The sequence below is a fragment of the Cibotium barometz genome, chromosome 52 (genome assembly GCF_041138505.1).
Source record: "Cibotium barometz isolate CiBa-2024 chromosome 52, ASM4113850v1, whole genome shotgun sequence".
In the NCBI taxonomy this organism is placed as follows: domain Eukaryota; kingdom Viridiplantae; phylum Streptophyta; class Polypodiopsida; order Cyatheales; family Cibotiaceae; genus Cibotium; species Cibotium barometz.
The window spans coordinates 10,984,451-11,056,539 of record NC_141097.1 but is presented as its reverse complement, the minus strand read 5'-3'; the positions used below and the strand labels follow the sequence as shown (position 1 = coordinate 11,056,539).

The 72,089-nt window shown below is 38.9% G+C and overlaps 3 protein-coding genes and 1 long non-coding RNA gene across 4 annotated transcripts; all 4 read right to left on the bottom strand.

Annotated features, from left to right (window-relative positions):
- Window positions 1-35,746: 35,746 nt before the first annotated feature.
- On the bottom strand, window positions 35,747-36,645 carry LOC147608803 (uncharacterized). Its single transcript, XR_015264408.1, has 3 exons — window positions 36,189-36,645; window positions 35,966-36,097; window positions 35,747-35,858 (listed from the first exon to the last, which is right to left on the bottom strand). It is a non-coding gene; the product is annotated as an uncharacterized LOC147608803 (long non-coding RNA).
- A 2,959-nt stretch (window positions 36,646-39,604) lies between these two features.
- On the bottom strand, window positions 39,605-40,401 carry LOC147608802 (major strawberry allergen Fra a 1.06-like). The gene is made up of 2 exons (XM_086788213.1): window positions 40,128-40,401; window positions 39,605-40,031 (listed from the first exon to the last, which is right to left on the bottom strand). The coding sequence occupies exons 1-2, from the start codon at window positions 40,324-40,326 to the stop codon at window positions 39,718-39,720; spliced, it is 513 nt and encodes a 170-aa protein (XP_086644339.1). The 5' UTR covers window positions 40,327-40,401; the 3' UTR covers window positions 39,605-39,717.
- Window positions 40,402-49,313: 8,912 nt separating this feature from the next.
- LOC147608801 (major strawberry allergen Fra a 1.06-like) lies at window positions 49,314-50,110 on the bottom strand. The gene is made up of 2 exons (XM_086788207.1): window positions 49,837-50,110; window positions 49,314-49,740 (listed from the first exon to the last, which is right to left on the bottom strand). Exons 1-2 carry the CDS (start codon window positions 50,033-50,035, stop codon window positions 49,427-49,429), a joined length of 513 nt encoding a protein of 170 aa, XP_086644333.1. The 5' UTR covers window positions 50,036-50,110; the 3' UTR covers window positions 49,314-49,426.
- Window positions 50,111-58,991: 8,881 nt separating this feature from the next.
- LOC147608800 (major strawberry allergen Fra a 1.06-like) lies at window positions 58,992-59,788 on the bottom strand. The gene is made up of 2 exons (XM_086788209.1): window positions 59,515-59,788; window positions 58,992-59,418 (listed from the first exon to the last, which is right to left on the bottom strand). Exons 1-2 carry the CDS (start codon window positions 59,711-59,713, stop codon window positions 59,105-59,107), a joined length of 513 nt encoding a protein of 170 aa, XP_086644335.1. The 5' UTR covers window positions 59,714-59,788; the 3' UTR covers window positions 58,992-59,104.
- Window positions 59,789-72,089: the final 12,301 nt, after the last annotated feature.

Sequence of the window (72,089 nt, the reverse complement as noted above, 5' to 3'; positions counted from 1 at the left end):
AGTGTCATCAAGTTGGGAAATGAAAAGTGAGCTGATCTCACAAGCTCATAGCGAGAAGTCTGCACCAATTGACACCCCATTGAAAGAAGGCATTCTGCCACCACCTAGTCTTGCCTTCCCATGCAATGATGAAGTTATTGATGCTAACCACGAGGACATGGCAAATGAGATGTGGGCAGCAGTTCATGAGAAAGTTAATGAGAATATATCCTCTATTATTTCACCTCCATTCTCTGAAGTGGATATTACCAGGGGCACAGAGAACAACTTTAGACGCCCAAGCACCGAGGAGGAAGTTCAAACAATTGTTTCTCCTAGAAGTAAGCATACAATGAAAACCTTACCATCTTGTTTGGGAGAATATGAGAACTGTTCTCAAACCTTGAGGATACCCTCCATGCATAGAAGGTTGACAAAGGAGATGGATATGGGTATCGTGTAAGCTATTTTGTCAGCACCAGTGGCTTGTACCTTACCTTTGCTTGATTTGATAAAGCTTCGACCAGAGTTGTGGAATGATATTTCCACATGTTTGTTAGAGCAGGTATTGCTACAAAAGGGTCACCATCAATGTACTATACACCCTGAGACAAAGCATGTTATGCCAGTTCCTATCAAGAAAGTAGGAAAATTTTGTGAGGACGATCAGGGAAATGCTACCCTCCCATTAGAAGTGCGAAAAGTAGCTTCAACTACAATACTTGACAGTGGTGCAGGAGTGGGCACTGTGACAAGGTCCATTTGGGAAAAGTGGGGCAAATGAGCTATTAGGAGTACCAGGATGCGCTTGCAGCTAGTAGATGGAAGCTTAGAACATCCCATTGGGGGCTGCTAGAGAACATATTGGTCACCACATGTGGGATTGAATATGAGCACACATTTGCAGTAGTGGATTTTGGAAAGCATCCAAACTATGAATTGATATTGGGTAGACCATTCATGCGACAATTTCAAATGATTCAAGATTGGGGATACAATTAATTGTACCTCCGACATGATTCTGTCATCACAAGGGTCAACCTAAAGAATCACTCATATCGTGATGTAACAAGGTCTCCAATAGATGAGTTTGATTCTGCTTCATCTGAGGGCTCAAGAGTTACATTCTCAGATGGGCGAGAAGATCTGTGGATGTGTGGAGCCTCATGTAAGGATTTCAACACTGAGAGACTTAAGGGTAATCGAAGTGTATCAGATCAGGCATACATTCCACAACATTTCCCTGAGCACTTAATTGATCCCCTAGAATGGAGTCATGTCCTTGCAACATTATCGACATGTGCTTTACCTAAGCCAATTCAATTTTGTAACTAAGATGGATATGACATTATTCCTATACGAATGGTACAACCACGTGACCTTCTAGATGATTTGTACTATGGATGCATCCACAACAGCACTGCATGTAGAGGAAGTCTCAGTGGAGGACTTAACACTCGAATCTGCTAATGATGCTGATAAGGAAGATGGATGGGACTCTGATTTAGATGATGATGTGATAATCCCCAAGGAAGAGTTAGGAAAGGCACGCCACTCTTGAGAGGAAGGGAGGTACAAATAGAGATCCCTCGAAGCCGACCCAAACATAAATGCTATAAGAGTCATAAGAGAATCCGTAAACAAGATGAGAGGGAAAAAGAAAACGAGGAGTTTAAGAATGAACACTCTCGACCACCACCTCACTTCTCAGGAAAGAATGGATATCTATACTATGTCCAAGCATAAGATAGTATCAAAGACCAAGTAAAACGATCAGATGGATTCCAACCAGAAGAAAAGCTAAAAACTGTTAGCAAAAATCGTAAAAAAACAAAGAAACGCAAACAAAAACTCAAGTCTCAAACAGATTCAAAAGAGAGTGTCGGAAGTGCAAAGATAAAGGTTGAATTTGAAGGGACAAGATTTTATGCATGGTAGACGACAACCAAATTTACATTAGTGAGAAAGGGGTTGTGTAGCATTACCAATGGGAAGGAGAAGAAGCCTGCCACTAGGGAGAGAGAAGCATTGTGGGTTAATTTAAAGGATGAAAATGCTCAAGATCAAAACATAAATCACCACTAGCACCACTTTGCCTATATTCCAAGATAAGGCCTAGGATGCACACCTTCCATTCTCACGTGCTTATCAAACTTTTACAAGTTCTACTTTCTTGGTTTTGAGTTTCATAGGAGTTAACTCCTTGTTTGGCAATCCAAAACTTTTTAAGCTCTCTAGACTATTCATAGAATTGCCACTTTGTCTCTCTTTGAGTAGAACATCAAAATTGTCATTTTCCCATTGGCCACAATTTTCCTAGGAGATCCTATACTAATTGATAAAACTCTGGTCACTCTCCTTGTCTATGTTTGCTATCAAATATGTTGTGCCCTTCTTCTCCTTCTCTTGAGCACTACCTCCGCATTGTCCCATGCTTCAGGTAAGCTACCCATTCGCATATGAGTGGAGATATCTTCTCGAAGCTTATTCTCTTTGATTGTTGAGATGACCACTTTTCTAGTCTTCTTGCTTATTGTTCTAGAGAGAGAGTGCTAGAGAGAGCGAGTTATAGAGAGAGAGAGAGAAAGAGAGAGAGAGAGATTTCGAGAGAGACATGGGGTTATAGAGAGTGCTAGAGAAAGAGAGAGTAGGGATTAGAAAGAGAGTTAGAGAGAGGGGGGTTATAGAGAGTGCTAGAGAAAGAGAGAGTAGGGATTAGAAAGAGAGTTAGAGAGAGGGGGGTTAGAGAGAGTGTTCTAGAGAGAGAGAGAGAGAGAGAGAGAGAGAGTTAAAGAGGGTGTATTAAAGAGAGAAAGAGAGAGAGTTAGAGATAGATAGATAAAGGGAGATAGATAGGTAGAGAGAGAGTTTCAGATAGATAGAGAGGGAGAGTTAGAGAGAGTGTGTTAAAGAGAGAAAGAGAGATAGTTAAAGATAGAGAGAGAGTTAGAGAGAGAGAGAGAGGGTTAGAAAGAGAGAGAAAGAGTTAGAGAAAGTGAGGGGGTTAGAAAGAGTAAGAAAGAGAGTTAAAGAGAGAGACTGTTAGAGAGAGAAAGAGAGAGAGAGTTAGAGAAAGGTAAAGAGAGTTAGAAAGAGAGAGACAAAGTGAGAGGGTTAGAGAGAGAGTTAGAGGGTTAGAGAGTCAGAGAGAGGGAGGGAGTTAGAGAGAGAGAGAGAGAGAGAGAGAGAGAGAGAGATTCTGTGTGCTAGAGAAAGGTAAAGAGAGCTAGAGAGAGAAAGAGAGAGTTAGAGGGAGGGGGTTAGAAAGAAAGTTAGAGGGTTAGAGCTAGAGAGAGGGGTTATAAAGAAAGTTAGAGAGAGAGTGTTATAGAGGAGTTAGAGAGAAAGAGAGAGAGGGGGTTAGAGAGAGTACTAGAGAGGGAGAGTTAGAGAGAGAGGGGATTAGAAAGAGAATTAGAGAGAGGGGATTACAGAGAGAGGGGGTTAGATAGAGTGCTAAAGAGAGAGAGTGATAAAGAGAAAGAGAGAGAGAGTTAGAGAGCAAGGAGGGTTGGAAAGAGAGAGAAGCTAGAGAGAAAGAGAGAGAGTGTTAGAGAGAAAGAGAGAGAGATATAGAGAGGGGGTATTAGAAAGAGAGAGAAAGGGTTAGAGAGAGTGAGATAGAGAGAGTGAGAGAAAGGTAAAGAGAATTAGAGAGAGATTATGTTAGAGAGAGAAACAGAGAGTTTAAGGGAGAGTTAGCTAGAGAGAGTAAGAGAGGGTTAGAGAAATGTGAAAAGAGTGAGTTAGAAAGAGAGAGAGTTAGAGAGAGTAAGAGAGGGTTAGAGAGAGGTAAAAAGAGTGAGTTAGAGAGAGAGACAGAGAGAGAGTTGGGCCAATTCAAGAGGGTTAGAAAAAGAGAGAGTGCCAGAGAGAAAGAGAGAGAGAGTTAGAGAGAGGGGGCATTAGAAAGAGAGAGAAAGGGTTAGAGAGAGTGAGGTAAAGGTAAAGAGAATTAGAGAGAGATTGTGTTAGAGAGAGAAACAAAGAGTTTAAGGGGGAGTTAGCTAGAGAGAGTAAGAGAGGGTTAGAGAAATGTGAAAAGAGTGAGTTAGAAAGAGAGAGAGTTAGCTAGTTTGAGAGAGTTAGAGAGAGTAAAAGGGGATTAGAGAGAGGTAAAGAGAGTGAGTTAGAGAGAGAGAGAGAGAGAGAGAGAGAGAGAGAGAGAGAGAGAGTTGGGCCAATTTAATAGAAATAGAGAGAATTAGAGAGAGTAAGAGAGTTTGAGAGAGTTAAAGTAGAGAGGGAGAGGGAGAGAGAGAGTTAAATAGTTAGAGAGAGAATTAAAGAGAGAGAGAGTGACAGGTAGATAATTAAATAGTTCGAGAGAGAATTAAAGAGAGAGAGAGTGAGAGGTAGAGAGAGGGTTAGTAAGAGTTATTGATATATATATATATATATATATATATATATATATATATAGAGAGAGAGAGAGAGAGAGAGAGAGAGAGAGAGAGAGAGAGAGAGAGAGAGAGAGAGAGAGAGAGAGAGTTAGATATTATACTATACTACTACTTTGGAGAAAGAAGGAGAGAGAGATTGATTTAGGGAGAGAGAGAAAGTTAGAGGGTTAGAGAAAGAGGGGGTTAGAAAGAGAGACACAGAGAGGGGTTAGAAAGAGAAAGAAATAGAGTTAGAGAGTGTTAGAGAGAGAGAGAGAGTTAAAGAAAGAAAAAGAGATTTAGAGAGAGATTGTGTGTTATAGAGAGAGAGAGAGAGAGTTAGAGAGAGTTGGCCAGTTCAACATTATCATTAGGTTTACTTTTAAGCTTATAAACCCATTTTGAGCTAATGGCCTTCTTCTAAGCATGAGTCAAATCAGACAACTCCCAAGTATCATTTTTGAGTAAAGCATCATATTCAAATTACATATCACTCATCCATTGTTCTAATTCCTTTGCTTCATCAAAGGAGACATGTTCCTCTTCATTACATAAACTGGAAGTAAGAGCATGACATGCATCAACATGAGATGCGTGATGAGAACGTGCACATGTTTTGCTAGACAAAGGAGTGGCTAAGATGCTACTACGTAGTGTTTGCATCAACCATTTGGCATACTTTTTGATTCCTCATTTTCCCTTCGTTCCTCATCGACCATATCATCTACATTTGCATCATCAATAGGCTGATTTGTGGGCTAAAAAACATGTTGATTTTTAATTTGTGTGGACTATTTTTTAATAGTTCTTTAAGTAACCAAAGGCTCTACATCAATGTCTAAGAATATGGTGCAATGTTGGAAAGAGATACAACAAGAGAGTCTACTAAATAATGCAATAGAGATAATGGAGAGAATTATCAAATTATGATTATACCAAACAAGTGATAGGTACAATATGATGGTCCTATCCACTTCATTTTCCCTTCTTTCCTCATTGATCGTATCATCTACATTTACATCATCAGTATGCTGATTTGTGGGCTGAAAAACATGTTGATTTTTAACTTGTGTGGGTTGACTTTTAGCAGTTCTTTAAGTACCCAAATGCTCTACAACAATGTCTAAGAATATGGTGCAACCTCGGAAAGAGATACAACAAGAAAAAGTATACTAAATAATGCAATAGAGAGAATGGAGAGAACTATAAAATTCTGATTATGATGGTGCTATCCAACCATGCACTCTAGTATAGAGCTTAGATGGTTATCTAGACAGACTCTAGATAGAGGGCGGCATACTTAGAGTATAGGGAATATATTCTCACAAGCATTTGATTACTTACCTTGTGCCAACTATGTCCATTTATAGTGCTGCAGGTAGTGCGGACGTGTTTAAGACATGGGCAACTACACTGCATTGATGCGGCTTACCCCGTGCGTATCCATGACGCGTCCCAACAACTGATCATCGCCCACTAATGATGAAATTAGTATTTAAGGGAATATTTTAAGGAATATTCCTTAGACCCCCGACTAACACTTCTACCCCTCATCATCTCCTAACCATCACTGGTCACAACTACAACCCCTTCCAGCATTTAAGTTGGGGTTCCCACTAAAGATATGTGTGCTAATGGCTTCTCGTCATAATGGGAGTCGTACAAACATGCACCATACATCAATGTGAGATACATGCTGAAGGCAAGCATTCAACATATACATACATTTTGATGTTTTTTTACACAAAATCAAGGGCTGAATTGCATGGTCCACAAATACAACATCTCTACTTACAAGAATCCGCCTGGTAGAAGGATGATAGGACAATAACCTTTACTTTCTCAGCTATACTCCATAAGAATACATTTAATAACCTTATCATTAAGCTTGCTACAAATTAGCTTAGGCACAATTACATAAGCAATACAACCAAAAATGTGTAAGTGAACCACGAAGAGCTTTATACCATTCCAAGATTCAAAAGGTATAATTGTATGAAAAGGACACCTGTTCAAAACATATATTGCACACCTGATTCCTTCTAGCCAAAAACCATGAGATAACTGGTGACTTTTGACCATACAACATGACATCTCCATGAGAGACCTGTATTTTTGTTCAACTACACCATTTTGTCGAGGTGTATAAGGTAAAATACATTGGTGTTTTATCCCATGATTAGCCATATATGCATGAAACGCCTTAGATATATACTTCCCCCCTTGATCAGTATCTTACATGGAGTAATATTTTCAACCATAGTAACAAAGTGCTTAAAGCACATAAAAACCTATAGTTTTTGTCTCAATGGATATATCCAAGTATGCTTGGAATAATCATCAATGAATGTGAAAAAATAGATAGCCCCCAATAGATGGAGTCTTCATAGGACCACATATATCATTGTGTATAAGCTCTAATTTTTGGATAGCTCTAATTGAACCATATTTGGGAAATGATGCCTGCTGCATTTTCCCAAGAATTTAGCCTTCACAAACATGTTTGATAGGTGGCTTCAAGATGTGGCTGCTCAGAAACCATGTCATTCTTATGCAAACGTGGAAACATTCCAAAGTTCAATTTACCAAAGCATGTATGCCACATCTTCGCATCACCCATTACCTTTGTGGTGGCAGAAACTATACATATAGCATGCTTTTGTCTTTCATATGTATCTAGCCTGTAAAGGCCATGAGAAAAATTAATATAAGTAATGATTGTATTGCCATCACTGTAATCGTAAACAATACATTTTCCATCAATAAACTTAACCACTAAATGAGCCTTAGTAATGGCAGAGATAGATAACAAGTCCTTATTGATCCCTGGTACATATAATACATCTGAGAGCATGATTGTTTCACCATTTGCAGTAATGAGAACAACTTTGCCAACTCCTTTTACATTATGTGAGGAGTTGTTTGGACATGTAACAATGTTTCCGTGTGGAGAAGATTCAAGTGATGAGAACAAATTGGATGAGAAGTGATGTGCTTACTAGAACCACTTCCAAAATACTAGACATGTACATCTATAATAGCCATGCATACATCCTTATGCAAAGGGTCAAAACTGCACTGCATATAATGAAAGCCTAATCATCATGTGCATAGTTTACACATTTGTTATTTTCTGCATTAGATGAGCACTAACGCATTAGTTACAACCATGCTCGAGTCTTTCTTTCTCTCCTTCTCTAGCTACTTCCTACAATCATTAATGTAGGGACTAGGTTTCCTATAATAGTTGCATTTGCCCTTGTTCATTGGCTTGTTGCCTTCCTTGTGTATGTAGGCTTGGCTGATGACTCTAATTTTAGCTTGTAATGACCACCTGGAGGAAAGGATTTACCTTTGCCTCTTTGTTGACTGCTGTGGTAGAAAATGCTTGATCTCCTATATGCATGATAGATTTGTTTTGCCTGGATTTCTCTTCTTGCAAGAGCACATAAACTAACTCCTCAAACTTCAAGGCATTTGGATTACCTTTCATCATGATTCTAATGGTAGAAACAAAACTTTGATATACGAGTCCAGCAACACATTTAAGACAGTCTAGGCACTAATGATGAACTATTAGGATATACTTGCCAAACTACTCCTTAAAATCCCTGATTTTTGTAAGGAAAATCTCCATGGAGTCTCTCTCATTCATATGCTCTGACTCTAATTGCTTGCGTTGATAGGATTTTTTTGTGGCCAAGAGGACATGCTCAATGAAGATACTCACTCCAACCCCAAGAGAAGAAAAAATAAATTGGATATGGTTATGGACCTTAGGAAATAGAGGATTCGTGCATGGATACCTACGCATTTGTAACTAGATGTAATAAGCTATTGTTAGGACTGCTGCATGGTGAATAGCCAATAGGATTGGGGAGAGTAGGTGATGGCATGCATAGAGACAGCACGTAGTTATGCAAGAAGAAAGGGTGTAATTGAGGGAGTTTTTGTGAGAGCATTGTGGGATCTTTTGTTTGTGTTAAAGAAGTAATTGCTAAGAGAGCTAGTTTTGCTTTGTGAGATTGTTGTGAAGCTGGTTATTTGTGGGTTTGTTTTGTGTGAAATGCAATGTTGGGGTTTGTGACAAAAGACTAAGATGTGTCAAGAGTAAGGGATTGTAGGAGTGGGAGAGGGTTTTGTGTAGGAGATTGTGTCCCGAAACCTCTCATAGTGCAATATTATTGGAACTTGGACCAGGTTTGAGGATTGCTCAAGCATCTTCCTCTTGTATATTAGATAGTATAAGCCTGCAAGCTATTGATACAAACAACATAGTTGTTGATGATCTTGTTGGAATAGAGAACATATATCTGGTTTCTTTTGTGGTTATCTGTGTGAGAGTTCTATTACTTTATTATTGTTTTCATTCATCTTCTCAATCCCAATTCCCAAGGTTTGTCACATGTTGCATAGTCATTTAAAATACACAGAGAATAAAGTTATGTGAATTAAAGAATTATTTCTTGGTTTAAAAGTTCAGTTTTTTACCTCTTTTTAAAAAGTGGTCTACATATGTGTACAATACTGCCAAAAAAACGACAATATTTTGGGCACTTTACACGTTTCTTACAAAAATTGACATAAAAAAAAAGACTTCATTTTGCTTACTTTTTGAGATTATAATTAAAAATCTAACAATAAGTTTTCAAAAAACATGCCAAAATAGAGACAATGTTTATTATTTCCATCTTCAATCCATTAAAAAAATTATACAACTATAAAAAGAAGCTATTTTCTAAACATATAGCTTATGGCATAGTTATGGTTTCTCATAATCATTACTACACTATCACTAGTTGATGTACCTTTTCCTGAGAAGGTAGATGAGGCATCCTCTTCTTCACTATCCAAAAATACATTTTTTTTCTTCTATGTGTACACTTGAAGCTTAGACTTCTTGGATCAGCTACCATGTTAGCATGATTGAGGATGTGCTATAGAGTGCAACTATAAAAAACTATTTATATGATTATATTATAAAAGCATTATCTTGATATAGTTATTATCTTAATTATAAAACCCTATTTTGGCTCTTAATGAGAGTAGTATTAAATTCCATTTTGAAGCTCTTGAGTATCATAATTATAATATATACTGTTTTAAAAAGAGTTTGTTACATAGAGATGAATTTTAAAATATCATTGAATAAGCTATTTAAAAGTTATCTAATTTTGAAAAATAATTACATACTCATTTTTAAAGAAGATGTGTTCTTGATATGACAAAAAGGGGTTAAAATGGTAATTTTAGTTATTAAATGAGTTTAGAAAGCATGAAAAAATTATCTCTTTAAAAAACAAAAGTTTATACTTTTCAAAATACTTTTTTGTAAAATATCAGGCAAGGACTTAGGTTTGAATCCTACTACACATGCTAAGGATATTTTAGCTACACCATTTGTGGCCAACTTAATGATGAGTAGTAAGAACTTCTCAGCTAAGAGTTGATGTTTTTGATCAGCTTGATACAAAACATCAACTTTTATGACAATTTGATATTTTGCATCAAGTTGATGTAAAACATCAACTTTTATGACAATTTGATATTTTGCATCAAGTTGATGTAAAACATCAACTTTATATGCAAAACATCAACTTTCTATGCAAAAGATCAACTTTCTATGCAAAAGATCAACTTTTTTACAATACTTGATGTTTTGTTATTAACGTTTTGCAAAACATCAACTTTCCATAAAACTTGATGTTTTACATCAACTTTGATGCAAAACATCAAGTTTTGTGGAAAAGTTGATGTTTTGCATCAACTTGATATAAAACATCAACTTTTTCTTAAAACTTGATGTTTTGTATCAAGTTTGATGCAAAACATCGAGTTGTGTAGAAAAGTTGATGTTTTGCATCGAGTTGATGCAAAACATCAACTTTTCAACACAACTCGATGTTTTGCATCAAAGTTGATGCAAACCATCAACTCTACCATAAAACTTGATGTCTTGCATCAAGTTTCAGATGCTCCAGAGAAGAAAGTTGGAGGATCGGAGGATGATTTTCACAAACATCCTATGTTAGCGATTTTGTCCGCGTTTCAGATGCTCCGGAGAAGAAAGTTGGAGGACCGGAGGTTGATTTTCACAAAGGGCATCAGCAAATCGCTTTGTGACATCTGCACATCGCATCTCGAAACATAGTTGTGTTGATACTCAAAATTTGTGGAATAGGTTGTCTGAGCATGCTCACGCGGACGGAAATGCCAAAACGTGTCGTTTGTGAAAATCAACCTTCGATCCTCCCACTTTCTTCTTCTTTCGGAGCATCTAAAACTTGATGCAAAACATTAAGTTTTGTGGTACAGTTGATGTTTTACATCAAATTTGATGCAAAACATCGAGTTGTGTGGAAACCTTGATGTTTTGCATTAACTTTGATGTAAAACATCAACTTTAAGGGGGCTATTTTTCTTAACTTTTAAATATTTTTACATTTTTATGAGAATTGTTTTTATTTTTTTCACTAATAAATCTATAAAAGCTCATTCCAAATAGTAGATAGTAGCCAATAAAATGTCAAAAAATTTTAAAAAAATCTTATAAATCATAGAATTAAAGAAAAAATATGCCTAAGATAAGGTGATATATGTAGAACATAGGTTTAGGGCTAAGGACCCGAAAAACACATATGGTCGCAACCTTTGACTACAAATTTGAGAGGAGGTCATTAAAAAAATTGCTTATCTATGTAACCATGTAACCTTTGTATCATAAATAATATCGCTACATAGTAGATGCCAAAAATTCATGATAACAAAAGAGCTACATGAGATAATCCATGATGACCTGTAATCCATTGGTTTTAATCCAGATGTGCAAGGCTCCATTGGTTTGAAAAACCACCTGTAAGATTCCTCCCCAGCTTCTCAAAATGTCCAGCATCTTCTCCTACTTCAGAAATATAAAAGACTTGTTTCTAACTGTTTTAACCTAGAGAGAGAAAATATTCTAGAGAGAGAATATTCAGATTTTTAATATTTTTGGATAGAAAATTATCTCATCTTATTAAAATAAGTTCCCCTGAAATAGAAATTCAAAAAGAACTTTCCAATGTGCAATTGGAATTAATTAGAAATGGGTATAAAGGACCTTAGCCTAAGGGTCTAGATTTTCAGAAATTTTTGGATCATGGTCCAATTAAGGTTCCTATGGGCCAATAGCATCAATCCATGTGTAAGGAGGAGATAAATCCAATTTGTAAAGAAGATACCCAAAAAAATGAGTAAATGCTCACATAAGATGAAGAGTTGAAAATGTACAAGGTTTATTAGTAAAAAACTCTGAGCAATATTAAAAATATGACATATGTAAGGAAGGGGAGTTCTTTAAAGGAGGTGCATATTTCACATAAGATGAAGAGTTGAAAATGTACAAGGTTTATTGGTAAAAAAACTCTGAGCAATATTAAAAATATGACATATGTAAGGAAGGGGAGTTCTTTAAAGGAGGTGCATATTTCACATAAGATGAAGAGTTGAAAATGTACAAGGTTTATTAGTAAAAAACTATGAGCAATATTAAAAATATGACATATGTAAGTAAGGGGAGTTCTTTAAAGGAGGTGCATATTTCATATAAGATGAAGAGTTGAAAATGTACAAGGTTTATTAGTAAAAAACTATGAGCAATATTAAAAATATGAGATATTTTGGGTATAATGATTCCATTTTGACACATATGTAAGGAAGGGGAGTTCTTTAACGGAGGTGCAAATTTCACATGCTTGAATGAGTTTTAAACTCATAAAAATTGAGATATTTCATCTCTCCTCTCTCCTAATTCAAGTCTAGTTCCAAAAAGTTAGCTTAACTGACCTAAAAATGGTAAAAAATTGACCAAACTGATTTGGAAAATTCTAGAATCAGTTTGTTTGGTTAGGAGCTCAATTTTTCCTATAAATAGAAGCCTCCCCCTTGTTGAAAAATATATAGTGTTTATGCATCGTTACTCTACTCCATCTAAGCCAAGAACTATGAATTCATTAATAATTCACTAGTTTTTGGAGCTTCCCTCTTTCTTCAATCCCCATTGGTGGCTCCATCAACATACTTAACCAATTGATTGGTTGGGGGCCTCTACTGTGAACAAAGAATCAAGTAATTTGTAAGGTAATTAGTGAATATTAATCTTTTCTATAATTTCTCAATGTTTCTCTCTTCTCAACCCCTCTCAAGCTTGAGAAGCTTAATTGGTATGGTTTTTTGAATGCTATTGAAGTGAATTGATGAATGTTAGTGAAGAGTTACATAATTTAATAAATGCTATTGAAGTTAATTTCCATTTATGTTTAAATTCTAATGGTTTTTATGTAATTTCTCTCTCTCACTCAAGAAATGGTCATACTCATGACCCATTCTCAATCCAAATCAAGCTTTTCATAAAGCTTTTCCTTAACCCAAGATTAAGCTATGCTTGAGGCCAAATTAATGGCTTTTTTCTATGCTTTTAGTTTATGTATATTGATGATTCAATCCATTATGGAATAATGATCCAATTAGAGATAATTTTAATTATTTTCTTAATGATAAGCTTTATCCCTTAGAAAAATTGAGATTTATCAGTCATAGCAGCGGAGCTATGGCAAAATTTTTATAAAAATTATGCATAAAATAATTTCATTCAAAGCATAAAAAGAGGACTTCCTACCATATTCTAGGAATTATCATCCTAGATTAATTGAAAGAATTTCCTTATAATCATGGAGAAATTAAATTTTAATATCATGCATAAAGGATAAGTTTTTATATCAAAAGTGTTATTTTTACCATTTTTATTTCATGCATAGAAGTATGCATAATGGATAATTTTTTATATCAAAAGTGTTATTTTTACCATTTTTATTTTCATGCATAGAAGTATGCATAATGGATAAATTTTTATATCAAAAGTGTTATTTTTTATCATTTTTATTTTCATGCATAGAAGTATGCATAAAGGATAAATTTTTATATCAAAAGTGTGACTTTTATCATAATTGAATTTCATGCATAGAGGTATGCATAAAAGTTGATTATTTTATTGTAAGAGTATTACTTTTATCATATTTGAATTTCATGCATAAAGGTATGCATAAAAGTTGATTATTTTATTATAAAAGTGTGTCTTTTATTATATTGAATTTCATGCATAGAGGTATGCATAAAGGTTGATTATTTTATTATAAAAGTGTGACTTTTATCATAATTGAACTTCATGCATAGAGGTATGCATAAAAGTTGATTATTTTATTGTAAGAGTGTTACTTTTATCATATTGGATTTCATGCATAGAGGTATGCATAAAAGATATTCTTTTTATACTAAAGGTGTGATTTTCCTCATAAATGGATTTTATGCATAACTTAGATGCATAAGAGAAATTCTTTTATTCTAAAAGTGTAATTCCTACCAAATTGAACTTATGCATAAGAAGATGCATAAAAGATTGATTTTAATTTCGAAAGTGTTAGTCTCCTTAAATGGAATTTATGCATAAATAAATGTGGAGAGAAATCTTATATTAAATATAAGAATTCTCTTAAAAAATATATGAAATGTGATAAGATGTGATAAGAGATGTATGAGATGTGATAGAATGTGTTAAGATGAGTTAGGATGTGTTAAGATGTATATGGGATGTGTTAGGACGAGAATGGATGTAATATGGTTGTATGAATGTGATGTGGATGTATACATGTAGATGTATATGTATGAATGTGAATGTTGATGTGGATGTGGATGTATGGATGTAGATACGGATGTGTATGTATGTATGTGCATGTGTATGTATGAATGAGGATGTGAAAATGGATGTATGTATGTAGATGTGGATGTATGGATGTATGTATGTAGATGTGGATGTATGGATGTGAATGTGAATGAAGAGGTGGATGTGGATGTATGGATGTAGATACGGATGTGGATGTATGTATGTGAATGTGGATGTATGAATGAGGATGTGAAAATGGATGTATGCATGTCAATGTGGATGTATGAATATGAATGTGGATGTGTGGATGTGGAAATGGAGGTATGGATGTATGAATGTGGATGTGGATGTATGCATGTAGATGCGTATGTATGAATGTGAAATTGGATGTATGATGTGGATGTACGAACATGGATATGTATGTAGAATAATGAATATGAAGGTGTATGTGAGATAATGTGTAGTCTATATGAGTGAATGGATGAGAACGAGTACACATTGAATGGAATGTGGAATAAGTAATGTGGTTCGAGAGTGGATAATATGGAAAGACAAGAGTTCGTTATAGAAACTGTATTTTGTGACTATTTGTAAATGACTGTTTTATGTCAAGAATGCTGGAGAAGCATTTTGACCGTCTTGAGGATTAAGATCATGAAGACCGAACTGATAAAGTTGCAACTGCTGTGACGGAGAGTCAATGGAGGACATCTCGCGTAGCAAGGTCGATCGAGGTCTTGACCAGCCTCGGTTCGATTTAAATGGTGAGCTTCTGGTACGGTGGATGAGGGACCAAGGAAGCGGCCTATGAGTGAAGCGCTAGGTCACCTGCGAAGGATCCTACAGGGTGCTGACCATACGGTGCTCGGGCTCTGGGTCGCCGAAGATACCCACACGTGCGTCGTGGAAGATATTGGAACAAGGAGTAAGAGTTGTTTTCTGAAACCGGGCATGGATCTAGTTGATTGACCTTGCTGGTCCTCAACGGATGAGTCCATGGCTCTTTTATATGGATCTGTGGGTTGATCTAGCTGATCTTCCACAGAGATTCCATTCTATTATATGAATATATTGCCGGTTACTATGAGCTAGGAACTATGGAAAAGGCCCCTGAGAGAACAGGTGGTGAGCGTTTTGGTTGCCAATGATGCCATAAGTACACCGATGAAAGAATGACTGGAAATAAGGATTCAACCAGAGACTTTGAGGATTGTCATCAGTGACATAATGGTTTTATTAAAGGATTGTTTTAAAGCTAGTTGATGCTAAGAAAAAGGCAATTTCATATTGGGTGTGTAAGTGGTGTGACTAGTTTTATGTTTGCATGAACTTCCGGCTAGGGGGCCTTGGAACTCTTTTCCTTGGTACCCGGGACAAAACCTAACCAAATCCTTAATTGGATCCCATCACTACAGTGGTTGGGCGGTTGGCTAACCCATGGAACTGGATGGGGTTAGGCTGGACTGATGGATCCGTAAATCGAGATTTAATTTCTATTATTACGATAGATGAAGTAAATCCCGGATAGAAATTGTTCTATGGATAGGAATCAACGGCTGTGCCTCTTGATGGGGAAAAAAGCGTTGATCCCAATGATCCAAGTGCAAGTTTCTTCCTTGATTTGACCAAGTACCGTTAAAGGTGCAGGTAGATCAGTTTGATCAGTAATGATCTTGACTACGTTAGAGTAAAGAGTTATCCTAGTGGAATCGCCCGTGCTTTTCGGATAAGGGAAGTTTTTCCGGGTTCGGTTTTGGAAAAACCGACGGATTAGTCTCTTATCCGGATATCCGTGGGTGAGGCCCCGAGTGTGGGACCCCTGTCCCGCCCGAGAAGTGCTACTTCCGCTGCTAGTACCCCGAATCCGTTGCTCGGTGGGAACAGGGATCTCACACCACCAGCCAATCTTGATTTTTGTTCTAGAATTCAATTTTAAAACTGAAGAACTATAAGCAAATACACGTGGTGGGACCGTCTATGTCAAGGAGGGGGGTGCATGTGAGCCTGGACTATGCCATTCCTATGTGCAGTAGTATGCTCTCCAACATAGGGGACCTTGAATCTAACGTCATTGTGAAAGCTCCAAGATCTTCTCTACCACCATTCTAGAAGCCCTAAGCTCCTCTCTTTTCTCCTTGTACAAAAAGACAATGTCGAGCAAAGATTGCATCTCTCAGCATCCTTCGTATGTCCTCCAAATAATTATAACCAGAGTTCATTCTACACTACTCTTAGACATACCATCTCTTCACATCCTTCACATGTACTCTAAATAAGCTCATTTCTACACTACTCTTAGATATACCATCACCTATATTCATGATAGTGACTATCTGGATCAAACATCAACATATGCATACTATGAATTTTCACCACCACCACATATGTACACGATATAGGCTACAAGTTCTTCCCGCCACCCTTATCCATATTGCATAACAAAAATTTCCTTCATAAAAACAAATGCCTATGTGGGTCGAAATTTGCACCATAGGCTATATGATGTCTGCCTCTAAGATTGTCATGCTGAAATAATATTTTAATTTTCTACTCTTTTAACATGCTTAGGTTTACTTCGAGCCTCCATAGTTACCATGTTCTACATATATATATAAATAGAAGTCTTATAAGTTGACCTCTTTAAAATCTTAGCATTGGTTGTATATCATGCCCATTATTTGCTTATAAATAATAGAGCAAATAATTATGTCATGCAAACTGTCAAGGTAAGTATATACTAAAGGCTTTGCTATTTGAGTCTAGAAATAGACTCAAGAATGTTTGCAAAATTTTTCATAAATTATGGATCTTATATTGTTACATATTCTAATATTTTTTGAGTGCTTGTCAAATAATGTGCATATATTATGCATCATGGTAGAATTTGTCCCAAGAAAGTCCATTAAAAAAAGTGTCTTACATTCATGAAATTTATAAAATAAATTTTTATTTGAAGAAGATTGATATTTCTTTAAGTTATGTAGACTCCTATATTATTTTGTAAGTCAAGTTTATTTTTGTGTCATAAACAAGACCAATTTATAAATCTACGAAGGTCACACTCACGTGTTCTCAATCTTGAAAAAAATAGCAAAATTCATATAATTCTTAAATTTATACATGGAATTCTAGATGTGTTTTCAAAAGACTATGTTTTGAAGCCATTTTTGAGATTTCACACATTTTGAAAGGGAATCTTTTTAGGTAACCCTCGTCAGTTACCTATTTTTCTTGCAACAGGGTTCAAGCTCCCCTAGTGAACCATCCCCCCTTCAGCCCAAGAAGCAAAAAATGGATCAAGAAACATTGATTCCTTTGTAGAATTATTGGAGACAAACTTGATGTTGAAAAAACCTACATGCCTCAGGTGGCAGGCCATAGAAAGTGGTACCTGAAGAGCACATTGAGTCAAGAATCTAGTTAGGAGGACCTTCTACTAGATAATTCCCCATGGCTGAAGAAGTACCATGTCTAGCATGCGTTTCATTTTCATGATAGTAGATTCTCAAGTTTGCATGAAGCCACGTGAAGAGAACATTATTGAGACACATAGGTGGATCCAGGAAGGTGATCTCACCTCCACCAAAAGATTCTCTAGGGCCATCTTCAACTCTGAGGGCCACCTTCCTAACTTCCCTTCTTGAATTGCCTGTAGCCTTTATTTCCATGATGATCCAAAACATTGTTGGCCACATGAAAAAAGTTATAGCAAGCTAGAAATAGCAAGTAGACATGTAATGAAGCATAAGCTAAGGTCCAAAACATTTAAATAATGGGTCATGCTCGGGGGGGTCACTCTATGTAGAATATCCCTATCGCGTGCGTTCAAGGCCTATATTTTAAATCCCTTATCTGTGAATTTTTTAATCCATATAATATCCCCTTTTCTTTATGAATCTGTAAATTTTTTTGAAAAAATTTTAAATCATACCCTTATGTAAATATATTTCTATAAGTTTCATAAATTAAAAATATGCTTCTGTTGAACGCACGTGATATTCACATTTTTTTGTGAGCGACCCCCCCGAGGGGTCATGTCAAGGCTACTATAAACAAGGCCTTGGGTTCATTGTAGGGATCTTTTGGTCATTCATATCTTGGAAACTTACATGCACTACTGGATCCTTTCATGGAGATGGCCTTTCACGGTCTATGGCTCATGGCAAGCGTGATAACCATCCTCATGGTGAGATGTTAAATCACTTAGGACTTATGCACATAAGGCTTATTTGCTACATGTTCATGTGGATTTCTTCTCTTTTCATTATAATCAAATGGATGCTAGATTTGGACTTTATGTGTTGATTTCTTGATCTTTGGTCTAGATCCATTTCAATTGGTATCAGAGCTTTGATTTTGATCCACTTTCTTGAAATATCTTAAAAATCTTTTGAGTTTTCTTGATTTTCTTGTTTTTGCTTATGAAGATATGGAAGATGGTGAGATTCCATGAATTTTCCTTTATCTAGAATTTTTCCTAAGGTTTTTAGGCAAGATATGGGTAGTGGAATAATCTCTTGGACCACATCTGAGCACATGATAAAATTTTAAAAGGCTATAGACCAAATTTGAACTAAGTGGGAGTGATTAGTGATAATTTTTTGGTAATCAAGTTTTTACTTTCTCTTACACTTTTCTTCAAGCTTTCCATGGCTAGGGTTCATCACACAATAGCCGTTTCCACACATAACCTTGGGGCTTTGGTCGGGGACATCTCTAGCAACACATAGAGCACCATTTTGAGGTATTTTTGAAGCTTGGAATTTTTGGCTTTTATCCTGCTTCCCATGAGTCAAGAAACCCTAGAATTGGTATTCTCAAGCTTGCATAGGGCTCAAGATCCATCATACTTATCATATTCTAGCATTAGATCCTTATCTTAGTAGGTATAGTTTGTGTGATTTGTATCTCCAAAGCTCCATAGAAGTTGGCAACGATTTTTGCTTGAGGAGGAGTTTCTTTTGCTTCAATCAAACACTTGGTGCAAGATATGAAGGCTTCCATCGCTTAGAAATGGTATTGGGATCTTAAACAAGGAATTATTGGATTCTTTCATCATGGTGATTTTGAAGTTCTTGGAGCTTTCTGGAAGAGGGCTAAAACAGAGAATGGGACTCACAAATCTACACAAGGAAGAGGCTTTTCTTCATCAACAAACAAGTTGGAGGCTTCTTGGTAATAATCATTGATAAATTGCTACACATTTGCAGTAGTTGGTGAATTTCTTGAGTTTCTTGAGTACATTATCAAGTTTTGATAATTTCTTTGAAGAAACCTTAATCTCATAGATTAAGGCTTAATTACATGCTAATCAACTTGCCAAGAAAATCATGGAAGCTACATTATGGTCATTGGATTGGCTTGATTGAATGCATTATGGAAAAAGGGATTGCATTGAGTAATGGATGCATTATGATGGATTTGGCTCATTCTTATGCTCAATGTGGATGCCTTTCTTTGTACTCTTGAGTCCATGGTGAGGGGATTTGGACCAAAATCATTCGGCAATAGCAAAAGGCTATTGGATCTATGAGTTAATGATTGGTATGTTCTATAAATGCCATTGGTATGTGTCTCGTGTTCTCATCTATTTCTATTCTTTCCATTAATTCTTGCACTATTAGAAAGCTAGTTATGTGGTGAGGGTACCTTGGCAATTGATGGAGAGGCTAAGGGGAAAATATCTTAAATTCAATGTGCCATGATTGCATTGGAAAAGTGGTACATCGTAGGATTAGGTAGATGGAATGAAGACATGGCCCCAACCCCTGCCATCGGAAATTAAACCTTGGTAAGGGGGTGGGAAGGCTTGGCCAGAATATCGGCAAGAAAAAGCTCTACACCAACTTTCCTCAATCTAATCAAGTGGCAATGGTTTTAAGGACACTTGGAAATGAACTTGGCAATCAATGGTTCTCAATGTGGTTATGCAAGGATGTGATCAACTATGCAAGGATGCATAGTTGATCTTTTTGGTTGCATTAGTTTAGGTTTTAGGCTAACCCAAATTGGACACCTACACTTCATTCCCCATCCCAAAACCTTCCAATAAAGCTAAACAGCATACCATTTGGAACTATTGGTGAGCGGTTACACCACTTTTCATGGGCAACCCTGTTTTGGCAGTTTGTATACCAAAATTGATCTTATGGACTAACCTTTATGGGTGTGTAGTACTCCTCAAAATTATCCTAATAAGCTAAAGATTTCCCATATCCAACTCTTGATTAGGGAGGTACAACCCATTTTGGTGAAAGAATGTTTCATAAAAACCCAAAACATAGAGTATTAAGGCCCGAACTTAAACTAATCACATAGGCTTATTCCTCATATAATTACCTTTACATAGAGCCTTAGCTTGTTCAAATCGGATGACCATAGCTCCACTTTTGGTAATTTTTCCAAAACAGTCCATTATGGCTAGTGGCAAGCTAAAAGGTTGGCCCCAGAAGCTATCATTGGTCACAGGAAGACATGGAAGGGGAGGAATTAATGGAGCATGGAAACATGGACACAATGGAAGAGTTAAAAGATCAATTGATTATGACAAGAACTCACAAAAGCAATTGATTAGTACTCACAAAAGCACTTCTCCATCAATGGGGTAAGCTTCAAAGGAAATTGAAGAGGAGGTAAGTATAGGAGGTACTCACATAAGCACACATCTCATGGTGCTTAAGCCATTTAAAATGATACCCTCTTGCAATTACTTGTGGAAAGACTTGATTTCAAGCCACTTATGGAGAGATTGGATGTCATCAAGCATACCTTGAATACAAGGTCTGAATTCAAGACTACCAAGATTGGGGCTATTGATGAAGACCAATTGGTTTAACACCATTAAGATGGCATTGATGGTAGAAATGGTGGTATGCATTAGAACAACCAACCTATGCACGAGGCTTCTCATGGTGTGCATAAGGAAGGTAAGCAAGCTATGCAAGAGGCTTGTCATGGTCTTCATAAGGAAGGCAATCAAGCTATGCAAGAGGCTTTTACAAGGGCTACCCATGAGAATACCACAAGTGGATTCATGGCAGAGGCTAGGAGACCTCTCAAGAAGAAAATGAGGCCTACATCATCTCAAGTAGGTCCCTCTTAACTACATGGGAAGCAACATATATCTTGGTCTACACATTTGGAATGAAACGTTGGAGAACCTAAAAGAGTATCTTCACATCCCAAGGGAAATAAATCTTCTATGTTTGAAGAGGAGTTGTATGTTGATGGTGATGTGGTTGAGCATGATTGGGATCATATTTAATTCACCAAAAGGAAAAGGAAAGCTCATGATACATGGATGGAAATGCCTAACTTTATCAAGAGGGAGTAGAAGGATTTTACACAATTCTTGGGATCATATGTGCAAATGTAAAGATACAAATCCTATAATCATCATCATCAGAATGCATCATCTACTAAGGTTGTTAAGGATAAGGTCTCAATCCTCAAATTCAAGGGTTAAGGATTAACCCTACATGAATTGGAGGAATGGATAAACAAAATGGAGACATAATTTTAGCTATATCCAAAGAATGAGTGGAATAAACTGCAGTTTGCATTCTTACACTTGGAAGATTATGTCCATCAATGGTGGAGGCATTTGGTCAAAGAAGGGACTACACCACATACTTGGGAGAGAAATTGAAGAGAGAGATGAATATGGCATTTGTTTCACCTTTGGTTCTTGACTGATACCATGAAGAATGGTATGAACTCTCAGAAAAAGGAACATTGGTTAGAGTGTACATTAAAAGGTTCATGAAACTCTCTATGTTTGTGGGTGAAATCAATGAGGATATAAAGATGAAGAAGTTTGTGCATGGTCTAGATACCTACATCAAGGTGGATGTATTGGCATACAAAGACCTAGCACCATCAAAGAGGCTATGAGGTTGGCGGACCTCTATGAGCTAAAGTACAGAAAATCTCAGCCCATTACACGCTCTCAAAAACCATCCACCAATACTTTTTCAAATGTTGAAAAAATCTTTCCTTCCACAACCTCTAGGTTTTCATCATCATTTGGAGGTGGATAGCCCAAAAGTGTTCAAAATGATGCAAGAAATGCAATGGTTTTGTTAAGACTTTTCAACCCTTTAAGAAGACACAAAGGATGAATGATCCAAATATTAAAGAGTTAAGGAGGAAGGTTTTATGCTTCAACTTCAAAGGTAAGTGGTCACCCAAGCATGTTTAAATGTCAAAGAAGGTGACGACCACTATCATTATTATGGATGAAGAGGATGATTCAAAGACAACTCATGAGTTGGAGGAATATGAAGATTGCATTAAAGAGACACATGCTGATACTTTGGAGGATCACTCTTTAATCCAAGAGGATAAATTTCCATTTGACCCCAGTGGAATTCATGCAAGTATTTTGGGAGATGAGTCATCCAAAAGTGTAGTAAACATAGCTTGCATATACTCTATTTCTCAAGAGCTTCATTAGGAAGTGAATGGGGTCTTCTTGGGCCCTTTAATTTGCCCAAGCCTAATCAAGGTGATTAAGGAATAGCCAAATGGGGGGTTGCCATGTGGACTGAAATGTTGGGTTTGTAAGAGAGGTGTAAGAGTGGTCAAAGGGTGCACTTTTCTCCCCAAAAAGGGGGGGAGGTAATTTTACAATTTTCAGACCTCCATAACTTCTACATACAAGCTCCGATTTGAGCGGAGATTATAGATCCGTGATCTACGCATCAAGAGTTTTCCATAGATATGTTACATGATATGGTTTTATCCGCTAGATTTTAAATTCCATTTTTCCCCCAAAATTCAAATTCGAATAAAGTAGCCGTTTTGAAGCTTCTAATTAGAAAACGTTTCTTCTTAAGAGAAAAGGTTTGACTCCTTAAACTGCCAAATAAAAGGGCCCAAGAAGCCTTCCATTGAGGTCCTAATGTTTCGCGGGATGCAAGAGTCCAAATAGTTTAAGATTAGTGGAAAGCATTAATGGAAGAGTTGCACACATTCTGTTGGATTCTAAGAGTACACATAGTTTCATTAACTCTAAATCCATTAACTCTCTCAAGCTATCTCCAACGGAGCTACCCATAACCCTCTAAGTGCAAGTGGCAAATGGGGAAAATGAGAAAGCTACATTGGTTTGCTTATCTACTCAAGTGACATTGTCTTCTTCATAAACTTGGAAAGGTGCTTTGGTGTTCTTGGATATGGGTCCCATTGATGTGATTATGGAGTGTTATTGGTTAGCTTCTCTTGGTGATTTCCACATGAACCTTCAACAAGGTGTTATCATCTTTTCACATGGTGGACAACAAGTGGTATTGGCAGGAATGCATCAAAAGGGATCTCTTTGATCACTCCAAAGCGGCTCAAGAAGGATATCAAGACTCTTGGCACTATCTATGTGTTACATGTTGTTCAAGAGGGGATGTATGGTAATGTACAACACATAGAGCAAATGGACAAAGATATGGTGACTCTTCTCAAAAAGTATGAGGACATTTTTCAAGTGCCAAAAAGTTTTCCACCTAAGAGGGAGATTGATCATGCTATTATACTTGAATCAAATGAAAAGGTTGTGAACAAAGCCTCCTTACCATTTGTCTAAGGTGGAAAGAGAGGAAGTGGCAAAGAAAGTACAAGAATTTCTTACCATGGGCCTTATCCAACCCTCACAATCTCCATTTGCATCACCCGTTCTATTGGTGAAGAAGAAGGATGGATCCTTTCATATGTGCATTGATAACCATGACTGAACAAAGTCACTATCAAGAATAGGTACCCAATTCCCCGCATTGATGATTTTCTTGATACGATCAAAGGTGCAATATTTTTCACTAAGATTGATTTGAGATTGAGTTTAACATCAAATAGAAATGAAGGAGGGTGATGAGGAGAAGATGACATTTAGGATCGGAAGGGGATTGTTCCACTTTATGGTTATGCCCTTTGGCCTTACAAATGCCCTATTCACTTTCCAAGCTTTGATGAATAGGATATTGGCTCCCTTCCTAATCAAGTTTGTGGTAGTGTTCTTTGACAATATCTCGATTTATACCAAGAGCAAGAAAGAGCACTTATCTCATGTGAAACAAGTGTTTGAGGTGATGAGGAAGCACAAACTTTATGCAAAGGAGAGAAAATGTGCATTCATAATTAATGAAGTGGAATATCTTGGACAATACTTGGTGGGAGAGAAGGGTATTAGGGATGATCTAAAGAAAGTAGCATGTGTCAAAGAATGGCCAACTCCTAGCAATACAACTCAATTGAGAGGATTTTTGGGATTAGTTTCTTTTTGTAGAATATTTATGAAGCACTATGCATCTATTGTAGAACTTTTTGCCAATCTACTCAAGAGGGACGCTTTCTTTTGGGATTCTATTTCTGACAAGAGTTTAAATGAAATCAAAACCTTGCTCACATCAGCTCCTAGTCTTGTTTGCTCCGATTTCTCAAAGTTATTTTATGTGAGAGCAGATGTACATGGAAGAGGGCTTGGGGCAGTTTTATATCAAGAGTATGGTGTCATTGTATTTGAAAGTAGAAAGCTTTCCAAGAGGGAGATGGGGTTGCATGTTTATGAGCAAGAAATTTTTTCCATACTTTATGCAGTCAAGAAATGACATCACTATCTTTATGTTGCACATTTCAAGGTGAGAAGTGATCATAGGGAGTTGAAATTTTGTCTATACTTTATGCACTCTCAAGAAATGACATCACTATCTTTATGTTGCACATTTCAAGTTGAGAGGAGCTGAAATTTTTCCTCCCAACCTAATCTTTCTCCCAAACAAAAGAGATGGTTTGCTACTCTTCAAGGATATGATTTTGAGATATCCTATACAGCTAGGAAGGAAAATGTAGTTGCGGATGCATTGTCAAGAGTGTGGTCTTGCACTATGACTTCAATTATGGAAGTATATACTAAATTCATCAAAGGGATTCAAGTGGAATATCTTATCAATGAAGATGCTGCCCATATTTAAAAGAACTTATAGCAAGGAGATAATGGATAATTCCCTCATTACAAGCTTTGTAATGGTCTCTTATGGCACAAGGATAAAGTTTACTTGGTTCCTTAAAACTTTTCACAAAGTGAGAAAGAGATTCTATTGGAAAGGCATGTGGAGAGATGTCAAGAAGTTTGTGTTGGAATGTGTGTCTTGCCAAAATAATAAGGATAGCCATCAACTTCCAAGTGAATTGCTTCATCCTTAAAGTTTGCCTATTCTGGATGGGAAATGGACTAACATTTCTACTATGGACTTCAGATAAAGCATGGATGGGATTAAATATTTGTGGTGGTGGATAGACTCACCAAATCAGCCCATTTCATTACTTCAAAGATCACTTATAGGGCCTCTCACATTGCCAAGCAGTTCATGGAACATGTATTCAAGATACATGGTATTTTGCTTAACATAGTTTGCGATAGGGACACCAATTTCATGGGTACTTTTTGGAGGACATTATATGAGAACATGGGAACCCAAATCACTCCATCGATAGCCTACAAACCTTAAACGTATGGGAAAATGGAGTGCACAAAAAATGGATTGAAGTGTATTTGAGACAATATTGTCATGATATGCAAACATCTTGGGATGAGTGGCGCTATCTTGCTAAATGTTTTCACAATTCAAGAAAACACTTGAGTATCGGAATGTCACCTTTCGAGGATCTTTATGTGTATCAAGTGCATGTGCCATCTATTTCCTTTCATCAGCATAAAATGTTTAATCCTTTGGCCAAGGAAGAGTTGGAAAGGATGAGACAACTTCTTCAACTTTGCGGCGAGGACAACATAAAGAAGGATCAAGATGTCATAAAGGTAAATGTGGATGAGCATAGCCGTAAGATGGAGTTTGAAGAAGGTGACTACGTGCTATTAAAGCTTCTTAAGAGCCGTCATAACTAGGGATTTAATATTCACGTGATCACAAGATTTTTTGTGATAATAACACATGTGAACAAGTTATTCACATGTTCTCATGTTACCGTTCACAAAATAACAGGTCACTTGCCATTTGGGAACCCCTTAAAAGCTTGGCTACACATGGGAATAAGCTATTCACATGTTCTCATGTTACCATCTTCACATAATAGCAGGTCAGGCCACCTAAGAAGATTTTTTATGCCCGACAAAGATATTTTTTTAGGCCCTTGTGAAAGCTTTGTGAATATAACATGTGATCACAAGATTTTTTGTGTTATTAACATATGTTATTAACATGTTCACATGTTCTCGTTTACGTGAGTGAAATCCCTGGTCATAACATCCTCAAAATATATTACAATCCAAAATTGGCTCATAGATATTATGGTCTATACATTGTAGTCAAGAAGGTGGGTGACTTGGCTTACAAGCTTGATTTGCCTTCTTCTACAAGAATTCATGATGTGTTCATGTGTTCAACCTAAAAAGGTTTATGATCATTATTACACAAGATATTGAAGAGCTACCACCCATGGACGAAAAAGGGGAGATCATATATGAGCCGGCGGAAAGGATTGTGGACAAGAGGACAAGGGAGTTGAGGAATAAGAACATTGAAGAATTTCTTCTTAACTGGAAGCAATGGATGAGGCTACTTGGCAATCTCTGGAGTATATACAACAACATGGCCTACTTGAAGAAGATGTTTCTTGACTAAGTGGCATGATTTGTATGGAGAAAATAGAAAATACTTGGGATTATATGCATGCTGTAACTTCTAGATAGTTTTGGTAAGATCCATGGTTGGGGTCAATGCTTTATCCAACAAGCTTCATCGGTCACCACAATGGAAGAATATGATGTTGGACATGATTAGATAAGTGTATGATTCGTTTTCAACCTATTCCATGGATTTTTCATGAAGAATATTCCACAGTATTTCATCTACAACAAGGACTGTCATAACAGTCCCATATATATGCATTGGAGATGAAGAATTATGGACTTCCTTACATTTGGAGATAATATTTCAAGCCTTCACTTCTTCTCATTGATTTCATTTCAGGCTATGTTGAATTGGAGATATCTCGTATGATTTGGAGGACAAAATCTTTGGGAAGGGATGGTTTGTAAATGAAGCAAAGGCTCCAAATAAACATCAGGATTTTTGACTTTATGTTTCCCTAGAATTAGAAGGGATAACATAACATGTCCTTTCTTAATCGCCATAGAGGGTGGAAGATTATAATTCACCAATATCACTGGCCATACACTGTAAGAGGTGCTTTTGAGACCAAATGGGTTCACACCATCCATACCCAATCCAAGTCTCAAGCTCCTAGGTTCTTCCTTGAAGCTTGGCCATGTGTCTTCAATATGCTTCCACGCAAGAGTGTTTGCGGGAGTTCTCCACTTGCCATCGGTTGATCGATGGGAGGAATGCCATGACATGAGCTCTACAAAGGATTTGCACTTGAACATATGTTGGATGCGAGGGATTATGGGAAAATGTCGCAGAACCTTATGAGGCACGTCCAAAGTTTTGAGATCTGCTCTATATCTTGCCTCTCCACAAGTAGGACTCTCTCTTGCATCCTTATGTAGTCCACGAAACAAAACGCAATCGTTGACGCATGCGTGGATGCGCTTGTAATCTAATCCTCCAAGAGAGGTCACATGTTGCCTTGCCATGTCTCTTGAGGTCGGTAATTTATTCTCCCTTGGAAGCATTTTACACAATAGCCTGCACGTGAAGACCATAAATGAGGAAAAGCATTCGAGTAATTGACCCACTAGCATAATTCACCATGTTTGAAAAATAGACTTTAAAGCTTACTTGAGTAATGCATTCAAACTTGCATTGCTCCATCCATAGATGGTTTGCAAGTTTAGTAACTTAAGGGAGGCACGTAGATAAGAGAATGTGCACCCCTCAAACAGTGGAGTTGATGCTACGGTAAAAAGATCGTCCTGCTTCATGCTATCATCCCTCCCTTCGGATTGATGGACATATAAATCCCGCACCATATCATCAAACACCTCCTCCTCTACGGCTTCATGAGGTAATGGTGGAGGGCTACTATCACCATCACTCCATGCATCCGTAACGGTTCCTCCTGAAGATCCCACCTCATATCGCCGACGCTTTGCCTCCTCATGATGAGCATAGGGTACCATATGCGGGTGTGGCACTGCATCCTGTATCAAATTAAAATGGGATCATAACTCAAACATATGAACACCCATAGGTGTCTCAATCAACCTTAACTCTTTAACACTTACCATGTTTACGATCGCATCCCATTCTCCATACTTTGAGATGTGATTGAGTATAATCCTGCGTGCACGATACATGTTTCCTCGACATCGATCACACATACATTTGATTTTTTGCTCCAACCACATTTTGCGATGGTGGATACGGAGGGATTCATCCTCACTGGAGCTACTTGTTGAAGATGAAGACATCCTACAAATAAACAACCCAAAAAAATTGCTCTTGTATCAAATATTTAATCTAAAAACTCTGTAGCGCGTCTAAAACTGCGTCTGTTCTGTGTGGTGCGCGTCTATAGGTGCGTCTAAACCATGTTGTAAACGCACATTTAGATGCGTATATACACGTGCACTACACATAACAGACGTGATTTTAGACGCGCTTTTATAGACGCGATTTTCAAACCTACTTTTAGCGCGCTTGCTTTTCTTCACATACTTTTAACGGGCTTGCTTTGCTATTAACAGATCCACAGCCTAGCATCCACACTTATCTTTAAGCACCCACACTTATCTCCAAGCTTACACAATCATTTCCAAGCACACAAGAGAAGAGGGTGAACAAGGAAGAGAAGAAAGAGAAGCAACTTTGAAGAAGGACAAGAAGCTTCCATACCTCTATCCAAGGTAAGTCTCTTTAGGGTTGATCTTCTTTGAAAGTTGCTCTCTTTGAAACGAATGTTTTTTGCTCTCTTTGAAACAAATGTTTTTGGTACAACTGTTGTGCTTTTGTGCCGGGCGCATGTCCTTTTCGAGTTTTTAGAATCATCCGTCTGTCTGTCCGAGCGCCTATAGATGCATTTGAGAGCGCGTCTATAGATGCGTCTACTCTGTGTTGGAAACAAATAGCTGCATCTATAGACGCGCTGTTATACGCGAAGATAGACGCTGTTTTCCTCCTCTCTTTTTCTGTCTTTTTTTCTCCTCTCTTTTCCTCTCCTTTCTTCTCTCTTTTATCCCCACTTTTTCTCCTCTCTTTTCCTCTCCTTTCATGGAAATAAGTGATTGCATGAATGAAGAAAGGGTTTGCATGAATGATGGAAAGGGAAAGCATGATTGAAAAAATGGATTGCACTCTATATTTTTCTCTCTTTTTTCATCTCTCTTTTTTCCTCTCTTTCCTTCTCTTTTCGTCTCTCTTTTTCTCTCTTATCTCCTCTCTTTTTCTCTCTTTTTTTCTCCTCTCTTTTCCTCTATTCTCCTCTCTTTTTTCTCTCTTTCATCCCCTCTTTTTCTCCTCTCTTTTCCTCTCCTTTCTTCTCTCTTTTATCCCCGCTATGCATGCCTTTTTTACTCTCTTTCCTTTTCTCTTTTTCTCTTCTCAGTTCATCTTCTCAGTTCATTAGTTATCTTCTTTTTTTCTTTTTTCCAGTTCATCATGTGGCCATGAAGCTCTTTAGGCTCACTTGATCTTCGGGAGACCATCTTTCGGGAGTTATATAACCTTTTGGGGCACCCTCCCAGTCCTCGGGAGTTATACGGTTACATGACGGGTACTCTAAACACCCCCAGGACTCGGCACTACAGACTCCAAACCACCCCAACCCCACACCTTTTGAGATTACCCCAGCGGAGTCAACACAACCCAGCTGGCTACATAGCCGAGCCCCTTCCCCCATGCCGTCCTATGCCCCTTCCCCCATGCCGTAAGGAGGCCCTTCTGCCTCGCAGAGCTGTCGGCGTACTCCCGTGCAATCGAGACTTGGTTCCCCCATGCCGTCAGGTGGCCAGCGTACTAGCTCGATACAACACAGTAGCAGGCGTAGTAGCAGGGAGAGCGGTGGGGGATGCATGGCACAATGCTTTGGGAGGGGTGGTGGTGGGGACGAGAATGATTCAGATGATTTAGACGTGTCTCTCGGTGATGGTACGATCTACTATGACATCACTCAGACAGGAGGCATCTTGATGGATGCACGGGGGAAGGACATCATGGCCTTCATGCACTCTGTAATTGCTAACAATTACAGAGATTGCTTTATTCACTGCAAAGATCAACCAAAGAGGTTGTCTGATGAGACCCTCGCTGCTGTTCGCTCTAGGTATCCTAACCCCCCCAAGGTTCAGTTCATAGATAAATGGGCCAAGTCAAAGATTGTTTCGATACTTAGCAATAAAAGATCTTGGCTTAAGAGGCATGCACTAGTGGAGCTTGCCAGGCTTTAGGGAGGTCAACCACCAAGGGGCCCGCCCCACACCGCTCACAAGCGTGAGTGGAAGAAAGCAATGAAGTCAGCGAAGGAGGAACCTAGTCTAAAGCACGTGGAGGCACGAAGGATCCAAATGGAGCAATATGGAAGCGTGCATTTTGGAGCAGGGGTGTTGAATCATGGGAGGCCCAGTTTGTAAGTATCGATCTCAAATTATATTGTTTATGTAGTTTATTAGGAGGTTGTTTCTTTGTACTAACCCCTCCGTAAATTGTGTCATCTTGCAGCTTGATATCGTGGGTAGGTACCCTACTCCTGTCGAGATAGCCTACCACCGCCACCATCGCAGAGGAGATACATGGAGGCACTTCTATAATGACGGGTTGATTACTCAGGAGCAGTATATCCGGGCCGAGGTATTTGAAAGTAATTAAATAATGTCAATATTATAAATAAAGATTTGATTTTTCATACATTGATATATGTTGTCCTTGTTTGCAGGACCCTACACAAGAAGATGAGGAAGAAGACGAGGAAGAAGGAGGCGGAGAAGGGAGCGCAGAAGGGAGCGAGGACGTGGAGAACTTAGATTAGTCCTAGAAGTAGTGCTAGCTACTCTTTTTTGTACTTAGCCACTGGCTTGGCCTCGTGCCTCTTGTATATACACTCCTCTTATTTTTGGTACTTAAAGCCACAGGATGTGGCTTAGCTTCATGCTATATGTACATACAAGCACTTTTTGAGCTATCAATTAATGCCTTGTAACTAAACATTTTGGAGTTGTAATGTTTTATTTGGAATTGTAATTAATGTCGGCTATAGACGTGCTTGCAAGAGTGCTAATTAAAATGCGGTTGACTGTAAGAATTGAATTACACAATGTGGAAATGGGATTCCTATAACTACATAGCATACACAACATACACAGCATTCTGTTCAAGCACACAAAATTTAAAAAATATTATGTAGTGCGTCTATAAACGCGTCTATATACGCGTCTGTCTGTTCAAGAAGCATCTATTTGCACGTCTACAATTGCGTTTATAATTACGTCTATAAACGCGTCTATGCATGCGTCTGTCTGTTTTTTTAAATTTCTCCCCGAGCGTCTATTTGCGCGTCTATATGCGCGTCTATAGGTACGTCTGTTTGCTATCTTTTAAATGCGTCTTTAGACGTGGGTTTGTAGACGCGCTAATAGACGTGCAAATAGACACGCCCGTAAGTTTTTTTTTTAGTTGAGTAAACGCGTCTGTGTGCGCATCTGTAGGTGCTTTGTCTTGTTGTGTAATTTTATGTTCCATTATCCTCTGTTTAGGTTATAGGGGATCTTCTCTAGATATCCCACTACATTAGTCACATTAATTGTAACATTATTGGTCTTATCGATCGTTTTTGCCTGTACCCCCCCCCTCTCTCTCTCTCTCTCTCTCTCTCACACACACACACACACACACACACACACACACACAGATACACACACACCCCCCCACACACACACACACGCACATGGGGTGGATGACCCTTTAGTCTATTTCTTTCTTTCCCTTCTTATTTTTATATATAACCTTAGGAAAAAGTTAATAAGAAATACTCTTTTGAGATTCGTGCATCATCCCTTGTTTAGGTAACTGTGTGAATAGTTGTCACTATGATGGTGTCAACATGTCATTACTTCTTCCTAATAGTTTTTATTCTTTTCTCCTTGAGGAGTTCGAGCTAGGTGGTTCTTAATTGTTTCAAAGCCTGTAGCACCATCATGGATCCTCTAAACTTTAGAGCATGTTCTTTCCTTTCCAATCTAGTTAACTGGACTAGTGCAATCCACCTTAAAAAAAACAATCATGAGGCCTTTAAATTCTAGATTTTCTGACTATTGCAGTCCACCGAAACCATTAGTGATTGGTTGATTGATATGGAAGTCAACCATTATGTATGGGGAGACAGCGGGGCATCATGCCGAAAGGAATAGAGATGATACATAAACCAGAAATCCTTTATTTAAGTATATAATATTCACAGCCATGCGTGTGCGCTATACACCACCTACTTGGCTATACGGCTTTTACCGGGTGCTTCACCACCACCTTGAATTTCATCTCCTCGTCGTAAGAAGCCATGAGTGTAAGTGTAATTGTGCTTGCTGAGCTTGAAGACGGCTGGGATACTTCTACGAAATTAATGAAGACCACCCGCACCCATGCTTAATTTATACAAGTCTCCACCTAATTCAACGTCCCTTTCACAAGAGGACACACACGTCCGCCATGCTCTCAATTATATATATTCTCCCACCACCACGATTACAAAAGATGGGCACGCCATGACGGAGATGAACTTTATAAGATGACTTCGGTGCTGCTCCACAAGGAAATTGGAAGTTCCGTGCTCAACATTTCTTTCTCGAGTTCTTTTGCATTATCAAATTATAGTAAGTAGGTAGTGTTACTTATAAGTTAGCTTTGCCACAAACCTCTAAAGTTCATCCACTTTTTCATGTCAGTAGACTGAAAAAGAAATTGGGAGATGATGATAATCTCATCAGTCAAGAGACCCTAGTAGAACTTATCGAACCCCATCCTTATCACATGAACCAGAAAAAGTCTTTGCAAGAGAAAAGAATTCGACACTTTGTACGACAAGAGTGTTTAGTCAAGTGGAAGGATAGACCAGAAGAAGGTTCTACTTGGAAAAAGGTAAGCACACTCAAAAAAAAGGTTCCCAAACCTTGTTTTTGAGGAGAAAAAATTCTCTTAAGGGGGGAGTAATGTCACGACAGCAATAGTTTTCGAAGCCTAGAGAGCTCAACCGTCTGGACAAGGCACGTGCAGGGCTCAGCATGGCCAAGCTAGAGTATACGTGGTGGAGCGCACTAAGGTAGTGTTCACACACAGTTAAGGGGCAGTTGGCTAAGTGTGGCCTGGTAGCCTGAAATAGCAAAAAGGTGTCTAAGGATAGCTTGAGTGGCCATGTACTTGGTGCCGTTGGGTGGAGTATACAGGAGCTCTCAGCCCTCTGGCAGTCAGGACTGGCCTAATATTTGCAATCCTATCAAGAGTTTATATGCTATGCATTTGATGTCATTTGGTGTTTTCGACAAAGGACATTATTCTTGACATAGTTTATGGTTTCTATCTAATTTTATGTTCCACTATGCTCTGTTTAGGTTATAGGGGATCTTCTCTGGATATCCAACTACATTAGTCACATTGATTGTAACAGCATTGGTCTCATTAGTCATTTTCTCCTGTGCCCCCCCCTCTCTCTCTTTCTCTCTCACTCACACACACACACATACACGCACATGGGGTGGATGACCCTTTAGTCTGTTTCTTTCTTTCCCTTCTTATTTTTATATATAACCTTAGGAAAAAGGGAATAAGAAACACTCTTATTTTGAGATTCGTGCGTCATCCCCCTGTTTAGGCAACTGTGTAAGTAGTTGTCGTCAACATGTCATTGCTTCCTAATAGTTTTCATTCTTCTTTTTCTCCTTGGGGAGCTCCAGCTATTAGGTGGTGCTGAATTGTTTCTTCAAAGCCTGTAGGATACACCTATGTTATAAATTTGAGTTCATAAAGTACTCCTTCTATTTAGAACTAAGAAAATAAAGCCCCTTATGTTGAAGCTTTTTGAAGTCCATAAGAAAATAAATACCCTTATGTTGAACTTATGTGTTTCCTTCCACATTTTCTACTAAGCCCCTTATTCATAGGTTTACACTAAGGTTACATTTTAGGAAATCTTAGTACATGTCATACTTTACAATTATTTCTATTGACATGTGTTACTTTCATGCATATTGTATAGAAAGGAACTAGCATTACTTCTTGATGACGAGTAGCGCTACAAATGGAAATGCAGACATGTTGAGATAATGGCTAGGATAATGCATCCATATTATCTTTCAAATAAAGAAGATTTTAAGATGATTCTCATAGTATACTCATCATTACTGAATGTAGACATGACTAGTATAATGCATCCAATTTATCCTAGATATGTTGATAGAACATGCCTACAAGAATGCATCCAATTTATATTTCAAATCCTCATGCATAAGAATACCTCTTTGAAAATATGCCTACAGCATAGCCTAATGCATGCATTAAAGCATGTATAATCCTTATACAAGTATAGTGCGTAAGTATATGAATAATCTTTCTAGAAGCCCAATGCATACCCTAATGGAAATGATTAAGGCTTATGCATACCAAAATGCAAATGCATAAATGTTTATACATAGTCTATACATGCCAAATAATAAAATAAATAGGCTTACCTCTTTAATTACACCTTTAAAAATAATGTTAAACCTACATACAACAAATGGTACAAAGGAAATGTTAAACAAGAAATTCTCTAAAATATTATTTATTGTGATTTCGTGAAATTCTATTACATGAGGAGAAAAAAAAATTCGATGCAAAATTATAATATAGGGAAATTATAACAAATTAGAAAGTCTAGATAATAAGAAAACACTAGCTAAGTAGCTAATATGAAACGCACATTGATAGACTTATTTGTAAAAATTGATGGTTCTCTTCCTCTTCTCTCTTACATGTTCATGCGTAGGAAGAAATGTTAAGAGAAGAGGACCATTTCTTATGGTAATCCATTATTGCTATGAATGATACATGAGTACAACTCACATGTTGAAGTGATCTACACAAAGTTTATGCTCAGGCTTGCCTTCACTAACTACAAGAGGTGGGGCCATTATCCATGCTTTTTTCGATGCTTTAGAACTAACCTGAAAATCCCCTAAACGTTGAAATACCCGTCGAAAAAAGCGTCCAAATAGAAACGTCGAAATAGACGCCGAAATAAGCGTCGAAACAAATAATTTTACCATGCATTACGTCCTTTTCAACGATTATTTTGACTAACATTCCGACTACTATTTCAACGGTTATTTTGACTGCTATTTTGACTATCATTTAGACTCTGTTTTCGATGGATGCGGGAAACTTTCGACGCTTATTTCGACGCGTGAAGGTATTAAATTTTTTTTGGCATAATGGTGCATCCAGCTACAGTCTTGTAACTGGATGCACCATTATGCCAAATTTATAGAGTACCAAAGGCAAAAAAATTTTGGCATAATGGTGCATCCAGCTGCAGTCTTGTATACTGGATGCACCATTATGCCAAATTTATAGAGTACCAAAGGCAACTATACTCTGATGTAAAGAATGGCGTGAATTTGTTGAAAAAGTTAGAGAGAGTGCCATAACGTTTTCAACATTACAAAGTAGGTACACAATTCACACAAGTGCAAACAATGGCCAAATTATATTGCAAGATGTGAAATTTACATATCAAGCGCTGACGAGATAAGCCAAAATTTGCATACAAGCTCAAACAAAGATGTGAGCTAACCAAAATGTGTATGTATAAGGGGAAAGACATGGTCAAGGCCACTCCATGCGGAGCTATCACTTAGGATCAGGCATTGGTCCCTGCTAAAACCATACAAGACGCTTTTTTTGGTATACCAAAACAATGATCTAACATGACAAGGCAAAGAAAGTATACAGATCATAAGGTTAAGGCTTGCCGCACTTACCATATCTACAATGCACCCCCAATTGAGGTTGGCGCCTTCTCACTCAAGCTTCTCCAAAAGAAAGGATGTGTTATGGCGGCGGCGAGCAATGTCCTCCTCTTCTCCCGTGGCCGGCCAACCAACCACTTGATTCTAAAAGTACCAACACAACAAGATAAGCATTGATACTTACAAAGTAGACATAACATCAAATGACACATACAAGATAAATGTTGAAACTTACAAAGTAGACATGGAATGCATCCCAACCGCCGCTTCCAAGGTGAGAGCTTCCTACGCTCTCCATTCGGGCTTTGGCCGCATCCTCTTATTACTTGTAGCGTTGGGGATTTCGAGCATGCTTTTGCTTCTCCTCATTCCAATCCTCGGTTCTCATGTACCAAGTCTTCTCACCCCCTGCCTTCACTCTCCTAGTCACATCTCCCCGCCAATGTTTCATGACATCCACCATGTGGTCCTTTATCCACCTTATGGGAACGACATCACTACTACCGGCGGCCAGCTTGTACTCATCCTTGATTTGATTTATGACTCTATCTTTCTTGTCTTTATCCAACTTTGGCCATAAAGTCATAAAGTCATTTGCAAAGACAATGTGGCAAAGCTCACGAATGCGGCTCTTCATCTCTTGCCCAACATTATCCAAAACCACGTTGCCATTGATAATTGCCGTTGGCTAAGTGTGGCCTCGTAGCCTAGAATAGCAAAAAAGTGTCTAAGGATAGCTTGAGTGGCCTTGTAGTTTGGGGCGGTTGGGTGGAGTATACAGGAGCTCTCAAGCCTCTAGCAGTCGGAGCCGACTTAATATTTGGAATCCTATTAAGAGTTTATATGCTATGCATTTAATGTCCTTTGGTGTATTCGACATGACATTATTCAAGACATACTTTATGGTTTCTATCTAATTTTATGTTCCATTATCCTCTGTTTAGGTTATAGGGGGTCTTCTCTAGATATCCCACTACATTAGTCACATTGATTGTAACATCATTGGTCTTATCGTTCGCCTGTACCCCCCCCCTCTCTCTCTCTCTCACACACACACACGCGCACGCACACACACACACACACACACACACATACACCCCCCCACACACACACGCACATGGGGTGGATGACCCTTTAGTCTATTTCTTTCTTTCCCTTCTTATTTTTATATATAACCTTAGGAAAAAGGGAATTAAGAAATAGTCCTCTTTTGAGATTCGTGCGTCATCCCTTGTTTAGGTAACTGTGTGAGTAGTTGTCACTATGATGGTGTCAACATGTCATTGCTTCTTGCTAATAGTTTTTATTCTTTTCTCCTTGAGGAGCTCCAGCTAGGTGGTGCTTAATTGTTTCAAAGCCTGTAGCACCATCATGGATCCTCTAAACTTTAGAGCATGTTCTTTCCTTTACAATCTAAATAACTGGACTAGTGCAATCCACCTATAAAACAACAATCATGAAGCCTTTAAATTCTAGATTTTATGACTATTGCAATCCACCGAAACCATTAGTGATTGGTTGATTGATATGGAAGTCAACCATTATGTATGGGGAGAGAGCGGGGCATCATGCCAAAAGGAATAGAGATGATACATAAACCAGAAATCCTTTATTTAAGTATATAATATTCACAGCCATGCGTGTGCGCTATAAGCATCATGCCATCCATGGTGTGAGGACTTCATGGTGGGTAGAACATTTTACTTGGTAGCGCAGCCGCGCTGCTGAAGTTGGGGTTGGCGGTAAGGTAGGCTTCCGTGGAGCGGGTGGTGGGGATGGCCGCCTCTTTTTAACTATGGTGAAAGTGGTGCTCTCCGATCCTCTGGAATTGGAGGGTGTGTTGCACCACAGCATGGTGGGGGTGTCAAGCGTCCGCCGCCACCTTTATGGTGTGAGTGAATGAGTGCCATAGCTTCCCAAGCGTTCCTCCTTCCACCAGCCTCAGCTTGGCCACAAGTCGGGCGCAGAAAATACAACTACATGTGGAGAAAATACAGCTGTACATCTGCACAGGGAGCTGTCTGGAAATTTTTATAAATTCCAGAGGGCGTCTATATATGCGTCTATAATGGATTCTATAAGCGCATCTATACCCGTGTCTATAAGCGCGTCTATAGACATGCTTATAGAGGCACTTATAGACGCACTTCGGTAGACACGATTTTAGATGCGATGATAAATGCGCCCATAACATTTTAAACCACGTTGTCAAAATGCATCTATAAACACGCCTACATTCGCTTTTCCTTGTAGTGTCACAATGCTTCAAAAAGTACCTAGTGTTACTTATAAGTTAGCTTTGCCAAAAAGCTCTAAAGTTCATCTAGTTTTTCACGTCCATAGACTGAAGAAAGAAATTGGGAGATGACGATAATCACGTCAGTCTAGCTCTAGACCCTAGTAGAACTTATGGAACCCCCATCCTTACCACACGAACTAGAAAAAGTCTTGGATTTCCAAGAGAAAAGAACTTGACACTCTGTGTACAACAGGAGTGTTTAGTCAAGTGGAAGGATAGACCAGAAGAAGGTTCTACTTTGGGAAAAGGTACGCACACTCAGAAAGGTTCCCAAATCTTGTTTTTGAGGAGAAAAACTCCTCTTAAGGGGGGAGTAATGTCATGACAGCATTAGTTTTGGGAGCCTAGAGAGCTCAACCGTCTGGACAAGGCATGTGCGGGGCTTAGTGGTGGTAGCCAGCATGGCCAAGCTAGAGGACACGTGGTGGAGCGCACTAAGGTAGTGTTCACAAACAGTTAAGGGGCAGTTGGCTAAGTGTGGCCCGGTAGCCTAGAATAGCAAAAAGGTGTCTAAGGATAGCTTGAGTGGCCATGTAGTTGGTGTGGTTGGGTGGAGTATACAAGAGCTCTCAACCCTCTTTCCGGTCAGGGCTTGCCTAATATTTGCAATCCTATCAAGAGTTTATATCTATGCATTTAATGTCCTTTGGTGTATTCGACATGACATTATTCTCGACATAGTTTATGCTTTCTATCTAATTTTATGTTCCATTATCCTCTGTTTATCCCACTACACTAGCCACTTGATTGTAACATCATTGGTCTCATCGGTCGTTTTAGCCTGCCCTCCCTCTCTCTCTCTTTCTCTCTCTCTCTCTCTCTCTCTCTCTCTCTCTCTCACACACACACACACACACACACACACACACACACATACATGCACATGGGGTGGATGACCCTTTAGTCTGTTTCTTTCTTTCCCTTCTTATTTTTATATATAACCTTAGGAAAAAGGGAATAAGAAACACTCTTATTTTGAGTTTCGTGCGTCATCCCTTGTTTAGGCAACTGTGTAAGTAGTTGTCGTCAACATGTCATTGCTTCCTAATAGTTTTTATTCTTCTTTTTCTCCTTGGGGAGCTCCAGCTATTAGGTGGTGCTGAATTGTTTCTTCAAAGCCTGTAGCACCATCATGGATCCTCTAAACTTTAGAGCATGTTCTTTCCTCTCCAATCTAATTAACTTGTGTGACTAGTGCAATCCACCTATAAAAAAACAATCATGAAGCCTTTAGATTCTAGATTTTATGACTATTGCAATCCACCGAAACCATTAGTGATTGATTGATTGATATGGAAGTCAACCATTATGTAGGGGGAGAGGGCGGGGCATCATGCCGAAAGGAATAGAGATGACACATAAACCAGAAATCCTTTATTTAAGTATATAATATTCACAGCCATGCGTGTGCGCTATAAGCTTCATGCCATCCATGGTGTGAGGACTTCATGGTGGGTAGAACATTTTAGTTGGTAGCGCAGCCGCCGAAGTTGGGGTTGGCGGTGAGGTAGGCTTCCGTGGAGCGGGTGGTGCGGATGGCCGCCTCTTTGTAACTATGGTGGAAGTGGTGCTCTCCGATCCTCTGGAATTGGAGGGTGTGTTGCACCACAGCGTGGTGGGGGTGACAGGCGTCCGCCACCACCTTGATGGTGTGGGTGAACGAGTGCCACAGCTTCCCAAGCGTTCCTCCTTCCACCAGCCTCAGCTTGGCCACAAGTCCGGCGCTGTCAATCTCCTCGTACTTCACCTTAGCCCACGTGAAGCCGTGTTGGACTAGAGCTGCGCCAGAACAATAATATCGTCCCAGTCATATGAACATTTTAACTTAATTAGACGCAAACCACACCCCACCGCCTGCTCTAAGCGTGTACTTACTTGATTTGTTGGCTACTTTCACCAGCCAAACGCTGCCTGCTTCACCCGCCGCCCCTTCCACCACCTCCGCGCATTCGAAATGCTCCGGCAGCGCAGCCACGACGGTCACGTGGGCCTCCTCCACCAGTGCCTTCCACACACGTGTTACCGGGTGCTTCACCACCACCTCGAATTTCAGCTCCTCGTCGTAAGAAGCCATGAGTGCAGTAAGTGTAATTGTGCTTGCTGAGCTTGAAGACGGCTGGGATACTTTCTGCGAAATTAATGAAGACCACCCGCACCCATGCTTAATTTATACAAGTCTCCACCTAGTTCAACGTCCCTTTCACAAGAGGACACACACGTCCGCCATGCTCTCAATTATATATATTCTCCCACCACCACGATTACAAAAGATGGGCAGGCCATGACGGAGATGAACTTTATAAGATGCCTTCGCTGCTGCTCCGGAAGTTCCGTGCTCAAGATTTCTTTCTCGAGTTCTTTTGCATTATCCTTAGGATACCTTAGTAAAAGTAGGCCTCTTTTTTTTTTTAGGAGATACCTTAGTCTATACATTTCCGTATCAAACTAAAAGTAGGCCTCTCTTTTTAGGAGATACCTTAGTCTATGCATTTCCGTATCAAATTAAAAGTAGGCCTCTCTTTTTAGGAGAGAGTTCCATAAGCTATGATGATGACACGCTTTTGTGTCTCTCACCTGTAGACACCACATCTCTTGAGCATGCGCATTTGCTATGATCATACACTTTTGTCTCTCTCAACTGTAGACACCACAGCTCTTGAGGGTGTCAATATGCAGTAAGAAGCCCATACAGCATGCGCATTACCTATGGATATTATCTTAGATATATCCCTTTTGTAATTTTTGAGATGCTAAAATACCCTTTCCGTATATGAGACATGTTTACTTTCTGAATTTACAAACCCCTTGTATGTATGGTTTTTCCCTAGCAATAGCTATACTAATTCTATGCTCTAGAAAATACCATAATGCTTGGGAAATTCTCATTTTCCCATGGGTGCTTGATATGTGTCCAATTTATCATTAGATTAAGAATCGACCTTTGTTTTGGTGTGCTAATGAGTAGAAGAGTGCTAAGGTGTCCCAAAAGGCTACACCAAAAGTCTGAATGTACCAAAAGGCAACGTTTGAGATACTACTAGAGTAAAGGAATGATGAAGAACTCCTTTTCTTTTAAAAAAAGAAACACAAATCTTTTGAAATTTGAACTTTCAGAACCATTTTAATTTACTAACATCTCTCTTATAAGGAATAGGATCCAATTCCATCTCCTATACAGAAGAATACTGAGAGCTGAGTGCTTTTCACATGTTTCTATTTTTCACCCTTGTCTTGATGTTGTTTGAAGTCTTTCCTATGCTTGTGTTCTATGGAATTATAGATCCCATAGCTCTCGAGAAGGTCAATACGTACAAAGCCCATATTGCACATGAATTCAACAAGGAAAAAAAATAGGGGCTATTTTAGAGGGGCCTTTGATATTGTCATGCTATTTCACTAGAAAATAGGGCCTTTAGAGGGGCCTTGATATTGTCATGTTTTTAAAGTTTTAGGTTCATATATAAATGATTCGCTAACCCATCTATACTTATACTATTTTCGTGGTATCTTATTTTTTACCCTGAACTTCAAGGGAAAAGTGAACAACTCCTTGTCTAAGGAATTCAAGGGAAAATTGAATAACTCCATACCTATGGATTGTTATAGGCTCCAGATACACCTATGTTACAAATTTGAGTTCATAAAGTACTCCTTCTATTTAGAACTAAGAAAATAAAGCCCCTTATGTTGAAGCTTTTTGAAGTCCATAAGAAAATAAATACCCTTATGTTGAACTTATGTGTTTCCTTCCACATTTTCTACTAAGCCCCTTATTCATAGGTTTACACTAAGGTTGCATTTTAGGAAATCCTAGCACATGTCATACTTTACAATTATTTCTATTGACATGTGTTACTTTCATGCATATTGTATAGAAAGGAACTAGCATTAATTCTTGATGAAGAGTAGCGCTACAAATGGAAATGCAGACATGTTGAGAAAATGGCTAGGATAATGCATCCATATTATCTTTCAAATAAAGAAGATTTTAAGATGATTCTCATAGTATACTCATCATTACTGAATGTAGACATGACTAGTATAATGCATCCAATTTATCCTGGGGATATGTTGATAGAACATGCCTACAAGAATGCATCCAATTTATATTTCAAATCCTCATGCATAAGAATACCTCTTTGAAAATATGCCTAAAGCATAGCCTAATGCATGCATTAAAGCACGTATAATCCTTATACAAGTATAATGCGTAAGTATATGAATAATCTTTCTAGAAGCCCAATGCATACCCTAATGCAAATGATTAAGGCTTATGCATACCAAAATGCAAATGCATAAATGTTTATACATAGTCTATACATGCATGCATAAGGCTTATATATAAGCCTAATGCATAGGGCTAATGAAAAATCCATACGGCTTATGCGAAATAACCTAAATCATAAGGCTAATACATGCATAAGGCTTATGCTTAAGAGCCTGAAGCATAAGTCTTTGCATATCCTAATTCATGTTGCATAACCTATGCATAAGTTATACATAGCTATATATAGGCACAATACAATACTGTGCCAAATAATAAAGTAGCAGGACATAATTTATTGCTTATTCATAAGCTATATATAATCCTAATGCATAAGCTATGCATAGGCACAATACAACCAAATAAGAAATTCCCAAATCATCCAGAGTGGAATAATGTTCCAATTAATAAAGTAGGAGATAATTTTTTATTTCTTGTCACTTGCTCTCATGAAGATGGGTTTATAACATGTAGAAAAATAAATCTATGTTAAACAAGTAGCTTTCCATTATGTATAAAACACTCTATGAATAGAGCCCTTAATTATGCATAATAAATATACACATATAGATATCTCGTCCATAATTAGCTCTATGTATAAATAAATCTCATGCATAGAAAACAAGAAAAAAAAATCCCAAGCGTATAAATAACATGCCAAAATTGTTGTTATCAAACAAGAAATACAAAGTCTTCCCAAGGGTACAAATAACATGCCAAAAAATAAATTAAATAGGCATACTTCAATAGCAAATGTCAAACCTACATACAACAAATGGTTAACAAGAAATTCTCATAGACGATGTTTTTTTGGTGGAGTTGTGAATTTTTATTACATATGGGAGTAAAAAATCCGTATAACTAAAGTGTACTAGCTTACCACCTAGATGTAGAACACACATTGGTAGATTTTCTAGATTACCCCACACCCACCTCATTGTTGTTGATGAGGGCATATCCCTCCTACCAACATTATTTTTTATTTCTTGTGCCTTTCTCTTGTCAAAATGATTTATAAAATTTAGATAAGGAAATCTATATTAAGAAAAGTGCTCTTCATTATGCATAAAGGTCTCTAATTGTAGAGCTCTTAATGATGTATAACAGGTTATACACATAAAGAGCTCTCATGTGCATAAAGAGTTCTATGCATAAAGATCTCTAGCTCTCTTCCAAAGATAACAAGAAATAAAAAATCTTCCCGAGGGTACGATAACATGCAAAATAATAGACGTACCTTTTTAAGTGCACATAAAGAAATTTAATGTTAATCCTACATACAACAAATGGTACAAAGGAAATGGATAGCAAGAAATTCTCTAAAATATTATTTATTGGTGCTTCTGTGAAATTCTATACATGAGAATGAGAAAAAATTAGATATTCCATGTGAAATTATATTACAAGGAAATAAGAACAAATTAGAAAGTCCATATAATAAAAATAAACTAGCTTAACAACTAATACGCAACATATTGATATAATTGTTTGTAGAAATTGATTGTTCTCTTCCTCTTCTGTCTTAAATGTTGATGCGCACCTCATTGGTTTATTGTCTAGGTTATCCCACATCCACCTCATTGTTGGTGATGAGGAGATATCCCTCCTACCTTTTAAAAAAAAAAATATTGTAGCTTTCTCCTATCAATATTATTTCATAACATGTAGATAAGGAAATCTGTGCTAAGAACATAGGTCTTAATTTTGCATCAAAGACTCTAATCAAGAGATCTTAATGATGCACAATAAGCTCTACACATAAAGAGCTCGCATGTGCATAAAGAGTTCTATGCATAAAGATCCCTAGGTCTCTTCCAAAGATTACAGGAAATAAAAAATCCTCCAAAAGGTATGAAAACATGCCAAATAATAAAATAAATAGGCTTACCTCTTTAATTACACCTTTAAAAATAATGTTAAACCTACATACAACAAATGGTACAAAGGAAATGTTAAACAAGAAATTCTCTAAAATATTATTTATTGTGATTTCGTGAAATTCTATTACATGAGGAGAAAAAGAAATTCGACGCAAAATTATAATATAGGGAAATTATAACAAATTAGAAAGTCTAGATAATAAAAAAACACTAGCTAAGTAGCTAATATGAAACGCACATTGATAGACTTATTTGTAAAAATTGATGGTTCTCTTCCTCTTCTCTCTTACATGTTCATGCGTAGGAAGAAATGTTAAGAGAAGAGGACCATTTCTTATGGTAATCCATTATTGCTATGAATGATACATGAGTACAACTCACATGTTGAAGTGATCTACACAAAGTTTATGCTCAGGCTTGCCTTCGCTAACTACAAGAGGTGGGGCCATTATCCACGCTTTTTTCGATGCTTTAGAACTAACCTGAAAATCCCCTAAACGTTGAAATACCCGTCGAGAAAAGCGTCCAAATAGAAACGTCGAAATAGACGCCGAAATAAGCGTCGAAACAAGAGTCGAAAAAAATAATTTTACCATGCATTACGTCCTTTTCAACGATTATTTTGACTAACATTTCGACTACTATTTCAACGGTTATTTTGACTGCTATTTTGACTATCATTTAGACTCTGTTTTCGATGGATGCGGGAAACTTTCGACGCTTATTTCGACGCGTGAAGGTATTAAATTTTTTTTGGCATAATGGTGCATCCAGCTACAGTCTTGTAACCGGATGCACCATTATGCCAAATTTATAGAGTACCAAAGGCAAAAAAATTTTGGCATAATGGTGCATCCAGCTGCAGTCTTGTATACTGGATGCACCATTATGCCAAATTTATAGAGTACCAAAGGCAACTATACTCTGATGTGAAGAATGGCGTGAATTTGTTGAAAAAGTTAGAGAGAGTGCCATAACGTTTTCAACATTACAAAGTAGGTACACAATTCACACAAGTGCAAACAATGGCCAAATTATATTGCAAGATGTGAAATTTACATATCAAGCTCTGACGAGATAAGCCAAAATTTGCATACAAGCTCAAACAAAGATGTGAGCTAACCAAAATGTGTATGTATAAGGGGAAAGACATGGTCAAGGCCACTCCATGCGGAGCTATCACTTAGGATCAGGCATTGGTCCCTGCTAAAACCATACAAGACGCTTTTTTTGGTATACCAAAACAATGATCTAACATGACAAGGCAAAGAAAGTATACAGATCATAAGGTTAAGGCTTGCCGCACTTACCATATCTACAATGCACCCCCAATTGAGGTTGGCGCCTTCTCACTCAAGCTTCTCCAAAAGAAAGGATGTGTTATGGCGGCGGCGAGCAATGTCCTCCTCTTCTCCCGTGGCCGGCCAACCAACCACTTGATTCTAAAAGTACCAACACAACAAGATAAGCATTGATACTTACAAAGTAGACATAACATCAAATGACACATACAAGATAAATGTTGAAACTTACAAAGTAGACATGGAATGCATCCCAACCGCCGCTTCCAAGGTGAGACCTTCCTACGCTCTCCATTCGGGCTTTGGCCGCATCCTCTTATTGCTTGTAGCGTTGGGGATTTCGAGCATGCTTTTGCTTCTCCTCATTCCAATCCTAGGTTCTCATGTACCAAGTCTTCTCACCCCCTGCCTTCACTCTCCTAGTCACATCTCCCCGCCAATGTTTCATGACATCCACCATGTGGTCCTTTATCCACCTTATGGGAACGACATCACTTCCTTGATTTGATTTATGACTCTATCTTTCTTGTCTTTATCCAACTTTGGCCATAAAGTCATAAAGTCATTTGCAAAGACAATGTGGCAAAGCTCACGAATGCGGCTCTTCATCTCTTGCCCAACATTATCCAAAACCACGTTGCCATTGATAATTGCCGTTGGCTAAGTGTGGCCTTGTAGCCTAGAATAGCAAAAAAGTGTCTAAGTATAGCTTGAGTGGCCTTGTAGTTTGGGGCGGTTGGGTGGACTATACACGAGCTCTCAAGCCTCTAGCAGTCGGGGCCGACTTAATATTTGGAATCCTATTAAGAGTTTATATGCTATGCATTTAATGTCCTTTGGTGTATTCGACATGACATTATTCAAGACATACTTTATGGTTTCTATCTAATTTTATGTTCCATTATCCTCTGTTTAGGTTATAGGGGATCTTCTCTAGATATCCCACTACATTAGTCACATTGATTGTAACATCATTGGTCTTATCGTTCGCCTGTACCCCCCCTCTCTCTCTCTCTCACACACACACACACGCGCACGCACACACACACACACACACACATACACCCCCCCACACACACACGCACATGGGGTGGATGACCCTTTAGTCTATTTCTTTCTTTCCCTTCTTATTTTTATATATAACCTTAGGAAAAAGGGAATTAAGAAATAGTCCTCTTTTGAGATTCGTGCGTCATCCCTTGTTTAGGTAACTGTGTGAGTAGTTGTCACTATGATGGTGTCAACATGTCATTGCTTCTTGCTAATAGTTTTTATTCTTTTCTCCTTGAGGAGCTCCAGCTAGGTGGTGCTTAATTGTTTCAAAGCCTGTAGCACCATCATGGATCCTCTAAACTTTAGAGCATGTTCTTTCCTTTACAATCTAAATAACTGGACTAGTGCAATCCACCTATAAAACAACAATCATGAAGCCTTTAAATTCTAGATTTTATGACTATTGCAATCCACCGAAACCATTAGTGATTGGTTGATTGATATGGAAGTCAACCATTATGTATGGGGAGAGAGCGGGGCATCATGCCAAAAGGAATAGAGATGATACATAAACCAGAAATCCTTTATTTAAGTATATAATATTCACAGCCATGCGTGTGCGCTATAAGCATCATGCCATCCATGGTGTGAGGACTTCATGGTGGGTAGAACATTTTACTTGGTAGCGCAGCCGCGCTGCTGAAGTTGGGGTTGGCGGTAAGGTAGGCTTCCGTGGAGCGGGTGGTGGGGATGGCCGCCTCTTTTTAACTATGGTGAAAGTGGTGCTCTCCGATCCTCTGGAATTGGAGGGTGTGTTGCACCACAGCATGGTGGGGGTGTCAAGCGTCCGCCGCCACCTTTATGGTGTGAGTGAATGAGTGCCATAGCTTCCCAAGCGTTCCTCCTTCCACCAGCCTCAGCTTGGCCACAAGTCGGGCGCAGAAAATACAACTACATGTGGAGAAAATACAGCTGTACATCTGCACAGGGAGCTGTCTAGAAATTTTTATAAATTCCAGAGGGCGTCTATATATGCGTCTATAATGGATTCTATAAGCGCATCTATACCCGTGTCTATAAGCGCGTCTATAGACATGCTTATAGAGGCACTTATAGACGCACTTCGGTAGACACGATTTTAGATGCGATGATAAATGCGCCCATAACATTTTAAACCACGTTGTCAAAATGCATCTATAACACGCCTACATTCGCTTTTCCTTGTAGTGTCACAATGCTTCAAAAAGTACCTAGTGTTACTTATAAGTTAGCTTTGCCAAAAAGCTCTAAAGTTCATCTAGTTTTTCACGTCCATAGACTGAAGAAAAAAATTGGGAGATGACGATAATCGCGTCAGTCTAGAGACCCTAGTAGAACTTATGGAACCCCCATCCTTACCACACGAACTAGAAAAAGTCTTGGATTTCCAAGAGAAAAGAACTTGACACTCTGTGTACAACAGGAGTGTTTAGTCAAGTGGAAGGATAGACCAGAAGAAGGTTCTACTTTGGGAAAAGGTACGCACACTCAGAAAGGTTCCCAAATCTTGTTTTTGAGGAGAAAAACTCCTCTTAAGGGGGGAGTAATGTCATGACAGCAGTAGTTTTGGGAGCCTAGAGAGCTCAACCGTCTGGACAAGGCATGTGCGGGGCTCAGTGGTGGTAGCCAGCATGACCAAGCTAGAGGACACGTGGTGGAGCGCACTAAGGTAGTGTTCACAAACAGTTAAGGGGCAGTTGGCTAAGTGTGGCCCGGTAGCCTAGAATAGCAAAAAGGTGTCTAAGGATAGCTTGAGTGGCCATGTAGTTGGTGTGGTTGGGTGGAGTATACAAGAGCTCTCAACCCTCTTTCCGGTCAGGGCTGGCCTAATATTTGCAATCCTATCAAGAGTTTATATCTATGCATTTAATGTCCTTTGGTTAATTCGACATGACATTATTCTCGACATAGTTTATGCTTTCTATCTAATTTTATGTTCCATTATCCTCTGTTTATCCCACTACACTAGCCACTTGATTGTAACATCATTGGTCTCATCGGTCGTTTTAGCCTGCCCTCCCTCTCTCTCTCTTTCTCTCTCTCTCTCTCTCTCTCTCTCTCTCTCTCACACACACACACACACACACACACACACACACACACACATACACGCACATGGGGTGGATGACCCTTTAGTCTGTTTCTTTCTTTCCCTTCTTATTTTTATATATAACCTTAGGAAAAAGGGAATAAGAAACACTCTTATTTTGAGTTTCGTGCGTCATCCCTTGTTTAGGCAACTGTGTAAGTAGTTGTCGTCAACATGTCATTGCTTCCTAATAGTTTTTATTCTTCTTTTTCTCCTTGGGGAGCTCCAGTTATTAGGTGGTGCTGAATTGTTTCTTCAAAGCCTGTAGCACCATCATGGATCCTCTAAACTTTAGAGCATGTTCTTTCCTCTCCAATCTAATTAACTTGTGTGACTAGTGCAATCCACCTATAAAAAAACAATCATGAAGCCTTTAGATTCTAGATTTTATGACTATTGCAATCCACCGAAACCATTAGTGATTGATTGATTGATATGGAAGTCAACCATTAGGTAGGGGGAGAGGGCGGGGCATCATGCCGAAAGGAATAGAGATGACACATAAACCAGAAATCCTTTATTTAAGTATATAATATTCACAGCCATGCGTGTGCGCTATAAGCTTCATGCCATCCATGGTGTGAGGACTTCATGGTGGGTAGAACATTTTAGTTGGTAGCGCAGCCGCCGAAGTTGGGGTTGGCGGTGAGGTAGGCTTCCGTGGAGCGGGTGGTGCGGATGGCCGCCTCTTTGTAACTATGGTGGAAGTGGTGCTCTCCGATCCTCTGGAATTGGAGGGTGTGTTGCACCACAGCGTGGTGGGGGTGACAGGCGTCCGCCACCACCTTGATGGTGTGGGTGAACGAGTGCCACAGCTTCCCAAGCGTTCCTCCTTCCACCAGCCTCAGCTTGGCCACAAGTCCGGCGCTGTCAATCTCCTCGTACTTCACCTTAGCCCACGTGAAGCCGTGTTGGACTAGAGCTGCGCCAGAACAATAATATCGTCCCAGTCATATGAACATTTTAACTTAATTAGACGCAAACCACACCCCACCGCCTGCTCTAAGCGTGTACTTACTTGATTTGTTGGCTACTTTCACCAGCCAAACGCTGCCTGCTTCACCCGCCGCCCCTTCCACCACCTCCGCGCATTCGAAATGCTCCGGCAGCGCAGCCACGACGGTCACGTGGGCCTCCTCCACCAGTGCCTTCCACACACGTGTTACCGGGTGCTTCACCACCACCTCGAATTTCAGCTCCTCGTCGTAAGAAGCCATGAGTGCAGTAAGTGTAATTGTGCTTGCTGAGCTTGAAGACGGCTGGGATACTTTCTGCGAAATTAATGAAGACCACCCGCACCCATGCTTAATTTATACAAGTCTCCACCTAGTTCAACGTCCCTTTCACAAGAGGACACACACGTCCGCCATGCTCTCAATTATATATATTCTCCCACCACCACGATTACAAAAGATGGGCAGGCCATGACGGAGATGAACTTTATAAGATGCCTTCGCTGCTGCTCCGGAAGTTCCGTGCTCAAGATTTCTTTCTCGAGTTCTTTTGCATTATCCTTAGGATACCTTAGTAAAAGTAGGCCTCTTTTTTTTTTTAGGAGATACCTTAGTCTATACATTTCCGTATCAAACTAAAAGTAGGCCTCTCTTTTTAGGAGATACCTTAGTCTATGCATTTCCGTATCAAATTAAAAGTAGGCCTCTCTTTTTAGGAGAGAGTTCCATAAGCTATGATGATGACACGCTTTTGTGTCTCTCACCTGTAGACACCACATCTCTTGAGCATGCGCATTTGCTATGATCATACACTTTTGTCTCTCTCAACTGTAGACACCACAGCTCTTGAGGGTGTCAATATGCAGTAAGAAGCCCATACAGCATGCGCATTACCTATGGATATTATCTTAGATATATCCCTTTTGTAATTTTTGAGATGCTAAAATACCCTTTCCGTATATGAGACATGTTTACTTTCTGAATTTACAAACCCCTTTGTATGTATGGTTTTTCCCTAGCAATAGCTATACTAATTCTATGCTCTAGAAAATACCATAATGCTTGGGAAATTCTCATTTTCCCATGGGTGCTTGACATGTGTCCAATTTATCATTAGATTAAGAATCGACCTTTGTTTTGGTGTGCTAATGAGTAGAAGAGTGCTAAGGTGTCCCAAAAGGCTACACCAAAAGTCTGAATGTACCAAAAGGCAACGTTTGAGATACTACTAGAGTAAAGGAATGATGAAGAACTCCTTTTCTTTTAAAAAAAGAAACACAAATCTTTTGAAATTTGAACTTTCAGAACCATTTTAATTTACTAACATCTCTCTTATAAGGAATAGGGATCCAATTCCATCTCCTATACAGAAGAATACTGAGAGCTGAGTGCTTTTCACATGTTTCTATTTTTCACCCTTGTCTTGATGTTGTTTGAAGTCTTTCCTATGCTTGTGTTCTATGGAATTATAGATCCCATAGCTCTCGAGAAGGTCAATACGTACAAAGCCCATATTGCACATGAATTCAACAAGGAAAAAAAATAGGGGCTATTTTAGAGGGGCCTTTGATATTGTCATGCTATTTCACTAGAAAATAGGGCCTTTAGAGGGGCCTTGATATTGTCATGTTTTTAAAGTTTTAGGTTCATATATAAATGATTCGCTAACCCATCTATACTTATACTATTTTCGTGGTATCTTATTTTTTACCCTGAACTTCAAGGGAAAAGTGAACAACTCCTTGTCTAAGGAATTCAAGGGAAAATTGAATAACTCCATACCTATGGATTGTTATAGGCTCCAGATACACCTATGTTACAAATTTGAGTTCATAAAGTACTCCTTCTATTTAGAACTAAGAAAATAAAGCCCCTTATGTTGAAGCTTTTTGAAGTCCATAAGAAAATAAATACCCTTATGTTGAACTTATGTGTTTCCTTCCACATTTTCTACTAAGCCCCTTATTCATAGGTTTACACTAAGGTTGCATTTTAGGAAATCCTAGCACATGTCATACTTTACAATTATTTCTATTGACATGTGTTACTTTCATGCATATTGTATAGAAAGGAACTAGCATTAATTCTTGATGAAGAGTAGCGCTACAAATGGAAATGCAGACATGTTGAGAAAATGGCTAGGATAATGCATCCATATTATCTTTCAAATAAAGAAGATTTTAAGATGATTCTCATAGTATACTCATCATTACTGAATGTAGACATGACTAGTATAATGCATCCAATTTATCCTGGGGATATGTTGATAGAACATGCCTACAAGAATGCATCCAATTTATATTTCAAATCCTCATGCATAAGAATACCTCTTTGAAAATATGCCTAAAGCATAGCCTAATGCATGCATTAAAGCACGTATAATCCTTATACAAGTATAATGCGTAAGTATATGAATAATCTTTCTAGAAGCCCAATGCATACCCTAATGCAAATGATTAAGGCTTATGCATACCAAAATGCAAATGCATAAATGTTTATACATAGTCTATACATGCATGCATAAGGCTTATATATAAGCCTAATGCATAGGGCTAATGAAAAATCCATACGGCTTATGCGAAATAACCTAAATCATAAGGCTAATACATGCATAAGGCTTATGCTTAAGAGCCTGAAGCATAAGTCTTTGCATATCCTAATTCATGTTGCATAACCTATGCATAAGTTATACATAGCTATATATAGGCACAATACAATACTGTGCCAAATAATAAAGTAGCAGGACATAATTTATTGCTTATTCATAAGCTATATATAATCCTAATGCATAAGCTATGCATAGGCACAATACAACCAAATAAGAAATTCCCAAATCATCCAGAGTGGAATAATGTTCCAATTAATAAAGTAGGAGATAATTTTTTATTTCTTGTCACTTGCTCTCATGAAGATGGGTTTATAACATGTAGAAAAATAAATCTATGTTAAACAAGTAGCTTTCCATTATGTATAAAACACTCTATGAATAGAGCCCTTAATTATGCATAATAAATATACACATATAGATATCTCGTCCATAATTAGCTCTATGTATAAATAAATCTCATGCATAGAAAACAAGAAAAAAAAATCCCAAGCGTATAAATAACATGCCAAAATTGTTGTTATCAAACAAGAAATACAAAGTCTTCCCAAGGGTACAAATAACATGCCAAAAAATAAATTAAATAGGCATACTTCAATAGCAAATGTCAAACCTACATACAACAAATGGTTAACAAGAAATTCTCATAGACGATGTTTTTTTGGTGGAGTTGTGAATTTTTATTACATATGGGAGTAAAAAATCCGTATAACTAAAGTGTACTAGCTTACCACCTAGATGTAGAACACACATTGGTAGATTTTCTAGATTACCCCACACCCACCTCATTGTTGTTGATGAGGGCATATCCCTCCTACCAACATTATTTTTTATTTCTTGTGCCTTTCTCTTGTCAAAATGATTTATAAAATTTAGATAAGGAAATCTATATTAAGAAAAGTGCTCTTCATTATGCATAAAGGTCTCTAATTGTAGAGCTCTTAATGATGTATAACAGGTTATACACATAAAGAGCTCTCATGTGCATAAAGAGTTCTATGCATAAAGATCTCTAGCTCTCTTCCAAAGATAACAAGAAATAAAAAATCTTCCCGAGGGTACGATAACATGCAAAATAATAGACGTACCTTTTTAAGTGCACATAAAGAAATTTAATGTTAATCCTACATACAACAAATGGTACAAAGGAAATGGATAGCAAGAAATTCTCTAAAATATTATTTATTGGTGCTTCTGTGAAATTCTATACATGAGAATGAGAAAAAATTAGATATTCCATGTGAAATTATATTACAAGGAAATAAGAACAAATTAGAAAGTCCATATAATAAAAATAAACTAGCTTAACAACTAATACGCAACATATTGATATAATTGTTTGTAATGTTGATGCGCACCTCATTGGTTTATTGTCTAGGTTATCCCACATCCACCTCATTGTTGGTGATGAGGAGATATCCCTCCTACCTTTAAAAAAAAAAAATATTGTAGCTTTCTCCTATCAATATTATTTCATAACATGTAGATAAGGAAATCTGTGCTAAGAACATAGGTCTTAATTTTGCATCAAAGACTCTAATCAAGAGATCTTAATGATGCACAATAAGCTCTACACATAAAGAGCTCGCATGTGCATAAAGAGTTCTATGCATAAAGATCCCTAGGTCTCTTCCAAAGATTACAGGAAATAAAAAATCCTCCAAAAGGTATGAAAACATGCCAAATAATAAAATAAATAGGCTTACCTCTTTAATTACACCTTTAAAAATAATGTTAAACCTACATACAACAAATGGTACAAAGGAAATGTTAAACAAGAAATTCTCTAAAATATTATTTATTGTGATTTCGTGAAATTCTATTACATGAGGAGAAAAAGAAATTCGACGCAAAATTATAATATAGGGAAATTATAACAAATTAGAAAGTCTAGATAATAAAAAAACACTAGCTAAGTAGCTAATATGAAACGCACATTGATAGACTTATTTGTAAAAATTGATGGTTCTCTTCCTCTTCTCTCTTACATGTTCATGCGTAGGAAGAAATGTTAAGAGAAGAGGACCATTTCTTATGGTAATCCATTATTGCTATGAATGATACATGAGTACAACTCACATGTTGAAGTGATCTACACAAAGTTTATGCTCAGGCTTGCCTTCGCTAACTACAAGAGGTGGGGCCATTATCCACGCTTTTTTCGATGCTTTAGAACTAACCTGAAAATCCCCTAAACGTTGAAATACCCGTCGAAAAAAGCGTCCAAATAGAAACGTCGAAATAGACGCCGAAATAAGCGTCGAAACAAGAGTCGAAAAAAATAATTTTACCATGCATTACGTCCTTTTCAACGATTATTTTGACTAACATTCCGACTACTATTTCAACGGTTATTTTGACTGCTATTTTGACTATCATTTAGACTCTGTTTTCGATGGATGCGGGAAACTTTCGACGCTTATTTCGACGCGTGAAGGTATTAAATTTTTTTTGGCATAATGGTGCATCCAGCTACAGTCTTGTAACCGGATGCACCATTATGCCAAATTTATAGAGTACCAAAGGCAAAAATTTTTTGGCATAATGGTGCATCCAGCTGCAGTCTTGTATACTGGATGCACCATTATGCCAAATTTATAGAGTACCAAAGGCAACTATACTCTGATGTGAAGAATGGCGTGAATTTGTTGAAAAAGTTAGAGAGAGTGCCATAACGTTTTCAACATTACAAAGTAGGTACACAATTCACACAAGTGCAAACAATGGCCAAATTATATTGCAAGATGTGAAATTTACATATCAAGCTCTGACGAGATAAGCCAAAATTTGCATACAAGCTCAAACAAAGATGTGAGCTAACCAAAATGTGTATGTATAAGGGGAAAGACATGGTCAAGGCCACTCCATGCGGAGCTATCACTTAGGATCAGGCATTGGTCCCTGCTAAAACCATACAAGACGCTTTTTTTGGTATACCAAAACAATGATCTAACATGACAAGGCAAAGAAAGTATACAGATCATAAGGTTAAGGCTTGCCGCACTTACCATATCTACAATGCACCCCCAATTGAGGTTGGCGCCTTCTCACTCAAGCTTCTCCAAAAGAAAGGATGTGTTATGGCGGCGGCGAGCAATGTCCTCCTCTTCTCCCGTGGCCGGCCAACCAACCACTTGATTCTAAAAGTACCAACACAACAAGATAAGCATTGATACTTACAAAGTAGACATAACATCAAATGACACATACAAGATAAATGTTGAAACTTACAAAGTAGACATGGAATGCATCCCAACCGCCGCTTCCAAGGTGAGACCTTCCTACGCTCTCCATTCGGGCTTTGGCCGCATCCTCTTATTGCTTGTAGCGTTGGGGATTTCGAGCATGCTTTTGCTTCTCCTCATTCCAATCCTAGGTTCTCATGTACCAAGTCTTCTCACCCCCTGCCTTCACTCTCCTAGTCACATCTCCCCGCCAATGTTTCATGACATCCACCATGTGGTCCTTTATCCACCTTATGGGAACGACATCACTTCCTTGATTTGATTTATGACTCTATCTTTCTTGTCTTTATCCAACTTTGGCCATAAAGTCATAAAGTCATTTGCAAAGACAATGTGGCAAAGCTCACGAATGCGGCTCTTCATCTCTTGCCCAACATTATCCAAAACCACGTTGCCATTGATAATTGCCGTTGGCTAAGTGTGGCCTTGTAGCCTAGAATAGCAAAAAAGTGTCTAAGTATAGCTTGAGTGGCCTTGTAGTTTGGGGCGGTTGGGTGGACTATACACGAGCTCTCAAGCCTCTAGCAGTCGGGGCCGACTTAATATTTGGAATCCTATTAAGAGTTTATATGCTATGCATTTAATGTCCTTTGGTGTATTCGACATGACATTATTCAAGACATACTTTATGGTTTCTATCTAATTTTATGTTCCATTATCCTCTGTTTAGGTTATAGGGGATCTTCTCTAGATATCCCACTACATTAGTCACATTGATTGTAACATCATTGGTCTTATCGTTCGCCTGTACCCCCCCTCTCTCTCTCTCTCACACACACACACACGCGCACGCACACACACACACACACACATACACCCCCCCACACACACATGCACATGGGGTGGATGACCCTTTAGTCTATTTCTTTCTTTCCCTTCTTATTTTTATATATAACCTTAGGAAAAAGGGAATTAAGAAATAGTCCTCTTTTGAGATTCATGCGTCATCCCTTGTTTAGGTAACTGTGTGAGTAGTTGTCACTATGATGGTGTCAACATGTCATTGCTTCTTGCTAATAGTTTTTATTCTTTTCTCCTTGAGGAGCTCCAGCTAGGTGGTGCTTAATTGTTTCAAAGCCTGTAGCACCATCATGGATCCTCTAAACTTTAGAGCATGTTCTTTCCTTTACAATCTAAATAACTGGACTAGTGCAATCCACCTATAAAACAACAATCATGAAGCCTTTAAATTCTAGATTTTATGACTATTGCAATCCACCGAAACCATTAGTGATTGGTTGATTGATATGGAAGTCAACCATTATGTATGGGGAGAGAGCGGGGCATCATGCCAAAAGGAATAGAGATGATACATAAACCAGAAATCCTTTATTTAAGTATATAATATTCACAGCCATGCGTGTGCGCTATAAGCATCATGCCATCCATGGTGTGAGGACTTCATGGTGGGTAGAACATTTTACTTGGTAGCGCAGCCGCGCTGCTGAAGTTGGGGTTGGCGGTAAGGTAGGCTTCCGTGGAGCGGGTGGTGGGGATGGCCGCCTCTTTTTAACTATGGTGAAAGTGGTGCTCTCCGATCCTCTGGAATTGGAGGGTGTGTTGCACCACAGCATGGTGGGGGTGTCAAGCGTCCGCCGCCACCTTTATGGTGTGAGTGAATGAGTGCCATAGCTTCCCAAGCGTTCCTCCTTCCACCAGCCTCAGCTTGGCCACAAGTCGGGCGCAGAAAATACAACTACATGTGGAGAAAATACAGCTGTACATCTGCACAGGGAGCTGTCTAGAAATTTTTATAAATTCCAGAGGGCGTCTATATATGCATCTATAATGGATTCTATAAGCGCATCTATACCCGTGTCTATAAGCGCGTCTATAGACATGCTTATAGAGGCACTTATAGACGCACTTCGGTAGACACGATTTTAGATGCGATGATAAATGCGCCCATAACATTTTAAACCACGTTGTCAAAATGCATCTATAACACGCCTACATTCGCTTTTCCTTGTAGTGTCACAATGCTTCAAAAAGTACCTAGTGTTACTTATAAGTTAGCTTTGCCAAAAAGCTCTAAAGTTCATCTAGTTTTTCACGTCCATAGACTGAAGAAAAAAATTGGGAGATGACGATAATCGCGTCAGTCTAGAGACCCTAGTAGAACTTATGGAACCCCCATCCTTACCACACGAACTAGAAAAAGTCTTGGATTTCCAAGAGAAAAGAACTTGACACTCTGTGTACAACAGGAGTGTTTAGTCAAGTGGAAGGATAGACCAGAAGAAGGTTCTACTTTGGGAAAAGGTACGCACACTCAGAAAGGTTCCCAAATCTTATTTTTGAGGAGAAAAACTCCTCTTAAGGGGGGAGTAATGTCATGACAGCAGTAGTTTTGGGAGCCTAGAGAGCTCAACCGTCTGGACAAGGCATGTGCGGGGCTCAGTGGTGGTAGCCAGCATGACCAAGCTAGAGGACACGTGGTGGAGCGCACTAAGGTAGTGTTCACAAACAGTTAAGGGGCAGTTGGCTAAGTGTGGCCCGGTAGCCTAGAATAGCAAAAAGGTGTCTAAGGATAGCTTGAGTGGCCATGTAGTTGGTGTGGTTGGGTGGAGTATACAAGAGCTCTCAACCCTCTTTCCGGTCAGGGCTGGCCTAATATTTGCAATCCTATCAAGAGTTTATATCTATGCATTTAATGTCCTTTGGTGTATTCGACATGACATTATTCTCGACATAGTTTATGCTTTCTATCTAATTTTATGTTCCATTATCCTCTGTTTATCCCACTACACTAGCCACTTGATTGTAACATCATTGGTCTCATCGGTCGTTTTAGCCTGCCCTCCCTCTCTCTCTCTTTCTCTCTCTCTCTCTCTCTCTCTCTCTCTCTCTCTCTCACACACACACACACACACACACACACACACACACACATACACGCACATGGGGTGGATGACCCTTTAGTCTGTTTCTTTCTTTCCCTTCTTATTTTTATATATAACCTTAGGAAAAAGGGAATAAGAAACACTCTTATTTTGAGTTTCGTGCGTCATCCCTTGTTTAGGCAACTGTGTAAGTAGTTGTCGTCAACATGTCATTGCTTCCTAATAGTTTTTATTCTTCTTTTTCTCCTTGGGGAGCTCCAGCTATTAGGTGGTGCTGAATTGTTTCTTCAAAGCCTGTAGCACCATCATGGATCCTCTAAACTTTAGAGCATGTTCTTTCCTCTCCAATCTAATTAACTTGTGTGACTAGTGCAATCCACCTATAAAAAAACAATCATGAAGCCTTTAGATTCTAGATTTTATGACTATTGCAATCCACCGAAACCATTAGTGATTGATTGATTGATATGGAAGTCAACCATTACGTAGGGGGAGAGGGCGGGGCATCATGCCGAAAGGAATAGAGATGACACATAAACCAGAAATCCTTTATTTAAGTATATAATATTCACAGCCATGCGTGTGCGCTATAAGCTTCATGCCATCCATGGTGTGAGGACTTCATGGTGGGTAGAACATTTTAGTTGGTAGCGCAGCCGCCGAAGTTGGGGTTGGCGGTGAGGTAGGCTTCCGTGGAGCGGGTGGTGCGGATGGCCGCCTCTTTGTAACTATGGTGGAAGTGGTGCTCTCCGATCCTCTGGAATTGGAGGGTGTGTTGCACCACAGCGTGGTGGGGGTGACAGGCGTCCGCCACCACCTTGATGGTGTGGGTGAACGAGTGCCACAGCTTCCCAAGCGTTCCTCCTTCCACCAGCCTCAGCTTGGCCACAAGTCCGGCGCTGTCAATCTCCTCGTACTTCACCTTAGCCCACGTGAAGCCGTGTTGGACTAGAGCTGCGCCAGAACAATAATATCGTCCCAGTCATATGAACATTTTAACTTAATTAGACGCAAACCACACCCCACCGCCTGCTCTAAGCGTGTACTTACTTGATTTGTTGGCTACTTTCACCAGCCAAACGCTGCCTGCTTCACCCGCCGCCCCTTCCACCACCTCCGCGCATTCGAAATGCTCCGGCAGCGCAGCCACGACGGTCACGTGGGCCTCCTCCACCAGTGCCTTCCACACACGTGTTACCGGGTGCTTCACCACCACCTCGAATTTCAGCTCCTCGTCGTAAGAAGCCATGAGTGCAGTAAGTGTAATTGTGCTTGCTGAGCTTGAAGACGGCTGGGATACTTTCTGCGAAATTAATGAAGACCACCCGCACCCATGCTTAATTTATACAAGTCTCCACCTAGTTCAACGTCCCTTTCACAAGAGGACACACACGTCCGCCATGCTCTCAATTATATATATTCTCCCACCACCACGATTACAAAAGATGGGCAGGCCATGACGGAGATGAACTTTATAAGATGCCTTCGCTGCTGCTCCGGAAGTTCCGTGCTCAAGATTTCTTTCTCGAGTTCTTTTGCATTATCCTTAGGATACCTTAGTAAAAGTAGGCCTCTTTTTTTTTTTAGGAGATACCTTAGTCTATACATTTCCGTATCAAACTAAAAGTAGGCCTCTCTTTTTAGGAGATACCTTAGTCTATGCATTTCCGTATCAAATTAAAAGTAGGCCTCTCTTTTTAGGAGAGAGTTCCATAAGCTATGATGATGACACGCTTTTGTGTCTCTCACCTGTAGACACCACATCTCTTGAGCATGCGCATTTGCTATGATCATACACTTTTGTCTCTCTCAACTGTAGACACCACAGCTCTTGAGGGTGTCAATATGCAGTAAGAAGCCCATACAGCATGCGCATTACCTATGGATATTATCTTAGATATATCCCTTTTGTAATTTTTGAGATGCTAAAATACCCTTTCCGTATATGAGACATGTTTACTTTCTGAATTTACAAACCCCTTTGTATGTATGGTTTTTCCCTAGCAATAGCTATACTAATTCTATGCTCTAGAAAATACCATAATGCTTGGGAAATTCTCATTTTCCCATGGGTGCTTGACATGTGTCCAATTTATCATTAGATTAAGAATCGACCTTTGTTTTGGTGTGCTAATGAGTAGAAGAGTGCTAAGGTGTCCCAAAAGGCTACACCAAAAGTCTGAATGTACCAAAAGGCAACGTTTGAGATACTACTAGAGTAAAGGAATGATGAAGAACTCCTTTTCTTTTAAAAAAAGAAACACAAATCTTTTGAAATTTGAACTTTCAGAACCATTTTAATTTACTAACATCTCTCTTATAAGGAATAGGGATCCAATTCCATCTCCTATACAGAAGAATACTGAGAGCTGAGTGCTTTTCACATGTTTCTATTTTTCACCCTTGTCTTGATGTTGTTTGAAGTCTTTCCTATGCTTGTGTTCTATGGAATTATAGATCCCATAGCTCTCGAGAAGGTCAATACGTACAAAGCCCATATTGCACATGAATTCAACAAGGAAAAAAAATAGGGGCTATTTTAGAGGGGCCTTTGATATTGTCATGCTATTTCACTAGAAAATAGGGCCTTTAGAGGGGCCTTGATATTGTCATGTTTTTAAAGTTTTAGGTTCATATATAAATGATTCGCTAACCCATCTATACTTATACTATTTTCGTGGTATCTTATTTTTTACCCTGAACTTCAAGGGAAAAGTGAACAACTCCTTGTCTAAGGAATTCAAGGGAAAATTGAATAACTCCATACCTATGGATTGTTATAGGCTCCAGATACACCTATGTTACAAATTTGAGTTCATAAAGTACTCCTTCTATTTAGAACTAAGAAAATAAAGCCCCTTATGTTGAAGCTTTTTGAAGTCCATAAGAAAATAAATACCCTTATGTTGAACTTATGTGTTTCCTTCCACATTTTCTACTAAGCCCCTTATTCATAGGTTTACACTAAGGTTGCATTTTAGGAAATCCTAGCACATGTCATACTTTACAATTATTTCTATTGACATGTGTTACTTTCATGCATATTGTATAGAAAGGAACTAGCATTAATTCTTGATGAAGAGTAGCGCTACAAATGGAAATGCAGACATGTTGAGAAAATGGCTAGGATAATGCATCCATATTATCTTTCAAATAAAGAAGATTTTAAGATGATTCTCATAGTATACTCATCATTACTGAATGTAGACATGACTAGTATAATGCATCCAATTTATCCTGGGGATATGTTGATAGAACATGCCTACAAGAATGCATCCAATTTATATTTCAAATCCTCATGCATAAGAATACCTCTTTGAAAATATGCCTAAAGCATAGCCTAATGCATGCATTAAAGCACGTATAATCCTTATACAAGTATAATGCGTAAGTATATGAATAATCTTTCTAGAAGCCCAATGCATACCCTAATGCAAATGATTAAGGCTTATGCATACCAAAATGCAAATGCATAAATGTTTATACATAGTCTATACATGCATGCATAAGGCTTATATATAAGCCTAATGCATAGGGCTAATGAAAAATCCATACGGCTTATGCGAAATAACCTAAATCATAAGGCTAATACATGCATAAGGCTTATGCTTAAGAGCCTGAAGCATAAGTCTTTGCATATCCTAATTCATGTTGCATAACCTATGCATAAGTTATACATAGCTATATATAGGCACAATACAATACTGTGCCAAATAATAAAGTAGCAGGACATAATTTATTGCTTATTCATAAGCTATATATAATCCTAATGCATAAGCTATGCATAGGCACAATACAACCAAATAAGAAATTCCCAAATCATCCAGAGTGGAATAATGTTCCAATTAATAAAGTAGGAGATAATTTTTTATTTCTTGTCACTTGCTCTCATGAAGATGGGTTTATAACATGTAGAAAAATAAATCTATGTTAAACAAGTAGCTTTCCATTATGTATAAAACACTCTATGAATAGAGCCCTTAATTATGCATAATAAATATACACATATAGATATCTCGTCCATAATTAGCTCTATGTATAAATAAATCTCATGCATAGAAAACAAGAAAAAAAAATCCCAAGCGTATAAATAACATGCCAAAATTGTTGTTATCAAACAAGAAATACAAAGTCTTCCCAAGGGTACAAATAACATGCCAAAAAATAAATTAAATAGGCATACTTCAATAGCAAATGTCAAACCTACATACAACAAATGGTTAACAAGAAATTCTCATAGACGATGTTTTTTTGGTGGAGTTGTGAATTTTTATTACATATGGGAGTAAAAAATCCGTATAACTAAAGTGTACTAGCTTACCACCTAGATGTAGAACACACATTGGTAGATTTTCTAGATTACCCCACACCCACCTCATTGTTGTTGATGAGGGCATATCCCTCCTACCAACATTATTTTTTATTTCTTGTGCCTTTCTCTTGTCAAAATGATTTATAAAATTTAGATAAGGAAATCTATATTAAGAAAAGTGCTCTTCATTATGCATAAAGGTCTCTAATTGTAGAGCTCTTAATGATGTATAACAGGTTATACACATAAAGAGCTCTCATGTGCATAAAGAGTTCTATGCATAAAGATCTCTAGCTCTCTTCCAAAGATAACAAGAAATAAAAAATCTTCCCGAGGGTACGATAACATGCAAAATAATAGACGTACCTTTTTAAGTGCACATAAAGAAATTTAATGTTAATCCTACATACAACAAATGGTACAAAGGAAATGGATAACAAGAAATTCTCTAAAATATTATTTATTGGTGCTTCTGTGAAATTCTATACATGAGAATGAGAAAAAATTAGATATTCCATGTGAAATTATATTACAAGGAAATAAGAACAAATTAGAAAGTCCATATAATAAAAATACACTAGCTTAACAACTAATACGCAACATATTGATATAATTGTTTGTAGAAATTGATTGTTCTCTTCCTCTTTTGTCTTAAATGTTGATGCGCACCTCATTGGTTTATTGTCTAGGTTATCCCACATCCACCTCATTGTTGGTGATGAGGAGATATCCCTCCTACCTTTAAAAAAAAAAATATTGTAGCTTTCTCCTATCAATATTATTTCATAACATGTAGATAAGGAAATCTGTGCTAAGAACATAGGTCTTAATTTTGCATCAAAGACTCTAATCAAGAGATCTTAATGATGCACAATAAGCTCTACACATAAAGAGCTCGCATGTGCATAAAGAGTTCTATGCATAAAGATCCATAGGTCTCTTCCAAAGATTATAGGAAATAAAAAATCCTCCAAAAGGTATGAAAACATGCCAAATAATAAAATAAATAGGCTTACCTCTTTAATTACACCTTTAAAAATAATGTTAAACCTACATACAACAAATGGTACAAAGGAAATGTTAAACAAGAAATTCTCTAAAATATTATTTATTGTGATTTCGTGAAATTCTATTACATGAGGAGAAAAAAAAATTTGACGCAAAATTATAATATAGGGAAATTATAACAAATTAGAAAGTCTAGATAATAAGAAAACACTAGCTAAGTAGCTAATATGAAACGCACATTGATAGACTTATTTGTAAAAATTGATGGTTCTCTTCCTCTTCTCTCTTACATGTTCATGCGTAGGAAGAAATGTTAAGAGAAGAGGACCATTTCTTATGGTAATCCATTATTGCTATGAATGATACATGAGTACAACTCACATGTTGAAGTGATCTACACAAAGTTTATGCTCAAGCTTGCCTTCACTAACTACAAGAGGTGGGGCCATTATCCACGCTTTTTTCGATGCTTTAGAACTAACCTGAAAATCCCCTAAACGTTGAAATACCCGTCGAAAAAAGCATCCAAATAGAAACGTCGAAATAGACGCCGAAATAAGCGTCGAAACAAGAGTCGAAAAAAATAATTTTACCATGCATTACGTCCTTTTCAACGATTATTTTGACTAACATTCCGACTACTATTTCAACGGTTATTTTGACTGCTATTTTGACTATCATTTAGACTCTGTTTTCGATGGATGCGGGAAACTTTCGACGCTTATTTCGACGCGTGAAGGTATTAAATTTTTTTTGGCATAATGGTGCATCCAGCTACAGTCTTGTAACCGGATGCACCATTATGCCAAATTTATAGAGTACCAAAGGCAAAAAAAATTTGGCATAATGGTGCATCCAGCTGCTGCAGTCTTGTATACTGGATGCACCATTATGCCAAATTTATAGAGTACCAAAGGCAACTATACTCTGATGTGAAGAATGGCGTGAATTTGTTGAAAAAGTTAGAGAGAGTGCCATAACGTTTTCAACATTACAAAGTAGGTACACAATTCACACAAGTGCAAACAACGGCCAAATTATATTGCAAGATGTGAAATTTACATATCAAGCTCTGACGAGATAAGCCAAAATTTGCATACAAGCTCAAACAAAGATGTGAGCTAACCAAAATGTGTATGTATAAGGGGAAAGACATGGTCAAGGCCACTCCATGCGGAGCTATCACTTAGGATCAGGCATTGGTCCCTGCTAAAACCATACAAGACGCTTTTTTTTGGTATACCAAAACAATGATCTAACATGACAAGGCAAAGAAAGTATACAGATCATAAGGTTAAGGCTTGCCGCACTTACCATATCTACAATGCACCCCCAATTGAGGTTGGCGCCTTCTCACTCAAGCTTCTCCAAAAGAAAGGATGTGTTATGGCGGCGGCGAGCAATGTCCTCCTCTTCTCCCGTGGCCGGCCAACCAACCACTTGATTCTAAAAGTACCAACACAACAAGATAAGCATTGATACTCATTGATACTTACAAAGTAGACATAACATCAAATGACACATACAAGATAAATGTTGAAACTTACAAAGTGGACATGGAATGCATCCCAACCGCCGCTTCCAAGGTGAGAGCTTCCTACGCTCTCCATTCGGGCTTTGGCCGCATCCTCTTATTGCTTGTAGCGTTGGGGATTTTGAGCATGCTTTTGCTTCTCCTCATTCCAATCCTCGGTTCTCATGTACCAAGTCTTCTCACCCCCTGCCTTCACTCTCCTAGTCACATCTCCCCGCCAATGTTTCATGACATCCACCATGTGGTCCTTTATCCACCTTATGGGAACGACATCACTACTACCGACGGCCGGCTTGTACTCATCCTTGATTTGATTTATGACTCTATCTTTCTTGTGTTTATCCAACTTTGGCCATAAAGTCATAAAGTCATTTGCAAAGACAATGTGGCAAAGCTCACAAATGTGGCTCTTCATGTCTTGCCCAACATTATCCAAAACCACGTTGCCATTGATAATTGCCGTTGGCTAAGTGTGGCCTGGTAGCGTAGAATAGCAAAAAAGTGTCTAAGGATAGCTTGAGTGGCCTTGTAGTTTGGGGCGGTTGGGTATTAAGAGTTTATATGCTATGCATTTAATGTCCTTTGGTGTATTCGACATGACATTATTCAAGACATACTTTATGGTTTCTATCTAATTTTATGTTCCATTATCCTCTGTTTAGGTTATAGGGGATCTTCTCTAGATATCCCACTACATTAGTCACATTGATTGTAACATCATTGGTCTTATCGTTCGCCTGTACCCCCCCCTCTCTCTCTCTCTCTCACACACACACACGCGCACGCACACACACACACACACACACACATACACCCCCCCCCACATGTTACCATATTATAGTAGTGATGTGTGTGAACACACTTAGGACCGCCGGGGCACTTTTTTCCTCACTAGGAGGTTTTTTCCCCCGTGCATTGTATATACGCCCATTATCTTCTAGGGCTTGTTATCTTTCATTTTTGGCACTCATAATACACTACTGTGTTGTGCTCAAGCTTCCTCATCTTCTTGAAGTTGTGTGTGCATTCCTGCAACCCTAATTCCAACAATTGGTATCAGAGCAGGCTTCCTCCTCCCGGGCAGCATCACCGGCACCTGCCGCTTCATCTCCTCCGATTGCAACGAGGTTTCACGAGCGTCTGCAGGTTAGTATATGCCGTGGGAAAGCCCGTAGGGCTTGTTCGTTTCAGAATTTTGATCTGAAGTCATTTCGCCCTCCGTTTTTGCATTCCAAGTACTGCGCAGGCAAAATCGTCCTACTGTGTAGATTTTCTGTCAAGATTAAAATCTGCAGGACAAGTGCCCATTCGTCTGTTTTGGGCTGTGCTACATAGCACAGGTCGATTTTATACAGGTTTACCTCTTACAGACAGCATTTACATCTAGTAGTACAGTCATTGGCCATGGCTGACAACAATGATGTATTCCGCATGTTGGCTGCTGAGGATAAGTTGGATGGCACCAACTATCCATTGTGGGCATATATGATGCGACATGTATTGGTAGCAAAGGGGTTATGGAACATTGTGCAGGGTATTGATGCACGTCCTATTGTGGCTGGGAATGCTGCAAACACATCAGAAACAGGTACTGTTGATGATGGTGCAGGCACAAGTGCTGTAGCAGCTGTTCGAGAACCACCACTTTCAGCAGAGCAGATTCGTTGGGATGGTAGAGATGCGCAGGCTCATGCCTTGATTGCGCTGTCTGTCAAACGTACCATTATCCCACATATTCGCTCCTGCAGGACTTCTAAGGATGCTTGGGATGTACTTGCCACATTGTATCAGGCAAGAAATGAGGCTCGTGTTGCTTACCTCCGAAAACAGTTGGAGAATGAGCATATGAACGAAGGTGATTCTATGGATAGCTTTTTGACAAAGATCAAGGATTTCAAAGAGCAGCTCATTTCTGCAGATGAAATCCTGTCAGACAGTTCACTTGTGCAGACTGTTTTGAATGGTCTACCAGATTCTTATCAGGGTTTTGCTTCCACTCTTCGCTTGATGATGAAAGGCAATCCCAATGCCTTATCATTTGAGGAGTTAGTTTCTGTTTTGCTGCAAGAAGACCAGTCAAGGCAAAACAGGAATATTATGCGTGTCGCAGATCAAGCTTTCGTTGCTAGTCAGAGAAGCGGGAAAGGTAAAGCTGGATTTTCTTCTAGTAAGCAAAAATCTGCAAATGCTGCGCAACCAAAGAAGGAAGACAAAGATGAGAAGAAGGGTGACAAACAGAAGACATTTTGCAAGTACTGTAAGGGAAATGATCATGTCATCAAAGCGTGTCCTAAGCTGGCTGCGAAAGAGGCTAAGAAGAAAGAGGCTGGTATGGCTGTTGCAGATGCCTCTCCTTCTAACAATGAATCTGCTAATGTTGTGCTAGATACAGAATGGGCATTCAATGCGCAGTGCAGTTATGACCCATCTTTGCATGACACATGTATGTCTGCAGTAGATTCAGATGTATGGTACTTTGACAGTGGTGCCACTAAGCATATCACCTCGCAGCGCAGTTTATTCACTTTCCTTGAGTCTGCTCCCACAGGGAATACTGTCACTTGTGCCAATAACTCCTCTTATCCCGTTGAAGGAGTTGGAAAGATTGTGCTGAATGTTGCAAATGGCAATACCTTTACACTTTTTGATGCATTGTATGTGCCAGGGATCAAAAAGAATCTGCTGTCAGTCTCCGCATTTGCCAAAACAGGTTTGGTTGTAAAATTTGTGGATGACAGATGTACTGTTCATGATCTCTCTTGTGGTGACATCATTGTAGCATCTGGTTCACTATGTCGAGGGCTGTATAAGCTCAATATGGATGGCAAATGTGTAGAGGATTCAGCATGTGCTATTATGGATACGCAGGCTATTTCAAATGCAAAACTGTGGCATGCACGTTTTGGTCATCTGAATTTTGCAAGTTTGCTGCGCCTGCAGAAATCTGAAATGGTGTCTTCTTTGCCTAAGCTTGAGGCACCTGTCAAGCATGTTTGTGAGGGCTGCATATTGGGTAAAATGCAGCGTGCTTCCTTTCCCAAAGATGGATCAGTGAGAGCTGAACGCAGATTGCAGCTTGTTCACAGTGATGTTTGTGGTCCCATGCAAACTCCATCATTTGGAAACTACCTTTACTTCGTGACTTTCATTGATGATTTTACCAGGCATGCATGGGTATATCCTTTGAAGGCAAAGTCCGAAGTGTTTTTGTGCTTCAAACAGTTTTTGGTTATGGCTGAAAATGTGTCAGAAAGTAAGATGGGCACCCTCCGTTCAGATCGAGGGGGGGAGTATATGTCTTCAGAATTTAATGCATTTCTGGCTGAGCGTGGGATAAAACACCAATGTACAGTGCCGTATACACCACAGCAAAATGGTGTGGCTGAGAGAAAAAACAGGTCTCTCATGGAAATGGCAAGATGTATGGTTAAGAGTCAAAGTCTACCACATGGTTTTTGGCTTGAGGCTGTCATGTGTGCCACTTATGTACTAAACAGGTGTCCCACCAAAGCATTACAGGTTGTCACTCCATATGAGGCTTGGCATGGCCGCAAGCCATCTGTTGGCCATTTACGTGTTTTTGGTTGCCTGGCATATGCATTAGTGCCTGTGCAACATCGCAGAAAATTGGATGACAAAGCTGTCAAATGTATTTTTGTTGGATATAGTGCTGAGAGCAAAGGCTATCGTTTGTATCATCCACAGACAAAGCGCATTTTGGTTAGCCGTGATGTTGTATTTGTGGAAGATGCAGTTCAGCCCTTGGTTTCATGTACTAAGGAGACAGATATCAGCTCACGTGATGTCTATGATACATTGTTGCCTCTTTTCAGTGGTGCACAGTCAAGTGCAATACCTCATGAGGCAGTTTTTCAGCCTATGCAGGTTTTAAATGATGGCACAGATCAGCCTATATCTGATGCAGATGTGCATGATGCACTTGAGGATGAGAGACAAGAGATTGAGGGCTCTAGGAATATGCCTAGATGGCTGGTGCAGACTTTGCGTGACAGCAAGTTGGATGCCCCTTTGTCTAGTCGCACTCGTTCTGGCTCTCATGGTGCCTCTTATGCGTCAGATTGTTATGCATTGGCTGTTTCTAGTATGTGCGATGAAAGTGAGCCTGTTTCATTTGATGAGGCACAAAGTTCAGAAAATTGGATGGCTGCTATGCAAGCAGAATACGATGCTATTATGAAGAATGGTACATGGTCTTTATGTGACTTGCCCCCTGGCAAGAAGGCCATTGGCACTAAGTGGGTATACAAATTGAAGCGTAAGCCTGATGGCACAGTGGATCGCCATAAGGCTAGGCTTGTTGCAAAAGGTTATGCTCAAGAGAAGGGCATTGATTTTGATGAGACTTTTGCTCCCACATGTCGTATGACCACTGTTCGTAGCATCTGTGCATTAGCAGCTCATAATGGTTGGAATGTACATCAGCTGGACATAAAAACTGCGTTCTTAAATGGAGATTTGCATGAGGAGGTGTATGTATCGCAGCCTCGTGGTTTTGTTCAAAGAGGGCAGGAAAACAAAGTGTGCAGGTTAAAAAAGGCTTTATATGGTTTAAAGCAAGCTCCACGAGCTTGGTATGAAAAAATACATGCATATTTGACTGCACATGGGTTTCAGAATAGTCCAACAGAAAGCACTTTGTATGTTAAACGTGTGGATGGTGTACATCTAATCATTGCTCTCTATGTCGATGACATGCTGCTCACAGGACCAAATGAGAGTCATATTGCTGATTTTAAGGCTGATTTGAATGCCTCTTTTGAGATGTCAGATTTGGGGCATTTGCATCATTATTTGGGGATACAATTTAAGCAGTGTGATGGAGGTATTGCTTTGTGTCAGACAAAGTATATTGAAACATTGTTGCGGAGATTTGGCCTTGAAGACTGCAAGCCTATTGCTACTCCAATGGAGACAGGTTTGAAGTTGAGTCTTCATGATGCTGGAGATCACTTTGATGTCACACTCTATCAGACAGCTGTTGGTTGCCTCATTTATGTATGCATTACGAGGCCAGACATTCAGTTTGCAGTCTCACAGGTGAGCAGATTTATGCATAGCCCAGGCATTAAGCATTGGCAGGCAGTGAAGCGTATCTTTCGCTATTTGAGTGGTACTCGGCATCTTGGGTTGTTTTATCCCAAGGGGGGATCATTGCCGCCAGATTTACATGTTTTTTCAGATTCTGACTGGGCTGGTTGTTATGACACACGCGTGTCCACGAGTGGTTTTTGCTTCATGCTTGGAAGCTCATGCATATCATGGTTGAGCAAGAAGCAGCCTACTGTGGCCACTTCTAGTTGTGAAGCTGAGTACAGGGCAGCTTTCACAGCTACGGTTGAGTGTGTGTGGCTCAGACGCCTTATGGCTGATTTGGGTGTTGGGCAGCCATCTGCCACCACCATCTTCACTGACAGTCAGAGCGCATTGGCAGTTGCGCGGAACCCAGTGTTCCATGCTCGTACGAAGCACATTGAGGTGCACTACCATTATGTCAGGGAGAGACTCTCTGCAGGAGAGATCAGTTTGGCTTATGTGCCAACACAGGATAACCTTGCAGACCTTTTCACAAAGGCTCTGCCTCGTGAGAAGTTCGAAGCTTTTCGCAAAGCTTTGGGCTTACTCCCTTTTGTGGATTCGTCCACATAGCTAGACACTTCCCTATACATGAGTGCTAGCTCTTGTTCACCGCATCACTCCAGGGGGGATTTGTTACCATATTATAGTAGTGATGTGTGTGAACACACTTAGGACCGCCGGGGCACTTTTTTCCTCACTAGGAGGTTTTTTCCCCCGTGCATTGTATATACGCCCATTATCTTCTAGGGCTTGTTATCTTTCATTTTTGGCACTCATAATACACTACTGTGTTGTGCTCAAGCTTCCTCATCTTCTTGAAGTTGTGTGTGCATTCCTGCAACCCTAATTCCAACACCACACACACACGCACATGGGGTGGATGACCCTTTAGTCTATTTCTTTCTTTCCCTTCTTATTTTTATATATAACCTTAGGAAAAAGGGAATTAAGAAATAGTCCTCTTTTGAGATTCGTGCGTCATCCCTTGTTTAGGTAACTGTGTGAGTAGTTGTCACTATGATGGTGTCAACATGTCATTGCTTCTTGCTAATAGTTTTTATTCTTTTCTCCTTGAGGAGCTCCAGCTAGGTGGTGCTTAATTGTTTCAAAGCCTGTAGCACCATCATGGATCCTCTAAACTTTAGAGCATGTTCTTTCCTTTACAATCTAAATAACTGGACTAGTGCAATCCACCTATAAAACAACAATCATGAAGCCTTTAAATTCTAGATTTTATGACTATTGCAATCCACCGAAACCATTAGTGATTGGTTGATTGATATGGAAGTCAACCATTATGTATGGGGAGAGAGCGGGGCATCATGCCAAAAGGAATAGAGATGATACATAAACCAGAAATCCTTTATTTAAGTATATAATATTCACAGCCATGCGTGTGCGCTATAAGCATCATGCCATCCATGGTGTGAGGACTTCATGGTGGGTAGAACATTTTACTTGGTAGCGCAGCCGCGCTGCTGAAGTTGGCGGTAAGGTAGGCTTCCGTGGAGCGGGTGGTGGGGATGGACGCCTCTTTTTAACTATGGTGGAAGTGGTGCTCTCCGATCCTCTGGAATTGGAGGGTGTGTTGCACCACAGCATGGTGGGGGTGTCAGGCGTCCGCCGCCACCTTTATGGTGTGAGTGAATGAGTGCCATAGCTTCCCAAGCGTTC

Coding starts and splice junctions, on each gene's coding strand:
- LOC147608801 (XM_086788207.1), bottom strand. CDS start 50,035: ATGGCTTCTTACGACGAGGAGCTGAAATTCGAGGTGGTGGTGAAGCAC. Junction 49,741..49,836: donor GAAAGTAGCCAACAAATCAA/GTAAGTACACGC, acceptor GTTCTGGCGCAG/CTCTAGTCCAACACGGCTTC.
- LOC147608802 (XM_086788213.1), bottom strand. CDS start 40,326: ATGGCTTCTTACGACGAGGAGCTGAAATTCGAGGTGGTGGTGAAGCAC. Junction 40,032..40,127: donor GAAAGTAGCCAACAAATCAA/GTAAGTACACGC, acceptor GTTCTGGCGCAG/CTCTAGTCCAACACGGCTTC.
- LOC147608800 (XM_086788209.1), bottom strand. CDS start 59,713: ATGGCTTCTTACGACGAGGAGCTGAAATTCGAGGTGGTGGTGAAGCAC. Junction 59,419..59,514: donor GAAAGTAGCCAACAAATCAA/GTAAGTACACGC, acceptor GTTCTGGCGCAG/CTCTAGTCCAACACGGCTTC.